Source organism: Ambystoma mexicanum, chromosome 14 (assembly GCF_040938575.1).
Source record: "Ambystoma mexicanum isolate Mex_15411 chromosome 14, UKY_AmexF1_1, whole genome shotgun sequence".
NCBI classification, from domain to species: Eukaryota; Metazoa; Chordata; class Amphibia; order Caudata; family Ambystomatidae; genus Ambystoma; species Ambystoma mexicanum.
The window spans coordinates 422,229,340-422,301,428 of NC_090940.1; positions in this window are offsets into that span (position 1 = coordinate 422,229,340).

Genomic DNA, 72,089 nt, shown 5'->3' on the forward strand with positions numbered 1-72,089 from the left:
TTCCCCTTAGGGGCCGGGGTTCGGAAATGCCGAAGAAACGGCGCCGACCCGAAGTGAAGAGGGATTGACCCAAAAGGTAAGTCTTATGGTGGAAATTAAGCCTTTCTTATTCTCTTCCCTAGCTCACCTTTTTTCTGGTCTTTTTCTCCTTTAGGCGTTGAAATGCGGCGGAAGATCCAGATGGTCGCTGATGGGCAAGAAGGCGTCTAGTAAAGGTGAGTGGAATGCTGTGCTGCAGCGAGCTACGTGATGTGCTTTTAAAAATGAATGTCTTCCCTTTAGGATCGTCGGCGAGATGACTCTGGAATGCGGATTAAGCAGGTAATGTCTCTTCTTTCTCTTGTTCTCCTCTCTTCTCCCTTTACCGGTCTTCCAGGATGCTGTCAGGCGTGGCTGCAGTCCGGATGCAGGAGCAGACACGGTGAGCGTCCAGCTGCTAGGTGCAGAACAACGCGAAGCGTGAGTTGCTGCTTGGGCGTGGCTTAAATAGCCTTCAAAGTAGTTCCAGGTATGTATTCTTCCTCTAAGGTATGTATTCTTCCTCCGGCCACACCCGTGTGGTAAAGTAGTCCCATAGGTAAAATAGTCCCATTTAGGCCTCTAGGTGGCCTGGATGTTGCAGCACGGTCTGCATCAGGTAAGTTCACACCAAGCACTTCTTAACACAAAGCCATCCTTTATGAGCCTGGCGCCTATGGCGCCTGGACTGTTGTCCAACATGAGCCTGGCGCCAAAGGCGCCAGGACTGAGTCCAAAGGGCCCCTACCTGGGGCCGCTGGGACTACCCTCGGGAGCATGATGTCTGCCTCTGGGGTTGCTTGGCCCGGTCTGGCTCCTTGGGGGTAGGCATCATGACACTAGGAGATAAGTGGTTACAGACAGCCACCACCACGACCCAAGAAATGATAGAGAAAATTGTTATGGAACAATTCATTTAAGCCCTCCCTCTTCCTATGCAACGTTGGGTCCGTCAACATCACCGGCCCACCCTTATTGAGGCAGTAAACATTGCCTCCGCCTATCAAAAGGCTGAGCAGGGCCGGACCATGACCTATTTACCAAATACTTAGACGTCCACCAACCTGAACAATTCATCCACAAGGTCCACAAATGCTACAAGATGGCCGAACTCGATGATACGGAAAACAGATTGGGAACCCACTAGGTTACGACCAAGTAGTGAAGGTCCCGCGGGGTCCCGAACCCCGAGTATAATTCCTAAAGGAATACAGTGTTTCGAGTGTGGTGAAAGGGGACACTTAGCCAGAATGTGTCCTAAAAAAATCAAAGTCGAACCCATGGACGTCGGAAGCATAGAAGTACCTACAGAAGGAGAATTTCAAGAAAACGAAACAGGTCCAAGATCCTCTTATACCTATACCTGCAGGGCAAAAGTCAACGGGAAACCAACAAGAGCCATGGTCGATACAGGCAGCTTACAGACAGTAGTAAGTACAGAACTCGTAGGCAATACAGGAGACTTGAAGAGAAAAATTCCTATTTGGTGTGTCCACAGAGATGTAAAGTCTTACCCTACCAAAGAGATAAATTTAAAGGTGGTTGGGGAACAAATGGAGGTCCGCGCAGCTGTGATGCCGATATTGCCAGAGCCACTCCTTATTGGATCGGATGTCCCTAATTTTTCACGAATAAGAAAAATAAGTAGAAGAAAATTGGTTACAAAATGCCACTTTTTACCATCATGAGATTCCTGAACCTTTACCTAAAGAGAGGAAAAGAAGAGCTATGATAAGGAAGTTGAAGAAAGATTGGGGGGAAAGAAATGTTCTTCCCATTGCAGTAGATTGGAAAATTGATAAAGGCGGTGAGAGTTTCAGGATGGCCCAAGAATTAGACCCTCTATTGGGAAATGTTAGGAAAAGTACTCAAGATGCTACGTCCGGAAAAGGACCCTATTTTACTCGGGAGAAAGGCCTATACTATTGAGTCAGCAAGGATGCAGCCGGAGACACTATAAAAAAATTGCTGGTACCCAGTAAGAACTACCAAACAGTTATGGAGGTGGCTCACCTACAAGTGGGTGAAGGGCATCTGGGAAGTGATAAAACCACACAGAAAATATTGGCAAGGTTTTATTGGCCAGGACTATATGCTCAAGTAGACAGGTTTTGTCAGGCTTGTCCGGAATGTCAAAAGAAAAATTAAGCGAATATTAAGAAAGCCCCATTACAACCCATGCCAGTTGTGTTGGAACCATTTTATAGAATTGGTATGGATATTATTGGGCCATTAGATCCATCATGCAGGGGACATAAATATATCTTGGTAATTGTGGATTACGCGACTAGATACCCAGAAGCTTTCCCTCTTAAGTCTACTAACTCACAACACATCTGTGATGTTTTAATACCTTTTATCAGTCGAGTAGGTATGCCTAAGGAAATTATCACAGATCGTGGAACTAACTTTATGTCGGCAGTCATGGAGCAAATTTGTGGGATTTTACAAATAAAATATTTGAAAACGGCTGTTTATCACCCAAACCGATGGCCTTGTTGAGAGGTATAATCAGACGATTAAACAGATGTTACGCAAAACGGTAGAGACCGGAAACATCAGCTGGGACAGAATTTTGCCCTGGATATTACTCACCCTTCGGAACATGCCACAATCTTCAACTGGGTTTTCTCCTTTTGAACTTCTGTTTGGGAAGCCTGTGAGAACTCTGCTAGACATCTTGAAGGAGAGTTGGGCAGAACCACCTACTCAAGAGATTTCATTAACAGAATATGCCTGTCAACTTAGAGAAAGGATTGAGAAGTTGCAGAGCATCGCACGAGAGAATTTGTTACAAGCGCAAACCAAACAAGAATATTACAACCGAAATTCTCAGCTAAGAACATTCAAAAAAGGAGATCAGGTGTTGGTGGTATTACCGACGTCAGAAAATAAAATGTTGGCGGCTTGGAGGGGACCATATGTAATAGAAGAAGTTCTGATTCAAACATATCATGTGAACTTGCTTAAAAAGTGGATAGAGTGTGCCAAATGTAGCAATCATTAACACCAATGAAATACCCATGGGGCAATTTCCACAGTTAAAAGTAGAATTTGGAGTGGAAGCCATAAATATAAATCAAGATTTTTCTAATAATCAGAAGGAAGAACTGCTAAGACTTATCAATACATTTTCCGGAACATTTTCTACTTTACCAGGAAGAACGAAATTGGCTTATCATCACATTAAAACCCAACCTGGAAATGTGGTTAGGATAAGACCTTATAGAATACCGGAGGCCAAGTTACAGTCTATTAACAAGGAGATCAAAGAGAGGTTAGAAATTGGAGTGATAGAGCCTTCAACGAGTGAGTGGTCGTCACCAATAGTTTTGGTTCCCAAGCCAGATGGTACGGCTCATTTTTGCATGGATTTTAGAATGCTGAATGAGATATCGAAGTTTGATGCATATCCCATGCCTAGAATAGAGGATTTACTGGATAAATTAGGGAAGGCAAAGTTTCTAACAACCATAGATCTTACTAAAGGGTATTGGCAAATACCTCTCTATCCAGAAGACAAAGAGAAAACAGCTTTGCCACACCCTCTGGTTTGTTTCAATTTACGGTACTACCTTTTGGGTTGCATGGTGCTCCTGCCACATTCCAGAGGTTGATGAATTTGATTATTAAAGATCATGAAAAGTATGTCGGAGCTTACTTAGATGAAATTATTGTCTTTAGTCAGTCCTGGAATGAACATTTAATACATTTGGAAGCCATACTTCAAATCTTACAGCAATCCGGACTTCATGTAAATCCTAAAAAGACTTTCATGGCCAATTTCCATACAGAGTATTTGGGATATTTTGTCGGTCAGGTGGTCTTTAGACCACAAGAAGAAAAATTGGATGCTATTAAAAAATTACAATTTCCTATGAATCTCCGACAAGTTAGATCTTTCCTGGGTTTCGTCGGATATTACATGAGGTTCATACCACACTTTGACATTGGCAACACCTTTGACAAATCTCTTGAAGACATCGGCTTCACAAAAGAAAGAATGGCATACTGATGAAATAGAGACCGCTTTCAATAACCTGAAGAATGCCCTCATGTAGAAAGCAGTCCTACATTGCCCAGATTTCTCAGCTCCGTTTATTTTACATACCGACACATCTGGGACAGGCCTTGGAGCTGTGTTATACCAAGATCAAGGAGAGGCTGAAAGGCCGGTTCTCTTCATAAGCCGGAAGTTACTTCCTCACGAGCTTCATTATGCCACAATTGAGAAAGAATGTCTGGCTGTAAAGTGGACCATAGAGGCGTTGCGGTATTATCCATTAGGCAGGGAGTTCACTTTAGTGACCGACCATGGACCTTTAGTGTGGTTGGCTTGAAACAAAGACACAAACCCCAGAGTTCTCAGATGGTTTCTTTCCCTTCAACCTTTCACCTTCAAGACAGTGCATCTCCCAGGAAAGTTGATGGCCCAGGCAAATCTCTTTCTCGGAATACTTCCCTTCCCGAGTGTAAGGGCCTAGAAGGGGGGTGGGGGGGGGTCTGTGATAAATCTACTCCTATACATCCAGTTAAAATGCATTCAGGTTCAGGCTCTGTCAATACTAGGCTGATCAGCCATATGAAGGGTTAATTCCAACTATCAGGAGGAAGGTAGTGATTGACAGTACTAGTATCCAGTCAGAGTCTGTCTCTCAATTCCGGGTGCATTGTTTTGACAGCAACTCTTGTATTTGTTTTCCTATGTTGTTGCTAGGAGACAGAGGGAGAGGAGATCGAAAATGACGGTTATGAGTGGGCTATTAGGATGCTTTTGAAGAAGAAGTTACAAAGGAAATTAAGAAGACTAGTTGCGCCATTGCACTTATATGAAGTTCTGGTTCAGGAGTTAAAGCGACCGTCTTAGTCGCTGTTTAAATGAAGACATGGGATGACAGTTAAGGGGTGCTGCCACTGCCGGTATTGAGAGAAAGAAAAAAGAAAATGCTTGACACAGTGTTTCCTTTGAAAGAGGGGCGGTAGCCGGAAAGCTCTTCGGTCGCAGACTAGTTCATCGTAAAGACTTCCGAATCGCTGAAAGCTGCGGCACAACGTTGAAAGGTGAGAGCCGCGGAGACAAGCGGCGCCGCTAGCCTACGATCACAGCTGAATAGGACGGAGTCCAGGTGATGCTGACGGGCCCGCGATCACAATTGAGGGGTGGGGACCAGGCCGCTCTGCTGAGTAACAGCTGGTCGGAGGATTACAGTGAGAAAGCCATAAGCATTCCGAAAGTAAGGAGAGTAAAGTGGTGGAAGGTACGTGGAAGTCGAGGAGGGTTTATTAGACGGAGTGTCAGAGAGAGTAATGGACATTGAATATTACGAATCTAAGAAAGACAACCTGATATTAAGGACAGGCTAAAGAGTGAACGTTACTCCTGAGAACATTTAAAATGTCAGCAACCTAGAAACAGTGTGAGAGGATGATTGTTTAAGAAAAGATAACAAGTTACTCAAAGAGGAGATTGATGAGTATGTTCTGGAAAGAAATGTAATTCAGAGAATAAGAGAATACACAACAGAAAGAGAGAAGAAGAGTCAAAGAAAGTAACAAATTGAGTTGTTCGCAATAAGAGCAGAGTCGAAACCAAGAGAGGAAGTATAAATAGACATTGTGAAAGTTATCATAGACTTACCTGAGAGTGATCCAAGAGTGTTCTCTGAGAAGTAGTTCTGAACCAAGGAGTCTGAAAAGAAGAAAACGTATCCTTTTCTATAAGAGAAACAAAAAACAAAAGATAGTTATATTGAATAAAAGTTGTTTCTGAAACAAAATACCACCTACATCCTGTCTCAGTGTTCTTATTCGAAATCCTACAGAATGTCCTCTTCACAGCCTGATTCACAGACCCTTTTATAATGGTGCAGTCCTATTGAAAACACCCAGTGTATCAGGCCATAGAAAACTAGGGATATTTCCTCTATGCCTTTCTACGTTTATCCTAAAAGAGGATGTTTTTGTTCCTTTGGTCACTGTGTGTGAATGTCCATCACTCCTTTTACAACATGCAGTTAATTTAGAGCTTTTATCATGCTTCCTACTGCTTATCATGCTTCCATATTTGTCTCTCGACACTTTCGAACTTCAGCCCAGGTCATTTTTTACGAGCCTCTGATACCATAGACCATATTGCTGATGATTTATCCATGGTCATGATTTGATTTGAGGATTGATAATGTGCATTTCACTTAGGACCGGGCACAGACTGCATCTGGGCACAGATGTTAAAATCGAGTGTAAAAGCTGAATAATAGAGTCAGTGGTCATTATTAAAACAGGAATGTTTTTAGCCTCTTCCTAAATTGTAGAAGAGTCAATTTTGCGAACGTCAGCAGGTATCATGAAGACCTAGAAATGTTTCAGGGCCTCCAATAATGAAGCAGATAAGCCCATGTTGACTGTACTCCTTATTCCCCAACATGTTTGACTTGCATTTGCCCTTTGGCAACATCCAATTGACTCTTCCTTGATTGGTTTGTTTTTCTAGTTAATGTATTTTTATTTTGTATCTGTTATTTAGCCAGCATATTTTACTTGTATTTGATATTGGTAATCCCACTTCTCTGGTATTGTTTCTTCAGACTTTTAGTTTTCATGAACTGCTCCCTCTACTTCCTGTTTTTTATGATGCCAAGTTTTCCCACTGTTGTTTTGCAGCCTTTGCCATACTAAGATGGTGTTCTAGTGAGCAATGCGGCTGTTTCTGCCTTGAGGTCTCTGATCTTTCCTTTATATGCCCATAATGAGAATCCTCGCTGCAAAGCCTTTGAGTTTGGTTCTAATTTCTAATTTTCTATTTCACCTTTGTTTCCTTTCATTTGGGTTTTGTTCCTTGTACTTGGAGGTAGCCTGGACTCCATGTTCTTTCCATTTTATTACTTAATTGTATACAATGAAACTCTGCAGCCAGCTGCTTTTGTCCATTTTTGTTTGTTTTTCCATATTCAGTTGGATAATTTGGCTAATTATTTCAATTTCACACCATTTATTTTTTTTACTTGTAATTATTTCCTTGTATTTGGGATTGCCTGGTCCTGATTTGACCAAATTTTACTTTCTTTGTACTTGGGGTTTGTCTGGACCCCTCCCTTCCAACCTGTTTTTATTACTTTGCAGTATGTTGCTCTGCTTCCTCTCTTGGGCTGCAGCCCTTACCATTACAAAATAGAAGGCTATTGAGCAGAGCAGTATTCCTCCTTTGAGGTTCTATCAGTCTGTTACAGCCAAAAGAGACAGAGTGCTCCTGAAAGTTCTATGATGCGCATCCTTCATTGGGAAGTGTAAATTAGAACCATTGTCATGATGCCTACCCCCGGGGACCCAGACCACGTCCAGCAACCCCGGAAGCAGGCATCAAGTTATCCTAAGCAAGCCCAACAAGCCCTGCTAGGGGCTATTTGGGTCCAGTCCTGGCACCTATGGCGCCAGGCTCATATGGACAGTCAGTCCTGGCGCCATAGGCGCCAGGCTCAGATTTAAACTTACCTGATGCAGACCATGCTGCAAGAGCTCCAAGCCAAAAGAGGCTTGGAAGGGACTACTTTACTTAGGGACTCTTTTTTTACTCGGGCGGGGCTGGGGAGGAATACTTACCTGGGACTACTTTGGAGGCTATTTAAACCACGCCCGAAGAGCAGCACACGCTTCGTGTTATTCTGCATCCAGCAGCGTAACGCTCACCGAGCCTGCAAGTCTGCATCCAGCCTTCTGCCACGCCCGCCTTGAGCTCCTAGAAAAAGGGAGAAAGAAGGAGAAAAGGTTAGAACAAGAGCAATACCTTTAATCCTTACCTGAATTCCCGATCCATCGCGCCTTCGAGCTGGAAGAAAGAAATGATTTAATGCGCGTCGCCTCGCCTGCTGCAGCGCCACGCTGAACTCACCGGCCTTCGCAGCATCTTCACATTCCACTGCATCCTCCTGCATGTTCCCGCCGCACTCCGGCACCTAAGGAGAAGACGAGAACAGCAAGGTGAGCTAAGGGAATACACAGAGGAATATTAGTTACCCCTCATAGACTTATCCGATTTTACCACCGGGGGTACTATTCCTCTCCATGGGTCGGCGCAGCTTCCACTGCATCTTCACCGAACCCCGGCCCCTAAGGGGAAACAAAAGGACAGCAAGGTGAAACAAAGGGACTAACAAGGGAAACCCTCCTCACCACAATAGACTTACCTGATTTTACCGCTGGAGGTATTATTCCCCAAGACTTCATATTTTCTCTCAGTGCCTGAATAAGGGAGAAAGCAACAGGTTACATATTGACTTTATTTTATCGAACTGTGTTGGAAAATACAAATCCTTACCAGAATACTACCGGTTGCCACGAGGAACTCTTCATTAGGGTCAAACTGCAACCTGCAAGTATCGGACAAGAGTGAAAGTCAGGCATTTGAACTCTTACGAACTTAATACTTACGGCGTCTCGCCGGGAATCTCGGAGTCAATATTGTTCTGGAACTCACCAATTCCTTCGAGCCAGTGAAGCAACTGGTTATCAACGCACCCCTGCGCTCAATGCAGGATGGAGAGTTCATCTTTTCAAACCATCAGGTGAGACTATAAGAGGGGACATCAAAGGCGATCTGTGGGGAGAACAGCGGGGGTGGGAGGGTTTACGCTCAACTCCACGGGTGGTTAATTCCCTTTCTCCATTTGCAGAAGAATATTCCTACTGGCCAAGCAAACAAAGCTAGGTGGGCCATTCCAGTCCGTCATCTCAGCCCTACGCGTCACATTGGTGGAGACCGCAGCTGTCCAGTTCCGATCGACGCCTCTGTGGGAGCCAGGTGAGCGTAACAACCATATGCAAACCGTCTCAGATTCTTCTCCCGGGTTCTTACACCTCACATTCACGCTTTTGTTCTAGACTCATGCCATCATTAATGGACCGACTTTCAACTAAAACTGACTTTGTCCACAATGTGCCCAGAAGGTATCACTGGCACTGACTCCCATCTGCCTGACCTTTACACTGCAGTGAAATTGCTGAAATGAGGTGTCCACTGTTCTATTCTATCTCCCTGGGTTGTACTTGTATTGGAGGTAAATATCTTGACAGAATGCAGAAAGTGGAGATTTCAGTATTCAGAAAAGATGCTCAGAGGATGCAAAACTCCTAGAAGACAGTCTCCATTCCTGAAATGCAACCTTGATGGTCAAGAGCTAATTGTTAATGTTTGTGAAAAGAAGCGTCAGGATGCCGCTGACTTGATTCCTATAGGTCTGCTCGAGAGCAGCCAGTAGGGCCATCTGGAGGCACCTTACTGGACAAACAAATCCTGCTGAGAACCTTAATAAACTGCAAGGGTGGGCATTATGTGAGAGAGGTGAGAAGGTGGTAAAGAAACACCCAAAGTGGAAAGAGATAATATTGAAAACCTAGAAGGAAGGAGAAAAAGAGGAAGAGAAACAACTAGCAAGGAAGAAGAGAAAAAGATGTGTACAGATGAGGAGCACCTAAGAGTGAGGCAAATAAAATGACAAAACTGGTAGAAGTAGAAATTAAGAGGAGCAGAGGAGAAATGGAGGGAAGAGAAAACCGGGAGGAGAAATGGAAGAATGAGAAAGGCGTGCTCTTCACGATTTGGCAAGAAAGGTGCATATAAGGCGTTCAAAATGGGGATGACCATGGTACAGAAAAAATTGACAACAGGAGGATAGTGGAGGTGACCTCAAGGTAAGAGAATTTTTATTAACGTTTTCACAGAAGGCAAATGTTTACATTCTTGGGACCAAGCAGTTTCTGCAGTGTAGATACGAGACCACCACACGGCGACTCAAGGATACTGAGATGGCGAAACCTGTTAGGAGACTCCAGAAGGATTAATGTGGTAACATGATGGATTCTTCATCAGTGAATACTGACCTGGACCAGGAAAGGTGGGCTCAGGACTATAATAAAGCTCCAGAGCCTGTGAGTGCGTTTACAAATCAGGGAGAAGCCCCTGGCCCAAAAAGAGAGGGAAGTACTGAAGACCATGTTCCTAAAAAGCTAAAACTTAAATCCCTGATACAATTTTATCAGTCTCCACCACCGACATCTCAAGAATAAAGTTTAAAATAGAATGGGGGTCATTACGACCCAGGCGTTAACCATGGCGCTATTAGCGCCATGGTTGATGCCGGAATCCGCCATGGTGAATGGCGGAATTACCGCCCCATCATAAGGTTGGCGGGGCGGTAATTCCCCATTCACCCTTCCCCCAGTCCCATTTTTGCCCCATAGGGCTCAATGGGAATGGGGAAGGCGGTAATTACGGTACCGCAAATTGCAGTACCGTAATTGCCTCCAAGGTCCCTTTGCGGGCCCGTTCCTTAACGGCTGGTAACACCAGCTGTTAAGGTAGGGACCCGCAAAGGGACCTCGTAATTAGGCGGTAAGGGGTTAACTGCGCCGCCACCTTTTACAGCGCCGTTAACCCCTTACCGCCTGGGTCGTAATGAGGCCCAATTAGTTTTATGTTGTTTGTAAAAACGGCAGCCATCATATGATATAAATTCCACGTGGCAATACTGCAAACTAGACCTTTTGCACCATCAAGTTGTGTATGAAAACAAACAGCAAAGTCAATGACTGGAGTCAATGCAGAAGACAACATTTAGTTCAGCAATAGAATAGCTGAGACGACAGAATTTGAATTTTATTTAGGTGCAGCATTGATCAATACACAAGTGTCTGAAAGGTGGTAGATCAGAATTAAACTTTAAGGTAAGTAGCTTGTATTTGTTAACCCATGTATGCAAATGCATTTGAAATGTCAAATATTAATTTAAAAAAGTAAGCCTGTTCTAAACAAAATGTGTACTGTCGTTTTTTGCCAACCTCAGTAGTTACCTTGTCGTGGTGATTGGGCTTAACTGCAGTTTCACCTTTGAAGCAGCAGGACCAAAGACTCCCTCTTTGTAATAATCAAAGGATTTTCCGTGATATTTAACTGGTGATAGAAGGGCTGAAGCTTTCCCACGGAAACCTCCTACCTTTCATAACTCTCAGTATCCTCTCGACTGGCAGTGGATTGAGCTTGCTTATTTGACAAGACTTAAGAGTAACATTGAAATATCATATCTCTTTCTCATATAGAAAACTGGGGCTGACAAAAAGAAAACGTTTGGATATTTCACACATCTTTTCTATTCAAGAGCCTTACAATTCTTAAACTAAAGTGACCCTTCAGTGGGACAGACCTAGAAGCATGCTCTTGTCTGAAGTCCTAGATCCTCTAATGTACTATTTACACTGTAACTTCCGCCTGTGAGGACCTTCTTCCCATCTTGATGCTGATGGTCTTGTTCCTGATGGTCTCCCATATTCAGCTATTCCTTTAGTTTCTCTTAGGACATCTCCAGTCCCATTTCTATGATAATAAAATGAAGTGCTCGAACCACTTAGGTTTCAGCCACATGCAAGCATGGGATAACCCCAATAGCTTAGAGGCATAATCCCATGCTCAAGACAATACTTTCCTAAAAGGTGTAGGATGTTCCAACTGATAAAGCACATACAGGTGCATGTTTAAGTGCCAGCCCTGCAAGAAAACATGAATTTCAATAATTGAAGAGAGGCTTGAATGGTCAATTTGACCATTGTACCAATTTTACGTGGCCTAGGATAATTATTTCTATAACATTTAATTCTAAATTGTAAAAGTATTGATTTTAAGGCAAAAGGGAGTAGCACAGATCAGATCATTGTGGGGGTACATCAGATCGGCATTATGCAATATCTAATGGCATGTCACAAAGAACACAGACGCTCAAAGTTGTAACACTGACAAACCGGTTACTGGCTAGAACAGCCCTCTACAGCTGCAGATACTTAGGGCCAGATTCACAGATCATTTTATAATGGTGCAGTCCTATTGAAAAACAATCAGTGTATCAGGCCATAGAAAACTAGGGATATTTCCTCTATGCCTTTCTAAGTTTATCCTAAATGAGGATGTTTTTGTTCCTTTGGTCACTGTGTATGTGAATGTCCATCACTCCTTTTACAACATGCAGTTCATTTAGAGCTTTTATCATGCTTCCCACTGCTCATCATGCTTCCATATTTGTCTCGCGACAGTTTTGAACTTCAGCCCAGGTCATTTTTTACGAGCCTCTTGTTAGGGAGAATTCTCTCTTTAGGCTGAATTTCCTAACCTAGTGAGTCCCCCAGCAGCTTTGCTGGATTTCTGGAGTTTGTTTTTTTTTTCCTGCCAAGAGTGAGACTCTTTTTCTCCCAATCTTGGACATGATTTATGGTGTTCCTTTGACTGTTAATGTGTTTTATGGGCTATGGGATCCTTTACTCCATAAGTTCTCATGTGTTTTTACTATGTGTGTTACACAGCACCCTCCGTGCAGTGACACCCCACCATAGACTCCATACCCTGGGACTGACTACTGTCTCCCAGGGCATGTAAACTCACCATTGGCTTTACTAGTCCCAAATTATTAACAGAAACCGGTACAAACCATCATATTGTGGACGTACTGGTCGGGGCAATTCGATTGCCCCGGGGTCTGTTAGTCGAGGGGGCACGTCTTCATCCCCACCGATCGAGTTTTGGCTGGTGGCAGTGGAAAATACTTTTTATATTCGACCGAAAATATATCCCTATGGGATTTTCCCATTGTTCGAGGCTACCAACTTTAATTATTTAATTCTCATAGCCTCAAACATACCGCCGGTTTATTTATTTAATATTAATTCGCCGGTTAGTATTTTTTCCCAGGACTCGATTCTAAAATGGCGTTTGTGTTCTCTTCTGTGTCTCCAACCCAAGTCGAGCCCTTTGTTCGACTTTTTGGCGGGCTTCTCCACAGAAGCCTCCAAAAGTGGTGCCACTCTGTCTGGGTACCACAGGGGGTGTGGGAGGGGGTTTAGGCACCCTGGACTGAGTTACCTTGGTAACTCAAGTCGCACTCTTGTGTGATTGGCCCAAGTGGTGAGCCGGCCGGCTCACCACTTAGCATGTTTGATTGACAGCTAGGCTGAGTGAATGGGGGTGTGCTGCATAAAAGCAGGGCTTTGGGGACTGGAACTTCAGAAGTCGCCACAGGACCTGAGAATCCGACGAGGGAGAAGCTGAGCCGACCTACCACGACGACACCACCGGTGGAGCCCTGCGGAACCGACTCACCACTTCCCGACGACAGAAGATCTCCCAGCTGGAGAGGCTTCTTCCCCTGACTGGTGGGCACAACCAGTTTACCTTCTTTTCCTCACATCACAGGACGTCTTGTGGTCGAATTGCCCGTGCCAAGCACCCCGGCAACCGGATAGCCACTTACCACTGGACCGCGAATAAAAGGACCGCTCCTTTTACCTGAGAACTCCGCGGGTGGTTTCTTCCCTGGCAGTGCAACGGACTCCTGTCTTCCTCCCCGACGAGATCCTCTCTTCCCCCGGACAAAACACCGACTTGCATCCGCTGCCAGGAACAGCTGCCCCCGCTGGAGTATTCTCACCACTTTAAGGTACCGTGTCCGCCAGGCCTCCCTTTCTAAAGATTGCTACAAGGTAATAATAATCCCTTAACCTTCTGGACTGGGCTGGCCGCCTTGACCATCTAACTGGTCCCTTTCTTTTGGTCCAACTCTTTCTGAACCTTTTCAAGACTTTTGTGCACTTCAACCGTGTGACCTTGGACACATTTCGTTCTGATCCTCTTAAAGTGGATCTGGCCTTCTGAATTCTAACGTCACGGTTTTACTTTGCCTTCCTCCCTTGCTGTGTTCTTGTGAAAGTGTTGGGATCTGTTTCAAATTATACTCTGCTTTTCTCTCCCTTTTTAAAACAAATGATTAGAGTGCCATTTGCGTTAAGCACTCACCGCTGTCTGAAAATAAGTGGGGCTTTACTTAAGACTTGTCCAATATTCTTTTAAGGGAGTGTTATCTTTTAGTGACCGTGTTTTTGAATTGCTTACTATTCGTGCCTGCGTGTTTTTCTAGATGTGGTTTTAAATAAATAATTATATCTCTTTTACACCAAGCTCTGGTCAGTGTTTACTTGTTCTACTGTGTTCTGTTGACTTATTGTGAATACTCTGTATACTGCCTAACTCTTCTTGAGGGAAGTCTGACTGCTCAGCCACAGCTACCAAGTGAATCTGTGTGGTACAGACTGCTACCAAGTGGGTTTACTGCCAAACACCTGTACTCTTAAATCTTTTGCAGTGTTCCCAGAGGGAACTGCACAGGTTTCTGCCTAACACCTCTGATATCCTAGACCTTATTGCTGATGATCTATCCATGGTCATGATTTGATTTAATTTGAGGATTGATAATGTGCATTTCACTTAGGACCGGGCAGAGACTGCATCTGGTCACAGATGTTAAAATCGAGAGTGCAAAAGCTGAATAATAGGGTCAGTGGTCGTTATTGAAACAGGAATGTTTTTAGCCTCTTCCTAAATTGTAGAAGAGTCAATGGCCGTGCAAAGTAACATAGTGGAAAGGCTAAAAAGGTGATTTATTTCTCTTTGAAATTGTTTAAAGAGCTACCGAGATCTTTATCACAGCAGTTGTTTGTTTTTAAGGTGAAAATGGATCTTGGCTTGATGTGCAAGAATCTAGCTCTTTAACCTTACACCCATTGAAGCACATTTTGTATTTTCATATAAATTCAGAAAAGTAGTAGTTGGAATTCTTTCCAGAGCAAATCTAAATGTGGATAAATACTGATAAAATGACTAAAAACTAAAAATAAGTAGGGACATATATAGATGGACATTTTGACAAAATAACTTCCATAAAAACAAGATTGTTTGTTTATCATCTCCCTAAGATAAAGAAGAATAGCTTTGGCCGGCAGGATAGCTCAACATCACATCTCCCTCTATAAGGTCTTATGGGCACCACAACTATGAGTGAAATCAGGAGCAAGAGGATTACTAGCTAGCTGCCAATACATACCCTTCAACCCATACCTTTCTAATTGAGATTTTACAACTTTCATTGCACTATCCTGGACTTTAGGATCACTTCAACCACAAAGTCCTTGATCAGCCACTGGAATGGCTACAGGTAACTTTGTTCCTGCATGAACAGGTTTCACTAAACTAACATTACACACATACACTACTTCTCTAGCTCGGGATCTCTACTCGTCTTGTCCCCACTACCCATCCCAGCTTCTCTTCTACCCAGGCCCCATTCTAGCAACCCCATGCATGTGTTGCTTATGTACAGTGCGCTGTTAGATTATAAGTCCCATACATAGTATATGTAACAAAAACCTCTTGGATCTTATATGACCCAAGGCGAGCATCAATCGAACAGCATTGGATTCACAATCTTCTAAATGGAGAATAGCCCATTGAAACAAGGAGAGCACTTAGCCAATGCAATCTCAAGCATGTGTAATGTCATACCTAATTTTGTGCAAGCCTCCATTTCAGATCAGCCACCATTTTCCACAACTCCCTTTGCTTTCTGCAGGGCCTGAATAGCACATTGTAAACTGTTTTTGTGTGGGTCTCAAACAGGCATCCGAATCAACATTTTCCATCTTCTCAGTGCTGATTTCTCTTAGAAAATGGGGGGGGGCAATGGGATGTCCCATTGTCCATTGCCCTGGAATTTAACATCTTTATGGAGTCTTTTTAGCTTTCATTACAAGATTCAATCGTCCACCCAAAGTAAATCCACCCTAGCTTAAATTAGCAATGTATGTGCTACTTCTAGGTTCACCAGTTCCATTGGACCATTTGTTTCCAACATGATAACGACAGGACAGTGGGGCATTAATCCATAACCTCATGCTGTAAGCCTGATTTAAAAAAAGCAAGGCAGGATATGGTCCCTTATAGGACTCTGAAGGTTATGCAAACATACAAAATGCAGAAAAAATAATTGCATCAGAACTGGCACAATGGCCCCCGTACCCCTTGACTGGAATGAAATCACTAGCCTCAATTAACTGTGACCAGTGTAGCTTAATGTACTTTATCATGGGGAAGGTCAACTATGAGGTGCATGAAATAGTATTTCATGGTCTAGGTGGTACTGGTGGTAGATGTGGGCAAAAAGTCAGATGACTTGGTCCTGTCTGAATTTGCCCTGAAGCACACTTCACAGGAGCCAACAAGCTTGCTAAGCCAGAATGCATGGTTTCCAACACATACTTTTTTGGAGGTGGCCTAGAGTCTGGAAGTACCCTGGATGGCCAGCCAAAAGAGAGAGTGCTCCTGAAAGTTCTATGATTCGTATCCTTCATTGGGAAGTGTAAATGAGAACCATATGCAAACCGTCTGAGATTCTTCTCTCAGGTTCTTACACCTCACATTCACGCATTTGTTCTACACTCATGCCATCGTTAATGGACTGACTCAACTAAAACTGACTTAACACTGACTTGTTCCACAATGTGCCCAGAAGGTATCACTGGCACTGACTCCCATATGCCCGACCTTTACACTGCAGTGAAATTGCTGAAATGAGGTGTCCACTCTTCTATTCCATCTCCCTGGGTTGTACTTGTATTGGAGGTAAATATCTTGACAGAATGCAGAAAGTGGAGATTTTCGGTATTCAGAAAAGATGCTCAGAGGATGCAAAGCTCCTAGAAGACAGTCTCCATTCCTGAAATGCAACCTTGATGGTCAAGCGCTACTTGTTAATGTTTGTGAAAAGAAGTGTCAGGATGCCACAGACTTGATTCCTGTGTGTCTGCTCGAGAGCAGCCAGCAGGGCCATCTGGAAGCACTTTATTGGACAAACAAATCCTGCTGAGAACCTTAATAAACTGCAAGGGTGGGCATTCTGGGAGAGAGGTGAGGAGGTGGTAAAGAAACACCCAAAGTGGAAAGAGATAATATTGAACACCTAGAAGGAAGGAGATAAAGAGGAAGAGAAACAACTAGCGAGGAAGAAGAGAAAAAGATGATGTGTACAGATGAGGAGCACCTAAGAGTGAGGCAAATAAAATTACAAAACTAGTAGAAGTAGAAATTAAGAGGAGCAGAGGAGAAATAGAGGGAAGAGAAAACCGGGAGGAGAAATGGAAGAATGAGAAAGGCATGCTCTTCACGATTTGGTAAGAAAGGTGCATATAAGGCTTTCAAAATGGGGATGACCATGGTACAGAAAAAATTGACAACAGGAGGATAGTGGAGGTGACCTCAAGGTAAGAGAATTTTTATTAAAGTTTTCACAGAAGGGAAATGTTTACATTCTTGGGACCTAGTAGTTTCTGCAGTGAAGATACGAGACCACCACAAGGCGACTCAAGGATACTGAGATGGCGATACCTGGTAGGAGAATCCAGGAGGATTAATGTGGTAACGTGATGGATTCTCCATCAGTGAAGAATGACCTGGACCAGGAAAGGTGGGCTCAGGACTATAATAAAGCTCCAGAGCCTGTGAGTGTGTTTACCAATTAGGGAGAAGCCGCTGGCCCAGAAAGAGAGGGAAGTACTGAAGACCATGTTCCTAAAAAGTTAAAACTTAAATCCCTGATACAATTTTATCAGTCTCCACCACCGACATCTCAAGAATAAAGTTTAAAATAGTTTTATGTTGTTTGTAAAAACGTCAGCCATCAAAGGATATAAATTCCATGTGGCAATACTGCAAACTAGACCTTTTGCACTATCAAGTTGTGTATGAAAACAAACAGCAAAGTCAATGACTGGAGTCAATGCAGAAGACATTTAGTTCAGCAATAGAATAGCTGAGATGGCAGAATTTGAATTTCATTTAGGTGCAGCAGTGATCAATACACAGTGACTGAAAGGTGGTAGATCAGAATTAAACTTTATTTAAGGTAAGTAGCTTGTATTTGTTAACACATGTATACAAATGCATTTGAAATGTCAAATATGAATTAAATAAAGTAACCCTGTTCTAAACAAAATGTGTACTGTTGTTTTTTACCCAACCTCTGGAGTTACCTTGTCGTGGTCGTTGGGCTTAACTGCGGTTTCACCTTTGATGCAGCAGGACCAAAGACTCCCTCTTAATCAAAGGATTTTCAGTGATATTTAACTGGTGATAGAAGGGCAGAAGCTTTCCCACGGAAACTTCTTACCTTTCATAACTCTCAGTATCCTCTCGACTGGCAGTGGACTGACCCTGCTTATTTGACAAGACTTAAGAGTAACATTGTAATATCATATCTCTTTCTCGGATAGAAAACAGGGGCTGACAAAAAGGAAACGTTTGGATATTTCACACATCTTTTCCATTCAAGAGTGTTACAATTCTTAAACTAAAGTGACCCTTCAGTGGGACAGACCTATAAGCATGCTCTTGTCTGAAGTCCTAGATCCTCTAATGTACTATTTACACTGTAACTTCCTCCAGTGAGGACCTTCTTCCCCTCTTGATGCTGATGGTCTTGATCCTGATGGTCTCCCATATTCAGCTATTCCTTTAGTTTCTCTTAGGACATGTCCAATCTCATTTCTATGAAAAGACCACTTCACTTGATTAAGCGGCACAACCACTACAAATAGCAGGTTTGAGCCACTTCCAAGCATGGGATAACACCAATAGCTTGATGGCAAATCATTACACTAGCAACACTCTTAGAGCCATAATCCCATGCTCAAGATAATACTTTCCTAAAAGGTGTAGGATGTTCCAACTGATAAAGCACATAAAGGTGCCTGTTTAAGTGCCAACCCTGCAAGAAAGCATGAATTTCAATAATTGAAGAGAGGCTTGAATGGTCAATTTTACCATTGTACCTATTTTACGTGGCCTAGAATAATCTATTTCTATAACAGTGGGTACTAAATTGTAAAAGTATTGATTTTAAGGCAAAAGTGAGTAGCACAGATCAGATCATTGTGGGGGTTCTTCAGACCGGCATTATGCAATATCAAATGGCATCATGTCACAAAGATCATAGACGCCTAAGGTTGTAACATTGACAAACCTGTTACTGGCTAGAATAGCCCCCTGTGGCTGCAGATACTTAGGGCCTGATTCACAGATCATTTTATAATGGTGCAGTCCTATTGAAAAACACCCTGTGAATCAGGCTATAGAAAATTAGGGATATTTCCTCTATGCCTTTCTGAGTTTATCCTAAATGAGGATGTTTTTGTTCCTTTGGTCACTGTTTGCGTAAATGTCCATCCCTCCTTTTACAACATGCAGTTCATTTAGAGCATTTATCATGTTTCCTACTGTTTATCATGCTTCTATATTTGTCTCTCGACACTTTTGAACTTCAGCACAGGTCATTTTTTACGAGCCTCTGATAACAGACCCTATTGCTGATGATTTATCCATGATCATGATTTGATTTGAGGATTGATAATGTGCATTTCACTTAAGACCGGGCAGAGACTGCATCTGGGCACAGATGTTAAAATTGAGAGTGCAAAAGCTGAATAATAGAGTCAGTGGTCGTTATTGAAACAGGAATGTTTTTAGCCTCTTCCTAAATTGTAGAAGAGTCAATTTTGCAAACATCAACTGGCATCATGAAGACCTATAAATATTTCAGGGCCTCCAATAACGAAGCAGATAAGCCCATGTTGACTGTACTCCTTATTCCCCAACATGTTTAACTTGCATTTGCCCTTTGGAAACACCCAATTGACTCTTCCTTGATTGGTTTGTTTTTCTAGTTAATGTATTTTTATTTTGTATCTGTTATTTAGCCAGCATATTTTACTTGTATTTGATATTGGTAATCCGACTTCTCTGGTATTTTTTGTTTCCACAGACTTTTAGTTTTCATGAACTGCTCCCTCTACTTCCTGTTTCTTTTATGATGCCAAGTTTTCCCACTGTTGGTTTGCAGCCTTTGCCATACTAAGATGGTGTTCTAGTGAGCAATGCGGCTGTTTCTGCCTTGAGGTCTCTGATCTTTCCTTTATATGCCCATAATGAGAATCCTCGCTGCAAAGCCTTTGAGTTTGGTTCTAATTTCTAATTTTCTATTTCACCTTTGTTTCCTTTCATTTGGGTTTTGTTCCTTGTATCCGGAGGTTGCCTGGTCTCCCATTATCTTCACATTTTATTACTTAATTGTACACAATGAAACTCTGCAGCCAGCTGCTTTTGTCCATTTTTGTTTGTTTTTCCATATTCAGCTGGATCATTTGGCTAATTATTTCAATTTCTCACCATTTATTTTTTTAACTTGTATTCATTTCCTTGTATTTGGGATTGCCTGGTCCTAATTTGACCAAATTTGACTTTCCTTGTACTTGGGGTTTGCCTGGACCCCTCCCTTCCAACCTGTTTTTATTACTTTGCAGTATGTTGCTCTGCTTCCTTCTCTTGGGCTGCAGCCCTTACCATTACAAAATAGAAGGCTATTGAGCAGAGCTGTATTCCTCCTTTAAGTGTCTTTCAGTCTGTTACATCCTCATTGGCGCTGTACATGTGTTTTTGCCAGTGGATGTCTGTACTGCACATGAAATTGATGCAGCTGGCTGCCTTATTCTAAAACTCCATGATTTGTTTTATTTTAGTTCCTAAATGTTTGCTGTTTGAGTTTTTATTTTCTTATTTTCATTTATTTTTGTCTGTTTTTTTAAATTTATATTTGTTTCCTTGTACTTAGGAGTGCCTGGTCCTGATTAAACCTGAATTCTCTTTTCCTTGTACTTGGAGGCTGCCTGGACTCCACCCCTTCCTGCCCCCATTTTATTGCTACAAGAAACCACTGCAGCTGGTTGCTTTATTTTGAAACACCCTGCCTTTTCTACACTTATGCTGGTTCCTTGATTTGAAGTTTTCTTTCAGTTGGTTAGCTATTTCTACTTTTGTCGGGTCTAATTTTTACCATTGTTCTCAGATTGAGAAATGGTCTCACCTTCCCTGGTATTTTCATTATGTGGTTTGGAAGATAATTCCCTGTTTTGCTCAGATTAATCCTATTCTACCCTGCTTTTGTGGCTTAACTGCGTTGCAGTTTCTATTCTCATTTATTGTGAATTGCTCCTGCTAGAGTGGCTATTAAAGATCTACTGCATACTGCCAGCCTGGGTTGTCACTCACAAAATACACATGTATTACAACAAGTGAAATCCCTACTTCGAATGGATTGTGTCCTCCCACGTATTCCTCATTTTATAATTCGTTATCTCTCCAGCTTCGCTGCGTCGGAAAAAACATTTCTCGGCAGAGGGCACCGTGCTCGAGGTCGTGGTGTCGATTGTCCCTCGACGGGCTCTGTACTCTGTCGACGCACTGATGGTATAAATAGCTCGAGCCGCGCCCGTTGCTTCAGTTCTGTTTTTCCGATTGCTTCGCTATCGAGAACGGCGCGCTTCGAGATTTTCTGTGGAAAATGTCGTCTTCTTCTACACCTTCGACACCCAAGACTGGGTTTAAGACGTGCATCGACTGTGGATCGAAAATGTCGATTACGGATCCTCACCGAGTTTGTCTTTGGTGCCTCGGTTCAAGTCATCGAACTGACGACTGTGGCTCCTGTCAGTCTATGACGGAGAAGGCCCTTCGTGAGAGGAGAGGTAAACTGTCGGTGGGGAGGGAAGCTTCTAAAGCTAAGGCTGTGTCCAAAAAACAAAAAAAAACAAAAAAAAAATCAACCGATTCAAAGGAATCGGATCACCATAGACATTCCAAGAGATCTCGATCTCGTAGTAGATCGAGACGCTCTTCGTCTTCCTCGTCTAAAAAAAGTGAACAGGAGACATAGATCTCCCTCATATTCCGAGTAATCGACTGAAGAAATTCGATGTCCGACAAAATCGGATTCCCCCAGAAAATGGGAGGAATTTTGAAAAAGATGAAGGTATTCGAGAATGCGGCCCCGACCCCCTCGAATAAACCTCAGAAGAGCCATACCCCTAAAGTCACTCCATTGGACGACAAAGGGAAGTCGAAAACTACTATGGTTAAGGCCCGTAGTGTCAAGGATACTCGAAAAACTCAAGTCGACGACAAGTCGCCGAGGACTCTTCGAGAGTCGAGTACCTCTCCAGTGCCACACAAAAAACATAAGTCTTCGAAAACTTCCACGACTTCGTCGACGCCATCGGCGTCGATTGCTTCGGCATCGAAGCCAAAAGCGTCTTCGACGCCTCTGTCGAAGTCCTCATCGAAGTCATCGAAGATTCCTTTGACAACTTCGAAGGATTTTTCCATTTCTTCGACAAATATTTTGGAGGAGAGAGGAGATTTACTCCATTACCCAGATCTGACTTTTTTAAGTCTATGTCCTCAATTTATGAGGAATCTGGCTCAGTGGATGAGGAAGTCTCTTCTTTTGGAGTACAGTATGGCACAAGGCAAGTTCCAGAGGAACTTATAGATCCAGAGTCTAAAATGAGAGCGGAGTGACACTCTGTATTCTGCTAGTGGCATTGACACATCACCAGAATTAGAGTTTGCCAAACCGGATTCTGCAGAACACGCAGATTATGACTAGAGTAATTGAATATATGGTTGGGGTAACACTTCACCCGTTTTTTAACAGGATGATATGACAGACATAATTGTCAGAGGTCCTCAAAAAGATCCAGTTCTCCCTTTCCATAAGGCTCTTCAGAGGACAGTGGAAAAGAACTGGGAAAATCCAGAAAGTATTGCTGCTGCAAACAGCAATTTTCCCAAGAAATATAGACCAGCTGGTTCTGATCCTGAATACTTAAACAGGCATCCGACTCCAGAAAGTCTAGTTATTCAGGCAGCATCTACATCAAAACAAACAGCATTTCCCACTATCCCTCCAGATAGAGAGGATAAAAAAAGATGATGCTTGGGCCCGTAAAGTTTTCACCTCAGGCAGCATGGCCCTTAAATCAACTAATGTCACCTGTACCCTGGCCAGGTTCACCCATACCCTGTGGGACTATTTCGGCAGCAGCTGAACATATTCCGGAAGGCAAGGAAAGGGAGGCAATGGGGGAATGTCTCCAGTCTGGGCTGGATACTGCTGATAGTATCAGCAGATCCATGGCTGCAAGCACGGTTCTATGCAAATTTGCGTGGTTGAGGTAGTGAGGATTTGCACCAGGTGTGCAGGCCAGACTCCTCAACATGCCCTTTGATGGCTCGAGGCTGTTTGGCAGTAAGGCTGATGAAAGCCTAGAAAAACTCCAGACCTCGAAAGCGGCAGCTAAATCTTAGTGCGTCCATGTGCCAGCCTCAGAAACCCTATTCCGGCTCATCTTCCTGGAGGGGTCGTTCTTTTCAATACTACTCTTTTGGTAGAGGAAGAGGACAGGCTTTTCAAAGAGGCAAAAGAAATTTCCCTCGTGGTGCACGAGGAAGAGGTGCAAAATCAGCCTCAGGAGCGGCATCTTTGCCCTCAGCCACTCCTGCAGCCGCCTTCAAATCTCTGAGACCTTATTACACAAAACCCCAGTGGGAGGCAGGATCTCTCAGCATCTGAAGGAATGGCGGGGCATTACCTCAGATGCTTGGGCACTGGAAACAGTAGCTCAAGGTTACTGACCCCCTTTCAAAAAAAGGCCTCAGAATCATCCACCAGGAGCCATCTGTGTCAAAATTCCAGACCCGCTCCTGTTGCAGGAAATTTTAACCCTGCTAGAGAAAGGTGCTATAGAACAAGTACCTGCAGCGGAGAGGAACAGGGGTTGGTACTCCCCATACTTTCTCATCCCAAAAAAGGACAGAGGATTGAGACCCATCATGGATTTAAGAAACTTGAACAAGTTCCTCAGGAAGGACAAGTTCAAGATGGTGACCCTTTCTCAGATCCTTCAGGCTCTACAACTCCAAGACTGGCTGGTATCATTGGACCTTCAGGATGCTTACTTTCATATGCCAATCTATCCGAAGCACAGAAAGTACCTGAGGTTCGCGATTGGCAACTCATCAGTTTCAAGTTCTGCCATTCGGGTTGACCTCCGCCCGAGGGTTTTCACCAAATTAATGGCGGTGGTGGCAGCAAGTCTCAAGAGAGGGAGGATTCACATCTACCCCTACCTGGACGATTGGTTGATCAGAGCACGTTCTCCCGAACAAGCTCAGGAACATCTTTCGATCACCTGCCACTTCCTTCATAAATTGGGCTTGTCCCTCAATTTCAAGAAGTCCCACATGATACCATCCAAAAAGCGCCAATTTATCAGAGCAGTCTTGGATACTTCCTCGGGAAAAGCCTCGCCTCCCGAGTTGAGAGCTCTCTACATTCTGCAGATGGTAACAAAGTTCCAGAATGCCCAGCATCTACCGGCCTTCGATTTTCTGAGGTTGCTCGGCCTCATGGCATCCTGTATTTTTATGGTGCCAGAGGCCAGATTGAGAATGAGATCCCTTCAATGGGCACTCAGAACTCAGTGGTCCCAGTTCTCTGGGAATATGTCAGATCTTCTGCAAGTCCCGAGCGCAGTTGCTCAGGATCTATTATGATGGGCTTGCAACAACAACATCTTCAAGGGAGAATCTTTTTGGCAACCATGGCCGGAGATAACAGTAGTAACGGACGCCGCGCTCATGGGGTAGAGAGCACACACCAACGATCTGACAATCAGCGGTCGTTGGTCTCCATCGGAGTCCAAACTACACATCAACCTATTGGAGCTGAGGGCAATCAGACTAGCGCTGAAGCCCTTTCTGCCCTCTGTACAGGGAAAAAATGTCCTGATAATGCCGGACAACACAGTAGCCATGTATTACCTCAACAAGAGGAGGTGTAGGGTCACTACCACTGTGCAAAGAGGCAATGCAGCTCTGGTTCTGGGCAATACGAGAGGGAATCTCTCTATCGGCAATTCACCTAGCCGGAGAGCAGAACACGGCGGCAGATGCTCTGAGCAGGCAGAGGACAGTCTCTCACGAGTGGGAGCTAGCTCAGGAAGTCCTTCTGGAGATCTTCGCCCTTTGGGGAACCCCTCAAGTGGATCTGTTCGCCACCGCAATCAACCGGAAGTGCGAGCAGTACTGCTCAAGGGAATTTACTCAAAGAGGAGCTCTGGGAGATGCATTCGTGATGGAGTGGAAGTTTCCACTGCTGTACGCGTTTCCCCCCAGTCCCCATGATTCCACAAGTAATCAGGAGGTTGAGAAAGTTCAGAAAAGGAAGGTCAGGTTCTCCATCCAGAGGTCAAGACACTCAACCTTCACGCATGGTTTCTGAGAGGATGAGATACAAGGATTGGGATCTTCCGGATGACGTAATGGAGATCTTGCTTTCGGCCAGAAGGCCAGCAACAAAGTCTTTGTACCGATGTCGCTGGAACAAGTTCAGTAACTGGTGCAAAGATAAGGATGTGGACCCTTTTCAATGTGGCACTCCAATAGTGCTTTCTTTTCTATTACATCTAGCCAATCTGGGGCTCCAGATAGGAACAATAAAAGGATACCTTGCTGCGCTGTCCATTTTCAAGTGCACCTCGGAAGAGGTTTCATACTTCAAGATACTGTGAAGGGCTTACCAACGTACACCCTCCAGTACCTTTTTATGTCCCAACTTGGGATCTAAATCTAGAACTCAAGTTTCTAACTTGTATACCTTTTCAGCCTCTGCACTCCTGTCCATTGAGGCTTCCAACATTAAAGACTGTTCTTGTGGCCTTATCAGCACGCAGGGTTAGTGAACTACAGGCTCTCTCATGCAAACCACCATATACTACTTTTTATAATGACAAGGTAGTTCTTAAAGTTAAACCTTCCTTTTTACCAAAAGTAGTTTCCGACTTCCATTTGTCACAAAAAATAGTTTTACCAACATTCTGTCGTCCTCCTCATTTGGGCAAAGAAGAGGAGAGATTACATAGACTAGACCCCAAGAGGGCTCTTAATTTCTACATTTCAAGGATGTCAAGATTACGCCAAGATGACCAACTTTTTGTGGGTTATACTGGTCATAAACTGGATTTATCAGTGACAAAACACACCATATCCCGGTGGATCATTCTGGCTATAATTGAATGCTATAGATTGGCGGGAAAAGACCCACCAGATGGGCTTCGAGCCCATTCTGCAAGGGGAATGGCTACTTCTGCGGCTCTAAAGAGGGGGCTCCGGCAGCAGACATTTGTTCAGCTGCAACTTGGAAATCAATGCATACTTTCATCAAGCATTACTGCTTAGATACTGCCTCCTCCAATGAGGGGTTATTTCCCAGGGCGGTACTTCACTCCGTCCATGAAAACAGTATTTAGTACTCCCACCTCCAAAATTGCCACTGCTATGGGAGTCTATCATAAAATGAGGAATACGTGGGAGGACACAATCCATTCGAAGAACAAGTTACTTACCAACTGTAACGTTCTTTCGACTGGATGTTCCTCCCACGTACTCCTCATCGACCCTCCCATCCTACCCCGCAGTACAGTTTACGTTTTCTTACACTTTCCTCTCACGAAGAGTGCATCAGTCATGAGGCCCGCCTGGGTGTTCCTCCTATATTTCATCGAAAAAACAGAACTGAAATAACGGGCGCGGCTTGAGCTATTTATACCATAAGTGACGTCGACAGAGTACGGAGCCCGTCGAGGGACAAACGCCACGACCTCGAGCACAGCGCCCTCTGCCGAGAATTTTTTTTTCCAAAGCAGCGAAGCTGGAGAGATTACGAATTATATGATGAGGAATACGTGGGAAGAACATCCAGTCGAAAGAACGTTACAGTTGGTAAGTCACTTGTTTTTCCAGTTACAGAAGTAATGACACTGCTCTACTCATTAAATACTCCGCCAAATACCAAGATTTTGGAAGTTATATATAGGGTTCCCAGTTTTCCGTTTTCACATTTGTGAAAATAAATGGAAAGAAGCATGAATTTATGTGTCTTGAGTAGGTCTTCAGATTGTCCATTAAGCCTTAGATGCCAAACAGTGAAATAGTGGAAAGGCTAAAAAGGTGATTTATTTCTCTTTGAAATTGTTTAAAGAGCTACCGAGATCTTTATCACAGCAGTTGTTTGTTTTTAAGGTGAAAATGGATCTTGGCTTGATGTGCAAGAATCTAGCTCTTTAACCTTACACCCATTGAAGCACATTTTGTATTTTAGAAAATGCACAAAAGTAGTAGTTGCAATTTTTTCCAGAGCAAATCTAAATGTGGATAAATACTGATATAATGACTAAAAACTAAAAATAAGTAGGGACATATATAGATGGACATTTTGACAAAATAACTTCCATAAAAACAAGATTGTTTGTTTTTTATCTCCCTAAGATAAAGAAGAATAGCTTTGGCCGGCAGGATAGCTCAACATCACATCGCCGTCTCCAAGGTGCTTATGGGCAGCAGAACTATGAGTGAAATCAGGAGCAAGAGGATTACTAGCTAGCTGCCAATACATACCCTTCAACCCATACCTGTTCCAATTGAGATTTTACAACTTTCATTGCACTATCCTGGACTTTAGGATCACTTCAACCACAAACTCTTTGATCACCCACTGGAATGGCAAGAGGTAACTTTGTTGCTGCATGAACAGGTTTCACTAAACTAACATTACATACACAAACTACTTCTCTAGCTCGGGATCTCTACTCTTCCCTGTCCCCACTACCCATCCCAGCGTCTCCTCTACCCCAACCCCATTATAGCAACCCCATGCATGCGCTGCTTATGTACAGTGCGCTGTTAGATTATAAATCCCACACATAATATACATATCGAAAACGTCTTGGATCTTAGATTACCCAAGGCGAGCATCAATCGAACAGCATTGAATTCACAATCTTCTAAATGGAGAATAGCTCAATAAAACAAGGAGAGCACTTAGCCAATGCAATCTCAAGCATTAGTGTAATGTCATACCTAATTTTGTGCAAGCCTCCATTTCAGATCAGCCGCCATTTTCCACAACTCCCTTTGCTTTATGCAGGGCCTGAATAGCACATTGTAAACTGTTTTTGTGTGGGTCTCAAACAGGCATCCGAATCAACATTTTCCATCTCCTCAGTGCTGATTTCTCTTAGAAAATGGGGGGAGCAATGGGATGTCCCATTGTCCATTGCCCTGGAATTTAACATCTTTATGGAGTCTTTTTAGCTTTCATTACTGGATTCAATCGTCCGCACAAAGTAAATCCACCCTACCTTAAATTAGCAATGTATGTGCTACTTCTTAGTTCATCAGTTCCATTGGAACATTTTTTCCAACATGATAACGAAAAGACAGTGGGGCTTAAATTCATAACCTCATGCTATAAGCCTGATAATAAAAACAAGGCAGGATATGTTCCTTATAGGACTCTGAACGTTATGCAAACATACAATATGCAGAAATAATAATTGCACCAGAACTGGCACACTGGCCCGCCTACCCCTTGACTGGAATGACATCACTAGACTCAATTACCTGTGACAAGTATAGCTGAAATGTACTTTATCATAGGGAAGGTCAACTATGAGGTGCATGAAATAGTATTTCATGGTCTAGGTGGTACTGGTGGTAGATGTGGGCAAAAGGTCAGATGACTTGGTCCTGTCTGAATTTGCCCTGAAGCACACTTCACAGGAGCCATCAAGCTTGCTAAGCCAGAATGCATGGTTTCCAACACATACTTCTTTGGAGGTGGCCTAGAATCTGAAAGTACCCAGGATAGCCAGCCAAAAGAGACAGAGTGCTCCTGAAAGTTCTATGATGCTTATCTTTCTTTGGGAAGTGTAAATGAGAACCATATGCAAACCGTCTCAGATTCTTCTCTCGGGTTCTTACAACTCACATTCACGCATTTGTTCTACACTCATGCCATCGTTAATGGACTGACTTTCAACTAAAACTGACTTAAAACTGACTTTGTCCACAATGTGCCCAGAAGGTATCACTGCCACTGACTCCATCTGCCCAACCTTTAAACTGCAGTGAAATTGCTGAAATGAGGTGTCCACTCTTCTATTCTATCTCCCTGGGTTGTACTTGTATTGGAGGTAAATATCTTGACAGAATGCAGAAAGTGGAGATTTCGGTATTCAGAAAAGATGCTCAGAGGATGCAAAGCTCCTAGAAGACAGTCTCCTTTCCTGAAATGCAACCTTGATGGTCAAGAGCTACTTGTTAATATTTGTGAAAAGAAGCGTCAGGATGCCACTGACTTGATTCCTATGTTTCTGCTCGAGAGCAGCCAGTAGGGCCATCTGGAGGCACCTTATTGGACAAAAAAATCCTGCTGAGAACCTTAATAAACTGCAAGGGTGGGCATTCTGGGAGAGAGGTGAGGAGGTGGTAAAGAAACACCCAAAGTGGAAAGAGATAATATTGAACACCTAGAAGGAAGGAGATAAAGAGGAAGAGAAACAACTAGCGAGGAAGAAGAGAAAAAGATGATGTGTACAGATGAGGAGCACCTAAGAGTGAGGCAAATAAAATTACAAAACTTGTAGAAGTAGAAATTAAGAGGAGCAGAGGAGAAATAGAGGGAAGAGAAAACCGGGAGGGGAAATGGAAGAATGAGAAAGGCGTGCTCTTCACGATTTGGCAAGAAAGGTGCATGTAAGGCGTTTCTAATGGGGATGACCATGGTACAGAAAAAATTGACAACAGGAGGATAGTGGAGGTGACCTCAAGGTAAGAGAATTTGTATTAAAGTTTTCACAGAAGGGAAAGGTTTACATTCTTGGGACCAAGCAGTTTCTGCAGTGAAGATAAGAGACCACCATAAGGCGACTCAAGGATACTTAGATGGTGATACCTGATAGGAGAATCCAGGAGGATTAATGTAGTAACATGATGGATTCTGCATCAGTGAATAATGACCTGGACTAGGAAAGGTGGGCTCAGGACTATAATAAAGCTCCATCCAGAGCCTGTGAGTGAGTTTACCAATCAGGGAGAAGCCCCTGGCCCAGAAAGAGAGGGAAGTACTGAAGACCATGTTCCTAAAAAGCAAAAACTTAAATCCCTGATACATTTTTATCAGTCTCCACCACCGACATCTCAAGAATAAAGTTTAAAATAGAATTAGTTTTATGTTTGTAAAAACATCAGCCATCATAGGATATACATTCCATGTGGCAATACTGCAAACTAGACCTTTTGCACTATCAAGTTGTATATGAAAACAAACAGCAAAGTCAATGAATTTGAATTTCATTTAGGTGCAGCAGTGATCAATACACAGTGACTGAAAGGTGGTAGATCAGAATTAAACTTTATTTAAGGTAAGTAGCTTGTATTTGTTAACACATGTATGCAAATGCATTTGAAATGTCAAATATGAATTAAATAAAGTAAACGTGGTTCTAAACAAAATGTGTACTGTTTTTTCCCAACCTCGGGAGTTACCTTGTCGTGGTGGTTGGGCTTAACTGAGGTATCACCTTTGAAGCAGCAGGACCAAAGACTCCCTCTTTGTAATAATCAAAGGATTTTCAGTGATATTTAACTGGTGATAGATGGGCAGAAGCTTTCCCATGGAAACCGCTTACCTTTCATAACTCTCAGTATCCTCTCGACTGTCAGTGGATTGAGCTTGCTTATTTGACAAGACGTAAGAGTAAAATTGTAATATCATATCTCTTTCTCAGATAGAAAACAGGGGCTGACAAAAAGAAAACTTTTGATTCTGCAGTCGCATGCCTCCTAGAGCACCCGACACCGCAGGAGATGAGAAGGCGCCGCTGAGGAGCAGTCGGAGGCAGCGCCGCCTTAGAGGAACACCCCTCCCCCCGCCGGAGCAGCAACACGTCTGTACGTGGCTCGGCCGGGGAAAAGAGGGAGGCCCTGGCAGGGACCGCGGCAGCTGAGGACGCTGTCCCGCAAGACACCGAGGCCGAGAGCACCCCAAAGGGACAGCGGAGAATGGCCATGTAGGGCCACACGACGGCCGGCGGATGGACAAAGCCGCACCTCATAACCGGGAGATCCGATCCTCCCCCGCCAACTGAAGCGCGGATCACACCGCGGAGAGGAGGAGCCCGTAAGCGAGGGGAACCCGAGTGGGGACCCCCGCTCCGCGGCACCTCACAAGAAGAAGCCCAGCTGACTTTGCGCGGGGAGGACTCCGCTCTCTTGCTCCGGTGCCGCGGAGGGGCCTAAGAACGTGGCGGCAAGAAGCAGACGGAAGGGGCCATACACTCCCCCTGAACAGGAGAGACTACAGAGACAAGCTGCTCAGGCGGAACTGCAGGTGAGAGGCCTCCTTCGGGCCCCCCCTCCACCCTCCTCCTCCTCCCCTGCATAGTGGACACACAAAGCCAGGCACGCCTAGAACCAGTAGGGGGAGTACACCCCCCCACTCTGCATACAGAACCATATAGCAGGGGAGGGGCAGTGAGGGCAGGAGTGGAAGAACCGGACTGAACTCTCCCCCCAGACCTCCTACCAGCAAAGTGGCTCATAGGCCGGGAGTCCATAGGAGGCGGGAAGGATCATAGCCCAACATAAGGACAAAATACACCGAATCCAAAAAAGAATTAACTTCAAGTGGGCCTGCCCCCCCAAAATGAAAGTGTTCCGCAGAGGCACCGCTACGAAGGCACATTTCATATACCCCTTAAAGGAGAGGAAGAAAAGTAACAAAACGACTATTACAAGGGGGCAATGTCCAAGGCGAAGGGAAAAGGGGGTGCATCCCAACCGAACCCACAAGCGGCCAAACAAGATTCAAGCATTCTACAAATGTGGGCATCGGACACCCCGGTGAATACTAGGGGGAAGGACACAGGAAGACCCCACAACAGATACCATCCCTCCCAACTCAGGCAACCAAGCCCCGTCAAAGGACGACATTCATGCCTGGTTCGTGGAGCTGCAGGACAAATTAATGTCGACTGTCCAGGACCAATTCGCCACAATGAGAAATGGCATGAAGCAAGCAGTCCAAGAGATAAAAATAGATGTAGCCAAATTGGAAGAGAGGACAGACACCCTGGAAAAAATCATACAAAATGTGGAAGACGAAGCATTACAGACCAGCGAAACTCAAGAACAATTAGTGCGATTAACCCACAACCTTGAAATCCAATGTGAAGACCTGGAAAATAGGTCCCGCAGATCTAATATTCGCATTAAAAATATGCCAGAGACAGTGTTGGACAAAGATCTCAAGAATGCAGTACAGGAAGTGTTCAGAGACATAATTGAAGCACAAGAAGTGGACGCCATAGGAATAGACAGAGTACATAGAGTGTGTCCAAAATGCACAGGCACTCCCGGGGAAAGACCCAGAGACGTGCTAGTAGCTCTTTCCTCATGCCTGCAGAAAGAGAATATCTTAAGGAGAGCGAGGCAGTTGGACCAAATAAGGATGAACGGGGTGAACATCCAGTTGTACCAAGACCTGGCAGCAGTGACACTTCTAAAGAGGAGAGAGATGGCCCCACTGATCAGGCAATTGGTTACAAAAGAAATAAGGTACAAGTGGACTTTCCCATTCGGTCTGCTATTCGAGTGGGAAGGAAAGCAAAGGAGGGTGACAATCTGTGAAGAAGGACTCCACATAATGGACATGCAACCAGAGGAAGCAGAATGCAGGAGCACAAAGGCAAAGGGGGATATGCAAAAAAGACAGAGGGTGGGGGTTCGGCAGAAAAAGAAACGAAATGCAAAGGGGGGCACCAAGCCGGCAACAGTGGAATAGAGGAAACACCAAAGCAAGGCGACGACAGGGAACAGCCACCTTCCACTGAACCTGGAGAGTTACTTGTGGAATGGGATCGGAGACAACTCATTTCACGGCCCAGCCAGGGATCAGGAACAAACACACAGTAAGGTCCGAGGAAGATGCCGGGTTTAGGACTCCCCGCAAAGCTTGACCCGAGTTCATAGAGGGCAGGGAGCGATAGGCGCAACGCCATAGCTACCACAGGGACCCGGGCCCTCCTTGGGATCAAATTTGGGTAATTGTTAAAAGTTGGGGGGAGTTGGGGAGTTCGGGGGGAGGGGAGGAAGGGTATCTCCGGAAGAGAGAAGAGACCACAGCAATCAGGCTCAAATGGTATCCAATCTGGCCCGGTTAACATGGGTAAGATCAGAATGCTAACACTAAATGTAAGGGGCCTGAACTCTCCCATGAAGAGGAAAAAATAGAGAATATATATAGATAATAAAATGAAGTGTTAGAACCACTTCACTTGATTAAGCGGAACGACCACTTCAAATTGCAGGTTTCAGCCACTTCCAAGCATGGGATAACCCCAATAGCTTGATGGCAAATCATTACACTAGCAACACTCTTAGAGGCATACTCCCATGCTCAAGACAATACTTTCCTACAAGGTGTAGGATGTTCCAACTGATAAAGCACATACAGGTGCCTGTTTAAGTGCCAGCCATGTAAGAAAGCATGAATTTCAATAATTGAAGAGAGGTTTCAATGGTCAATTTGACCATTGTACCAATTATACATGGCCTAGGATAATCTATTTCTATAACATTGGATTCTAAATTGTAAAAGTATTGATTTTAAGGTAAAAGTGAGTAGCAGAGATCAGATCGTTGTAGCGGTACATCAGACCGGCATTATGCAATATCAAATGGCATGTCACAAAGAACACAGACGCTCAAAGTTGTAACACTGACCTTTACTGGCTAGAATAGCCCCCTATGGCTGCAGATACTTAGGGCCCGATTCACAGATCCTTTTATAATGGTGCAGTCCTATTGAAAAACACTCAGTGTATCAGGCCATAGAAAACTGGGGCTATTTCCTCTATGCCTTTTCTAATTTTATCCTAAATGAGGATGTTTTTGTTCCTTTGGTCACTGTGTGTGAATGTCCATCACTCCTTTTACAACATGCAGTTCATTTAGAGCTTTTATCATGTTTCCTACTGTTTATCATGCTTCCATATTTGTCTCTCGACACTTTTGAACTTCAGCCCAGGTCATTTTTTACCAGCCTCTGATACCATAGACCTTATTGCTGATGATCTATCCATGGTCATGATTTGATTTAATTTGAGGATTGATAATGCGCATTTCACTTAGGGCCGGGCAGAGACTGCATCTGGGCACAGATGTTAAAATCAAGAGTGCAAAAGCTGAATAATAGACTTAGTGGTCGTTATCGAAACAGGAATGTTTTTAGCCTCTTCCTAAATTGTAGAAGAGTCAATTTTGCAAACGTCAACTGGTATCATGAAGACGTAGACATTTTTCAGGGCCTCCAATAATGAAGCAGATAAGCCCATGTTGACTGTACTCCTTATTCCCCAACATGTTTAACTTGCATTTGCCCTTTGGCAACACCCAATTGACTCTTCCTTGATTGGTTTGTTTTTCTAGTTAATGTATTTTTATTTTGTATCTGTTATTTAGCCAGCATATTTTACTTGCATTTGCTATTGGTAATCCCACTTCTCTGGTATTGTTTCCAAAGTCTTTTAGTTTTCATGAACTGCTCCCTCTACTTCCTGTTTCTTTTATGATGCCAAGTTTTCCCACTGTTGGTTTGCAGCCTTTGCCATACTAAGATGGTGTTCTAGTGAGCAATGCGGCTGTTTCTGCCTTGAGGTCTCTGATCTTTCCTTTATATGCCCATAATGAGAATCCTCACTGCAAAGCCTTTGAGTTTGGTTCTAATTTCTAATTTTCCATTTCATCTTCGTTTCCTTTCATTTGGGTTTTGTTCCTTGTATCCGGAGGTTGCCTGGACTCCATGTTCTTCACATTTTATTACTTAATTGTGCACAATGAAACTCTGCAGCCAGCTGCTTTTGTCCATTTTTGTTTGTTTTCCATATTCAGTTGGATCATTTGGCCAATTATTTCAATTTCTCACCATTTATTTTTTTAACTTGTATTTATTTCCTTGTATTAGGGATTGCCTGGTCCTGAATTGACCACATTTTACTTTCCTTGTACTTGGGGTTTGCCTGGACCCCTCCCTGCTAACCTGTTTTTATTACTTTGCAGTATGTTGCTCTGCTTCCTTCTCTTGGGCTGCAGCCCTTACCATTACAAAATAGAAGGCTTATGGGGGGGCGCTGTTACGCGCGCTGCAAGATGGCCGCAACCTGAAAGTCCTCCTGCACTGGCTCTTACATATGGTGGAAATCCTGCAGCTCTAGCATTTGCTGGACTGAAGTAAGGACACTGTGGAGCGTCGGATCGCTTGCTGAGTGGGGATCTGTGATCCCGCTCCCACTGCACACCTTCAGTATCCCTGGTGGAGCCGCGTCCACGTCTCGTCTCGCCCCCGGCTCGACGCAGCTGTGGCCCTGTGTGACTCCCCTTCCGTTTGCCTGGCGTTCTGAAGTGCGGTGAGTCGGGCACCTGGGGGCTCCTGCTGCGGTCTCTGTGGGTCTGTCCCCCACTCCGCCTTCCTTCTTTTATGCTTGCCGCCTGATGCAGGGGCATTGTGTGTAGGGCTCCATACGCTGCTGGCCTACAGACTTCAAGGTTTGGACCTGTGATTTGCAAATTTGAACAGCCTGCTTTCTGTTACCAATAGCCCCGCTCCTCCTCTCCCCCCCTTTTTTTTGTATCCTATTGACGACGGGTGGACTGTGTATTGGATCTCCGGACTGCAACGTGTGGGCCATAGTAATGCATTTTTCCTTGTGGTCCACCACCCCTCCAGTTTGGTCCTGGGGACTCCATGGTGGTGATTGGCGGTTGTGAACGTTGAGTGAGGGTGGCTCACGTGCCTCCAATTAATCTTCATCAAGAAGTTGCTGGTCCTGGTGCAGTCCCTTTGGTGGTATACTGATACTGGTGGGACATTTGATCGGTGGCTGCCTGCCCCTCTGCTCTCCACGTCCAGCCTGGCGAGTGCCCTCTCAAGGGGGTGGGGAGGTGTGTTAGATAGTCCGGCTTAGTTGCAATTATTGCCCTTCTTCTGGACGCTGCGTGGGGCATTGTTTTATCCTGCGTGTCAGCTTGTGCACGGACCGGAACTACCCTTGGTGCCCGGAATGGGCAACCAGAAGAAACAGTCTAGAATGGACCAATTTGCTAGGTCTGACTCCTCCTCTTGGGCTGCAGGAGCCTGCTGCGGGCTCTTCTCAATTTGACCTTATGGCCCTTAATCAGACTTTGTTAGCGCTCAAGGGCAGCACAGACAGCCTAGGTGAAAAAATGGATGCGCTAACTTGCAAGGTGGACGTTTCCGTTGTAAAGATTGAAAAGTTGTATGGGAGGATGTCCAAGGCGGAGTGCCGGATCGGTGAGGGGGAGGATAGGGTCACGGTGCTTCAACTGGAGGTGGCGTCTCTCCAGCAAACGGTGAAAAAAGTGGTGGCTAAGAATGACGATTTGGAGGAAGGAACAATATCAGGATCACAGGGGTCGCCAAATCCACCCCCATCGATAAAATGGAGGAATTTGTGGAGAAATTGCTCCGTGAGGTCCTTGACAACCCCCCTGTTACATGCATGTTCATGGTGGAGCGAGCCCACCGCTCCTTGGCGGCGAGGCCCCCCCCGGGGGCACCGGAGAGACCCATCATAGCCCGTATATTCAACTACTGGGACTGGGATATCTTGCTCCGTGTTGCCAGGGAGAAAAAGTCCCTCCGGTGGGGGTCTGCTACGATTAGACTTTTCCCGGATTTTAAAACAACAAGTGCAGGACATGAGGAAGCCCTTCTTGGCGGTGAAAAATACTTTGCGCAAGAAGGATATCCGCTATTCTATGATGTATCCCGCAAAGCTAAGAGTTTATCAGAGGAAGACATTATTCTTTACAACTGCGGAGTCGGCGGAGCGATTTGCCTCGGAACTCCCGGATGCGGGGTCCTCCCCTCGACAGTCATCCTGACCAGTTGCCTGCTGATGATGTCCTTGGGGCACCTGCGCTCCGCTAGCGGGGCCCCTGGCGAACCTTGGGGCCTTTCTATGCAATTCTTGTTATGTATGGAGTTATTTCCGATGTGGTTGTTTAATATGGTAAAAGAGCCTTTGCTTCTAGGAGGTTCAGTGGCCGCCGGCGCCCCCCATGCCCAGCGGCACCTAAGTTTTGTGAGGTTGCATGTTACTTGATAGGGGGTTAGGGGTGGGGGGTGGGGCTTGCTGGCCGGTAGGTTGGGGTTTCTGGCATGGGTGGGGGTGGAATGGGTTTTGCTCAAGTTTTTCAATTGTTCGGGGGCTATGTTTGCTGGTTCCAAGGTTAAGGGGGACGGGGGTGGGCTTTCCCTTCTGAGCCATGTATGCCTTTGTTTGCGTCAAGTTTAGAAAAATGTCTGCAGTCCTTTATTGGGAGTTCCTCTTTTTGTCACAGGCATGTCCATTTGTTTTTTGATTTGCACAAACAGTGACCACCTCACTGGGTACTCGCACGCTGGCCAATTCTTAGATAGTTCTACTTACATGGAATATTCGGGGATTTCACCAATGCTAAAAAGACGCGCCTCATTTCTAACTTTGTCCGAAATCATCATATTAATGTCCTATGCATACAGGAGACTCATATAGGCAGGGATCACAATCCCCCGGCCGTGCCTGGGTGGGGTGTACACAGATATGGTTCTTCCTACTCGTCCCATTCCCGGGGGGTGGCAATATACATTCACCGAACCTTGGAATTCAAACTGCACAAGCAAGTTTTGGACGACAAGGGTCGGTTTATTCTTGTGGCTGAAGAGATTGCGACCTGGCCTGTTATATTTGTAAGTATGTATGGCCCTAATTATGACCTCCCCAAGTTTTTCCGGTCTTGCTCGGAACACCTCCGGACATTCCCGGGGTATGATGTGGTTTGGGTGGGAGATTTTAAATCTAGCCCTTTCGGCCTCGCTAGACAGACCAACACCAGCTCCTAGACCACTTACCCGGGCTGCTCAAACATGGAATTCCATAACCTCAGATTACTCTCTGGTCGATATCTGGCATTGGCATCATCCAAACGCCCGAGAATATACATTTTATTTGGGTGCACACGGGAGTTCCTCTAGAATCGACTATATTTTTCTGTCCACAGAGATTTCTCGGGTGGCGGAGGGTGCAGTGATTCTTCCTCGCACTCTGTCGGACCACTCCCCGGTACTGGTGAGGCTTAGAGGTCCCCCTAGACAACTTCTTTGGAGGTTTAGAGCCCGGGCTCTGGAAGATGGGGCGTTTCGGGAGGACCTGCGTCGGTCCATTGCAGAATTTTTTCAGTTAAATGAGGGCTCTGTCTCTAGCCCTGGTGTCCTGTGGGAGACTTAAGGTCTACTTGCGGGGTTGGTGTATATCTCAGGAGGGAGGGGTCCTAAAAGACATTCGTCGGGCGATTGCCCTGGTGGAGGGGGAAATTAAAAATCTGGAGCTCCTTCTAGGGGTGTCCGACTCACCCACGTTTCATGCTGACCTTTGGGTGATCCAGTGTTGGCAGCGAGATTTGTGGAGGGTGATCGCCCGAGTAGGACCCTTGCCTGGGCCACGAGGCAGGAGAAAAGTTTGGAACCTATACTGGAAGTGGAGTCCCCCACAGGGGAGCATGTCAGAGACGTGGTGGCGATAAACGGGGTATTTCACCAGTTCTACGGGGATCTGTATTGCGGTTGTGGGCGGGCTGGTCACGATGTCATTGCGCAGTATCTTGGTAGGGTAGCCCTGGGCTGGCTTGATTCAGAGGTTGGGGCGCTCCTCAATGTTCCCCCTACTGTGGATGAACATAATTCGGTCGCTCCCGAATAGCAAGGCCCCCGGTACGGACAGGATTACGGCCGAGTTGTATAAAGCTTTCCTCGATTTACTCATTTCTCATTTATGTAACATGTTTGAGGAGGCTGCCTCCTTCGGGGTACTGCCGGAATCCACTAGGACGGCCTTGATCACGGTACTGCTTAAGCCCAACAATGACCCTAGGAAGTGTTCATCTCATCGCCCCTTGTCTTTGATAAATACGGATAATAAAATCTTTGCAAAGCTACTTGCGGACCGGCTCCTTCCTCATATGCCCGCTCTGATTCTTCCCGGACCAAGCGTGATTTATTCCTGGCCGGTCGACACAAAATTTGTGTAGGTTGTTTACATTAATTCATAAAGTGAACTCGGACGTCCCTATCGCCGCGGTGGCTTTGGACGCGGAGAAAGCGTTGGATTCGGTGGAGTGGCCTTTTCTGTTCGAAGTCCTTCAGCATTCAGGCTTGGGTAAGGCGTTTCTTCACTGGACCAAGTTGCTGTATTCAGCCCCTCGCGCGCTGGTATACACGAACGGAGTTCAGTCCTCTCCTATTTACCCTACCCAGGGGACTAGGCAGGGCTGTCCCTTCTCCCCTCTCTTCTTCGCTCTGGCTATTGAGCCGGTGGCCTGAGGGAGTTCCACTCCCATCGTGGTGTGACTATCCGTTCTCATGTGTCCATTGTCTCCCTCTATGCGGATGACATGATGTTATATGTAAAATACCCTTGGCTTAATTTACCACCGGTGATGGAGGAGATATCTGCTTTTGGGGCTATTTCTGGCCTACAAATAAACTGGTCTAAATCTGAAGTTCTTCCCATCACTCCTGGGGTCTCCGCTCAGGATGTCAGTGTATCCTTTGCATGGTGTGCATGGGGAATTCGTTACTTAGGCATAAAAGTGTCCACCTCTCCTACTAGATTATTCGAGGAAAACTATATCACAGCCCTACAACTTTTGGAGCACAAGGTAGATGTGTGGATAAGACTTCCCTAGTCTCAAGCAGCCCGCATCTGTCTAAAATGGTTATCTTGCCAAAATTATTATATGTTCTTAATAACATCCCAATATGGCCCCCCATTTCCTTTTGGAAATATAAGCGCTCTAATGTCCTAACTGATCTGGGCAGGGAAACGTTCTCGCGTATCTTTATCCACGCTATGCTGCACGTACACCCAGGGGGGCTCGAGGTGCCTAATCTTTTTCTTTATTATCTTATTGCTCAGATAAAATACTCAACTTGGTGGTGGTCTCCCACGGATGGTTGTCCTCACTCCCACCTCGAGAGGGCCATCGCGCAGACCAACGACTTGCGGGGCTTTCTTTGGGATGTCCGGGAGTGTCATGTAAAGGCGGAGGTCCAACCCCTCGATATTACGTTGAGGGCCTGGGATCAATTGGCGAAGTGGGCGGGTCTGGGTCCGTGGGATCCCCTCACATTCGAACATATATTTATTCAGCATTTCCAGGCCTTGGGTATCTCCACGTTGGGGGATGTTGCACCGCATGGTATATTCATAACTTGGGAGGAACTTAAGTCCCGGGGTGACTGCTCTCTGCTCACTATGCTGTTGTACATTCGTCTTCGCAAGGTGTTGAGGTCGAGATGGCCGGATTTCCCCTTGGCACCAGTCGTCTCCCCAATTTTGGAGTATGTTACAAACTCAGTGTCCTCTAGAAGGGTGGTTTCATCTCTGTATGGTATGGCTAGATTGTTAGTGTCCCCCTCATCATCCCAATATAGGTCTAAATGGAAAGGCTGCTTAACACGATCTCTAACGGAGACACAATGGGGTGTTCTGGGTCAGTCCAAATTAATCTCCATTAATTGCAAATATCGCCTGATTCATTATAAGTTTCTATATCAGCTGTACCACTCTCCCTCGATTTTGCACAAAATATTCCCACTGAGGTCTTCGAACTGTAAAAGATGCCAGCAGTCTATGGCTGACTTCTTCCATGTGGCTTGGCTTTGTCCTCTTATTCAACCCTTTTGGAGGGCCGTTGCAGACGCTATGTGAAAGATGATTGAAGATTCGATCCCATTCACTCCTGAAACTTGGCTGCTGTCATTGGTGGATCTTCGATCTAACAGCGATAAACGATTGGTGAGCATGGCTTACGTGGTCGCCAGGTCATTAGTGGCCCGTGCCTAGGGAGCGGCTGCGGCTCCTACCCTACACCATTGGGTGAACTCTGTCGTTATGTGAACATAGAGTCCCAGTACAATCAGTCACTTCCGCCCGGTGGCAGACCCAGGGACTATTGGGGGGCCTTAAGGAGCTACCTAGCTAATGGACAGTGCAGCGGACGGGCTTCTCCTTCCCAGGGTGCTCCGGAAACCAGTCTGACAATGCGTTGAAGGTGCCTGGCCATTGAATTGGCCACCCCCCTTGATCTGGTGTGAACTGGTCTAGTAGCCACCGCCTTTATTGTAACAATGAACTATATGTTCCTTTTTGTATTTGTTGGAATTTTAGCTGTGACTTGGACATACTGAGGCGCTATTTTGGTATTTATGTGGGGCTCGGATGGGGAAGGTGGGTGGGTCGGGGGAGTGGGTTACGTCCTGGATACTGGGATGCTGTTGTGTTGTTTGCTATGTAATTTAAATTTAATAAAAACAGTTTTAAAAAGAATAGAAGGCTATTGAGCAGAGCTGTAATCCTCCTTTAAGGTTCTATCAGTCTGTTACATCCTCATTGGCACTGCATATGTGTTTTTTGCCAGTGGGTGTCTGTACTGCACATGAAATTGATGCAGCTGGTTGCCTTGTTCTAAAACTCCATGATTAGTTTTATTTTAGTTCCTAAATGTTTGCTGTTTCAGTTTTTATTTTCTTATTTTCATTTATTTGTCTGTTTTTTAAAATTTATATTTGTTTCCTTTTACTTGGGAGTGCCGGGTCCCGATTAAACCTGAATTGTCTTTTTCTTGTACTTGGAGGCTGCCTGGACTCCACCCCTTCCTGCCCCCATTTTTTTGTTACAAGAAACCACTGCAGCTGGTTGCTTTATTTTGAATCACCCTGCCTTTTCTACACTTATGTTGGTTCCTTGATTTGAAGTTTTTTCAGTTGGTTTGCTATTTCTACTTTTGTCGAGTCTAATTTTTACCATTATTCTCGGATTGAGAAATGGTCTCACCTTCCCTGGTATTTTCATTATGTGGGATGGAAGATAATTCCCTGTTTTGCTCAGACTAAACCTATTCTACCCTGCTGTTGTGGCTTAACTGCGTTGCAGTTTCTATTTTCATTTATTGTGAATTGCTCCTGCTGAAGTGGCTATTAAAGGGATAGTCCAGTAAAAAAATGTATTTATAAAATAGATAGGCAATATAAAAAAAATAATACTATTTTTTTTAAACTTCTTATGGAAAATTTTGAGCTATTCAAGCTCAAAATTCGCAAAAGCAAGCACATGGGCGCATCCATTTTGTGAAATGGATGCCCGCCTGTGCTGGCTTTTGCGGCACTAATGAAGGAAAAGCCAGCCAGCTGTAGTAAACAAAAGCTACCGCTGGGTGGCTTTTCCTTCATTGGTGCCGGGACTCGGAGGACGCGGACCGGAGACCAGAGCAGGAAAGCTGCAGCTGAATCTCGGTAAATTCTATTTATTTAAAAAAAAATAAAAGCACTAGCTGCGTTTTTTTTTCCTAAGTTTTCCGGGCTGGAGGAGCCCGGAAAACTTAGAAATAAAACCGCAGCTTTAAAAACGTTGCATTTATGTTTGCGGTCGCTTTTGAAGGAAAGAAAAACCGCAGCGTTTTCAAACACAACCGTGTTGTGTTTCTGCCTGCTGTGGCTATCACTTGGGAGCACCGGAGACCCAAAGTGAAAGCCAAGGCAGGCGGAAACACAACGCGGTTGTGTTTGAAAACATGCATTACAACAAGTGAAATCCCTACTTTCCAGTTACAGAAGTAATGACCCTGCTCTACTCATTTAATACTCCGCCAAATACCAAGATTTTGGAAGTTATATAGGGTTCCCAGTTTACCATTTTCACATTTGTGAAAATAAATGGAAAGAAGCATGAATTTATGTGTCTTGAGTATGTCTTCAGATTGTCCATTAAGCCTTAGAGGCCAATGCCCGTGCAAAGTAACAGTGGAAAGGCTAAAAAGGTGATTTATTTCTCTTTGAAATTGTTTAAAGAGCTACCGAGAACTTTATCACAGCAGTTGTTTGTTTTTAAGGTGAAAATGGATCTTGGCTTGATGTGCAAGAATCTAGCTCTTTAACCTTACACCCAATGAAGCACATTTTGTATTTTAAAAAAATGCAGAAATGTAGTAGTTGCAATTTCTTCCTGAGCAAATCTAAATGTGGATAAATACTGATAAAATGACTAAAAACTAAAAACAAGTAGGGACATATATAGATGGACATTTTGACAAAACTTCCATAAAAACAAGATTGTTTCTTTTTTATCTCCCTAAGATAAATAAGAATAGCTTTGGCCGGCTGGATAGCTCAACATCACATCTCCCTCTATAAGGTGCTTATGAGCACCACAACTATGAGTGAAATCAGGAGCAAGAGGATTACTAGCTTGCTGCCAATACATACCCTTCAACCCATACCCGCTCTAATTGAGATTTTACAACTTTCATTGCACTATCCTGGACTTTAGGATCACTTCAACCACAAAGTCCTTGATCACCCACTGGAATGGCTACAGGTAACTTTGTTCCTGCATGAACAGGTTTCACTAAACTAACATTACATACATACACTACTTCTCTAGCTCGGGATCTCTACTCGACTCTGTCCCCACTACCCATCCCAGCTTCTCCTCTACCCCGGCCCCATTCTAGCAACCCCATGCATGTGTTGCTTATGTACAGTGCGCTGTTAGATTATAAATCCCATACATAATATACATAACGAAAACCTCTTGGATCTTATATGACCCAAGGCGAGCATCAATCGAACAGCATTGGATTCACAATCTTCTAAACGGAGAATAGCCCATTGAAACAAGGAGAGCACTTAGCCAATGCAAACTCAAGCGTTAGTAGACAAGCATGTGTAATGTCATACCTAATTTTGTGCAAGCCTCCATTTCAGATCAGCCACCATTTTCCACAACTCCCTTTGCTTTCTGCAGGGCCCGAATAGCACATTGTAAACTGTTTTTGTGTGTGTCTCAAACGAGCATCCGAATCAACATTTTCCATCTCCTCAGTGCGGATTTCTCTTAGAAAATGGGGGGGAGCAATGGGATGTCACATTGTCCATTGCCCTGGAATTTAACATCTTTATGGAGTCTTTTTAGCTTTCATTGCTGGATTCAATCGTCCGCCCAGAAGTAAATCCACCCTAGCTTAAATTAGCAATGTATGTACTACTTCTTAGTTCACCAGTTCCATTGGACCATTTTTTTCCAACATGACGACAGGACAGTGGGGCATTAATCCATAACCTCATGCTGTATGCCTGATAAAAAAAACAAGGCAGGATATGGTCCTTATAGGACTCTGAACGTTATGCAAACATACAATATGCAGAAAGAATAATTGCACCAGAACTGGCACACTGGCCCCCCTATCCCTTGACTGGAATGACATCACTAGACTCAATTACCTGTGACAAGTATAGCTGAATGTACTTTATCATAGGGAAGGTCAACTATGAGGTGCATGAAATAGTATTTCATGGTCTAGGTGGTAGATGTAGGCAAAAAGTGAGATGACTTGGTCCTGTCTGAATTTGCCCTGAAGCACACTTCACAGGAGCCAACAAGCTTGCTAAGCCAGAATGCATGGTTTCCAACACATACTTCGTATGTGGCCTAGAATCTGGAAGTACCCTGGATGGCCAGCCAAAAGAGAGAGTGCTCCTGTAAATTCTATGATGCGTATCTTTCATTGGGAAGTGTAAATGAGAACCATATGCAAACCGTCTCAGATTCTTCTCTCGGGTTCTTACACCTCACATTCATGCATTTGTTCTAGACTCATGCCATCGTTAATGGACTGACTCAACTAAAACTGACTTTGTCCACAATGTGCCCAGAAGGTATCACTGGCACCGACTCCCATCTGCCCGACCTTTACACTGCAGTGAAATTGCTGAAATGAGGTGTCCACTCTTCTATTCTATCTCCCTGGGTTGTACTTGTATTGGAGGTCAATATCTTGACAGAATGCAGAAAGTGGAGATTTCGGTATTCAGAAAAGATGCTCAGAGGATGCAAAGCTCCTAGAAGATAGTCTCCATTCCTGAAATGCAACCTTGATGGTCAAGAGCTACTTGTTAATGTTTGTGAAAAGAAGCGTCAGGATGCCGCTGACTTGATTCCTATAGGTCTGCTCGAGAGCAGCCAGTAGGGCCATCTAGAGGCACCTTATTGAACAAACTAATCCTGCTGAGTACCTTAATAAACTGCAAGGGTGGGCATTCTGGGAGAGAGGTGAGGAGGTGATAAAGAAACACCCAAAGTGGAAAGAGATAATATTGAACACCTAGAAGGAAGGAGATGAAGAGGAAAAGAAACAACTAGCGAGGAAGAAGAGAAAAAGATGTGTACAGATGAGGAGCACCTAAGAGTGAGGCAAATAAAATAACAAAACTGGTAGAAGTAGAAATTAAGAGGAGCAGAGGAGAAATGGGGGGGGGAGAGAAAACCGGGAGGAGAAATGGAAGAATGAGAAAGGTGTGCTCTTCACGATTTGGCAAGAAAGGTGCATATAAGGCGTTCAAAATGGGGATGACCATGGTACAGAAAAAATTGACAACAGGAGGATAGTAGAGGTGACCTCAAGGTAAGAGAATTTGTATTAAAGTTTTCACAGAAGGGAAATGTTTACATTCTTGGGACCAAGCAGTTTCTGCAGTGAAGATACGAGACCACCATAAGGCGACTCAAGGATACTGAAATGGCGATACCTGATAGGAGAATCCAGGAGGATTAATGTGGTAACATGATGGATTCTGCATCAGTGAATAATGACCTGGACTAGGAAAGGTGGGCTCAGGACTATAATAAAGCTCCAGAGCCTGTGAGTGTGTTTACCAATCAGGGAGAAGCCCCTTGCCCAGAAAGAGAGGGAAGTACTGAAGACCATGTTCCTAAAAAGCAAAAACTTAAATCCCTGATACAATTTTATCAGTCTCCACCACCGACATCTCAAGAATAAAGTTTAAAATAGAATTAGTTTTATGTTGTTTGTAAAAACGTCAGCCATCATAGGATATACATTCCATGTGGCAATACTGCAAACTAGACCTTTTGCACTATCAAGTTGTATATGAAAACAAACAGCAAAGTCAATGAATTTGAATTTCATTTAGGTGCAGCAGTGATCAATACACAAGTGTCTGAAAGGTGGTAGATCAGAATTAAACTTTAAGGTAAGTAGCCTGTATTTGTTAACACATGTTTACAAATGCATTTGAAATGTCAAATATGAATTAAATAAAGTAACCCTGTGCTAAAAATGTGTACTGTCGTTTTTTCCCAACCTCTGGAGTTACCTTGTCGTGGTGGTTGGGCTTAACTGCGGTTTCACCTTTGAAGTAGCAGGACCAAACACTCCCACTTTGTAATAATCAAAGGGTTTTCAGTGATATTTAACTGGTGATAGAAAGGCAGAAGCTTTCCCACGGAAACCTTCTACCTTTCATAACTTTCAGTATCCTCTCGACTGGCAGTGGATTGAGCTTGCTTATTTGACAGACGTAAGAGTAAAATTGTAATATCATACCTCTTTCGCAGATAGAAAACAGGGGCTGACAAAAAGAAAACCTTTGGATATTTCACACATCTTTTCCATTCAAGAGCCTTACAATTCTTAAACTAAAGTGACCCTTCAGTGGGACAGACCTATAAGCATGCTCTTGTCTGAAGTCCTAGATCCTCTAATGTACTATTTACAGGGTAACTTCATCCTGTGAGGACCTTCCTACCCTCTTGTTGCTGATGGTCTCCCATATTCAGCTATTCCTTTAATTTCACTTAGGACATGTCCAGTCTCATTTCTATGATAATAAAATGAAGTGTTGGAAGCACTTCACTTGATTAAGCGGAACAACCACTTCAAATAGGAGGTTTCAGCCACTTCCAAGCATGGGATAACCCCAATAGCTTGATGGCAAATCATTACACTAGCATCACTCTTAGAGGCTGTTGGGGGTCGGTCGGGGCCCCCATGCGGTCCCGTATGCCCCCGCACTGCACAGACACACACACACACACACACACACATCTTGCCAGTTCGGGCTTCCCGGTCGCTCTCCCGCTGCCGGGAACGCCTTGTTTATTTATGCAGCACGCTGCGGCGTGCAACGTCACGCTGCCGCATGCGTGTTACATCACAGGGCAGCACCACACTCCTTTTTCGGGAGAACACAAAAACATTTTTAAACACACACTGCAAGCCACACAAACACAAACTGTTTTACTTAACACAACTTGCCCAAACCCCTTTATTGTCAACCACCCGGATCCCCTAACTCAGGTTGATTAACCAACTGTCCCAAAACAATCGCTGAGGTAAGCGGGTTTCCCTCGCCCAGCCCTCTGGGGGTACCTCCCGCTCACCTCCGGCACGTGAAGTCTTTCAGCAAAGGTCTCCCGGGCAGGGGATGCAGGTGTGCTGGAGGGACCTCCTCCGGTATCTCCACCACGTCCGGTTCCAGCGGCGGTTCAGTTCTTGAATCACCCAGTTTCTTGAAGAAGCTGACATTCCGGGTGATAGCGGACCTTCCGTCGGATGCTGTTACCATGGATCCCTTTATGGCCACCACATCCAACGGCTCCGGCTCGTAGGGGAGCGACAGTTTTCCGTGGGGGTGTCGATTACGGATGAGGACTTCATCCCCCGGTTCCAGCCGCTGGGGCCGGAGCCCTCTTCTCAGGTTTTCCTGCTCAATTCTTACCCGCTGGTCTGCCTCGACCTGTTGACTGTCAATCACCCCGGGTTCCTTCTCCCCGAACTCTGGTAGTAGGCCGCGGGGGCACCGCATCAACAGGGCCTCTGCCGGAGCGACCCCGGTGGATGCATGAGGGGTGTTGCGGTACACCCTTAGAAACTGATACAGGGCTCGCTGGAGTGGCAGTCCATGTCCCTGTGCGATCCTGAAAGTCTTGTTGAGTGTCCGCATCAGTCTCTCAGCATCTCCGTTTGCCCTGGGCCACAAGGGGGATAATCTTTCTGTGCTGGACCCCGCAGCTCTCCATGAGTTCCGCAATCCGCTCACTCTGGAACAGCGATCCGTTGTCTGAGCACAACGTGTGGGGAAAACCATGAACTGCGAACACCTTCTCCACAGCCACGACCACATGCTCGAAGGCCACCGATTCGACAAACTCCACCTCCGGATATCGTGAATATTCGTTGACTAGTACCAGAAAAGGGGTGCCCACAGCTGTCAACCCAAAGTCCGCATGGACGACCTCCCACGGCCACGTGCCCCGGAGCATCGCTTCAATTGCGGGCTCTCGCTGTACTGGAGACGCTGCCTGGCACCATATGCAGGCCGCCACAAAGTCATCGACCCTCCGCTCCAGTTCAGGAAACCAAACCTTCAGACACAGCCGGGCCTTAGTCTTGGCGGCGCCCTGGTGTCCATGGTGAGCCAGAGCGATCACGTCCTTTACCTTGGACTGGGGGACCACGATCCGGTCACCTCGCAGCAGCAGGCCAGACGCTGAGAATGAGAGTTCTTCCTTAACCTTCCACAGCTGCTCGAGTCCGGTCTTGACCTCCTGGGTCCGCCCCGCCAGGGATTCTAGGACAGACCTCCAGGAGCCGTGCTGCATGGAGTGCTGGAGGATCTTGAAGCACTCGTCCTCGGCAGCTGCTGCCTCCAGCTCTGAGAGGCATGGTGTTTGGCGTGGCCGCCTCCACCACCATTCGGACGTGATCGTCGGCCTCCTCCTCGCAGGTGTCATACTCGTCTCCCCCACGTACTCCCGGATGTCGGGAGAGATAGTCCACTGGGTTGTTGGCCCCTGGCCGATATACCAGTGTCACTCCATATTCGAGAAGGGCGAGCATCCACCTCTCGATTCTGGCCGGTGGCTTGGAGGATGACCCTGCCAGAATGGGCAGCAGGGGCTTGTGGTCCATCACCACCGTCACTGGACGCCCCAAGACGTAGAGCCGAAAGTGTCTGCAGCCCCAGAGGACTGCCAGAGCCTCATGCTCAATCTGCTAGTATCTTTGTTCAGTTTCAGAGAACGCTTTGCTGGCATAGGCCACTGGCCGGATGCTCCCGTCCCGGTCCACCTGTGTTAAGACGGCCCCTAGACCAAATGGACTGGCGTCCACAACGATCTCCGATGTTAGCGCTGGATCGCAGAACGCCATGGTGTCCTCCGCTGCAAGGGCGCTTTTGATGTCTTCAAAGGCCACCTGCTCAAGCGGGCCCCAGTGCCAGACTGACTCCTTTTTCGTCAGAGCCCTGAGTGGTTCCGACCTTGAGGCAAGGTTCTGGATGAAACGCCCACAGTATGTCACCATGCCAAGGAAACTCCTAATGTCAGACGCCGACTCTGGAGGCTGTGCCTTCTTAATGTCCTGGACTTTCCTCGGGTCTGGTGACACACCCCCTTCTTTAAAAACAAATCCGAAGAATTCGATGGAAGGGCGCAGGAAGTCACACTTGTGCCTCTGGAGGGTGAGACCTAGCGATTGCAGTCTCTCAAAGGTCTTCCCCAGCTTTCTCAAATGGTCCACCTCGGTCTTCGCGAACACCAGAATATCATCGCTGATGTTTAAGATACCCTCCAGATCTGCAAAGGCACCCCGAATAATGTTCTGAAAAACCTCTGCAGCCGATGACACTCCAATGCTGAGTCTCTTGTATCGGTAGAGCCCCCAGTGAGGGGTGAAAGTGGCGATATACCGAGACTCCGGATGGAGGTGATATCCTGCTCGGAGATTTAATTTGGAAAAGAACCGAGCCCCTTGCACTTCCACAATAATATCATCGATGGTGGGGGTGAGGTGCCGCTCCCTCTTAATGGCCTTGTTAGGGAGTCTCATATCTACACAGATGCGGACAGAGTCAGGTTGCTTGGGCTTCCTAGCCACAACAATCGGGGACACCCAGGGAGTGGGGCCCTCCACCTTTTCAATAATGTTCCAATTGTCCAGCTCCTTATCTACCTGCTCCCTGAGATGGAACGGTACCCTCCAGTGTTTCAGGGCAACGGGCTGCACAGACTCATCGATGTGTAACCGCACCGGGTCACCAGTCATCCTTCCAATGCCATTGAAGAGGGCGGCATATTTATTGAGCAAGTCATTGATTTCTTCGAGATACACGGAGTACGCAAAGCTGACAATTCCGAGGGCCTCAGCAGCAGCACAGCTTAGCAGAGTGTTGTTGCTCACGGGCGTCACGTAGAACCGGGCTTTGATCTGCGAGCCCTCATGCTCCACCTTCGCTACGAAAGCACCGTCCAGTGGTATTGGTTCCAGTCCTCCAAATGCAAATATGCGGGCCCTCAGTGTGAGCAGCTTCGGGGGGGGCTCAAGGGTATCATAGTGCCCCCTGGCCATCACATTGACCGAGCCTCCCGTGTCCACCAGCACCGGGACCGGCGAATGATTGATCTCAACCACACACCTCGGCTGCCTTCTGTTCTTTCCTTTTAGGACCTCCACACTGGAGACAAAGAAAATGTACTCTTCATCCTCTATTGCCTCCTCTTCCTGGGCATCCTCCCCGCCCTGGTCCACCTGGGCCACATTCGGTGGGCGGTTCTGGCGCGGGACCCAAACTCGAGCCTGTCCTCTCGGTACCAACACGGGCAGGGCAGCCCTGCATACTCTCGAAAAATGGTCAGGCAGGCCACACCTACCACATGTCTTTCCAGCTGCTGGACACTCCGTCAGGTGAGGTAGGTCGTATCCACACTTCTGGCACACTTGAGCACGCCTGAATTAGCATTGTGCGAATCATGTCCTCTGAGTCTCCCCACGCACAGCCCTGGGAGAGGCGACGCAGGCGTCCATAAAAAGTGTCCAATGTTTCATCGTCCTTTTGCTTGGCCGACAGCATGACAAACCTCTCATAGTCCACGTTGGCAAGGGGCAAGAAGTGGGCCAGGAGTGCTGCCTTGGCTGCGTCATAGCTGCCATCCCCCGCAGGAAGCAACTCAAAAATGTCCTGGACCAGATGGCCCAGCGGAGTACAGCATCGTAGCCACCCTGCTGTCGTCTGTCACCTGGGCGGCCCGGAAGTACATGTCGAGACGACCAACCCACCCCTCCTCCACCTAGGCCCCATGCTGGACGGCGGGCCCGATGCGTCAAATTCTGGGATGGGCTGCAGGGCTGCATGGGCTCGCGCTTGGGCCATGATCGGAGGTCCTGGCTGGGCAACTGGCTGCACGAACGGTGGCCCCTGAGGCACAGGAGCTTGACCGCCTACTTGGTGTTGAGGGGGTAGCTGTGGAGCGGCCACTGGCTGTAGAACTGGAATCACTGGAGCCTGAGGAGCTTGTTGTTGACCTCCAGCTTGGCCGCCATCCTGGGGAAGTGGTGCGGCTGCAGGGTGCCCACCGTCTTGCCCACCAGCGCCACTCATGGGCCTGAGCACACAGGCACTCCCACACTAGGACCTGGGGGCCGCACCTCAGTCACCCACCACCACCACACACCTGGATACCCCTTCCACAGGCGCAGCAACAGTCCAATCTGGGGAGGGGATGGTGGAATCTTGCCTTCGGCTTTGAAGAATTAGAAAGAAGATGACTGCCCACTTGAGGATTCACCACTGCAGTACTCCGCCCTGATGATGAAGAGGACGAAGAAGAGGCCACAGCAGCCTGATGATGAAGAGGATGAAGCACAGTGCCCCTCCACTGCAGCAACACCAGTGGTGTAAAAGTTCCAAAAATTGGCTGAAGAGAAGAAGAGAGAAAATAAAATCTGGGCTAGGCAGGCCCTGCCATTTTAGCCCTTCTCCTTGCTCTCACTCGACGTAGGAGGCCCAAATGTGAAGTAAAAATCATAAATTGGGCATGTATATGCAGGGTAGACTGCCTGCAAGCAGTGTGTCCAAAAATTAGACCTGGATCACCTTCCCCATCCAAACCGGAGCTTGGAGAAGTTCCACGGCCCTGTTGACAAAATGGCCGCAAGCCGCGTGTGCGATCCGCAGCCACGGCGTGAAACGAAATGTCGTCCGTTTCCATGTAGAAAAATTATGACATTTATCACCGCCGGGCCCGGGCATCCGCATCCACTCGTCGCCACTGTTGGGGGTCGGTCGGGGCCCCCATGTGGTCCTGTAAGCACCCGCTCTGCACAGACACACACACACACGCGTCTTGCCAGTTCGGGCTTCCCGGTCGCTCTCCCGCGTGTGTGTTATATCACGGGGCAGCGCCACAGAGGCATAATCCCAGTGCTCAAGAGAATACTTTCCTAAAAGGTGTAGGATGTTCCAACTGATAAAGCACATAAAGGTACCTGTTTAAGTGCCAGCCCTGCAAGAAAGCATGAATTTCAATAATTGAAGAGAGAGGCTTGAATGGTCAATGGTCAATTTGACCATTGTACCAATTTTACGTGGCCTGGGATAATCTATTTCTATAACATTGAATTCTAAATTGTAAAAATATTGATTTTAAGGCAAAAGTGAGTAGCACAGATCAGATCATTGTTGGAGTACATCAGACCGGCATTATGCAATATCAAATGGCATCATGTCACAAAGAACACAGAAGCTCAAAGTTGTAACACTGACAAACCAGTTACTGGCTAGAATAGCCCTCTATGGCTGCAGATACTTAGGGCCTGATTCACAGATCCTTTTAAAATGGTGCAGTCCTATTGAAAAACACTCAGTGTATCAGGCCATAGAAAACTAGGGATATTTCCTCTTTGCCTTTCTAAGTTTATCCTAAATGAGGATGTTTTTGTTCCTTTGGTCACTGTGTGTGTGAATGTCCATCACTCATTTTACAACATGCAGTTCATTTAGAGCTTTTATCATGCTTCCTACTGCTCATCATGCTTCCATATTTGTCTCTCGACACTTTTGAACTTCAGCCCAGGTCATTTTTTACCAGCCTCTGATACCATAGACCTTATTGCTGATGATCTATTCATGGTCATGATTTGATTTGAGGATTGATAATGTGCATTTCACTTAGGACCGGGCAGAGACTGCATCTGGGCACAGATGTTAAAATCAAGAGTGCAAAAGCTGAATAATAGAGTCAGTGGTCGTTATTGAAACAGGAATGTTTTAGCCTCTTCCTAAATTGTAGAAGAGTCAATTGTGCAAACGTCAACTGGTATCATGAAGACCTAGAAATGTTTCAGGGCCTCCAATAATGAAGCAGATAAGCCCATGTACTCCTTATTCCCCCAAAATGTTTATCTTGCAATTGTCCTTTGGCAACATCCAATTGACACTTCCTCGATTGGTTTGTTTTTCTAGTTAATGTATTTTTATTTTGTATCTGTTATTTAGCCAGCATATTTTACTTGTACTTGATATTGGTAATCCCACTTCTCTGGTATTGTTTGTTTCCTCAGACTTTTAGTTTTCATGAACCGCTCCCTCTACTTCCCGTTTCTTTTAGGATGCCAAGTTTTCCCACTGTTGGTTTGCAGCCTTTGCCATACTAAGATGGTGTTCTAGTGAGCAATGCGGCTGTTTCTGCCTTCAGGTCTCTGATCTTTCCTTTATATGCCCATAATGAGAATCCTCGCTGCAAAGCCTTTGAGTTTGGTTCTAATTTCTAATTTTCTATTTCACTTTTGTTTCCTTTCATTTGGGTTTTGTTCTTTGTACTTGGAGGCTGCCTGGATTCCATGTTCTTCCCATTTTATTACTTAATTGTACACAATGAAACTCTGCAGCCAGCTGCTTTTGTCCATTTTTGTTTGTTTTTCCATATTCAGTTGGATAATTTGGCTAATTTTTTCAATTTCTCACCATTTATTTTTTAACTTGTATTTATTTCCTTGTATTTGGGATTGCCTGGTCCTTATTTGACCAAATTTGACTTTCCTTGTACTTGGGGTTTGCCTGGACCCCTCCTTTCCAACCTGTTTTTATTACTTTGCAGTATGTTGCTCTGCTTCCTTCTCTTGGGCTGCAGCCCTTACCATTACAAAATAGAAGGCTATTGGGCAGAGCTGTATTCCTCCTTTAAGATTCTATCAGTCAGTTACATCCTCATTGGCACTTTACATGTGTTTTTGCCAGTGGATGTCTGTAGTGCACATGAAATTGATGCAGCTGGCTGCCTTATTCTATAACTCCATGACGTTTAGAGCACCGCGAAGAGTACCAGACTGCAGACAATGGACTCTTTCTGCTTCCCCTCCCTTGGATCTTGAATTGGACTTATTTGGACTTCGTTTTTTTCCAGTAATCTCCAAAACACGCCCATCTGTGCCCAATCGCCTACAAAAACAAATGGCCACGCGCACCAGCGCGCACGCTCCACGAAGAATACCGTAGAGTACCAGACTGCAGACGCCTGGACTCTTTCTGCTGCTTCTCCCTTGGATCTTGAATTGGGCTTATTTGGACTTGGTTTTTTTTCCAGGTTGGATTTACTCTAAATGTACTATATAGTTGCTCTGACTATCATATATTGAGCTGATATACTCAAAACCGGTTTTTACCTTTTTTCTTTAGTAATCTCCAAAACACGCCCATCTGTGCCCAATCGCCTACAAAAACAACTGGCCGCGCGCACCACAAAGAGTATGGTAGAGTACCAGATTGCAGGTCTGCAGTTCTGTGGTCTGGGCTCTACGCTCTTCTGTCTAGTCACAGCTATAGAGTTATCACTATCCAATTATATGCGGTAAGGAAGTAAGTTGCTAGCAAGAAACTGCTTTACTTTTCTGTTTTTCTCTTTACTGTCTATTACCTTTAGAGCACGTATAAATGTCTGTTTACAAACTAACTACATGCATGCCCCATTCTGTAAACTTGCAGAAGTCCGTATTAGCGGGTCTAGGTCTACCAGAGGATGAATGCTATTTAGTCTCATGCTCGCGGTCTGAAACGATAACTAAAGACCACCAACGTGCTATAGCTCACTCCGATCCCGTCAGAAGAAGTTCAGTTCATTTTGACCCTGTCAGAAGAAGCTCAGCTGTGCAAGCGGGTCCAGTAATAGGAGCAGAGCCCCTAGCAATTGAAACAAGCACAGCAGAGCCCTCTACCAATGAAATTAGAAAGCAAATGATGTCCTATGCCCTTTCAGATGTCACAATGCAAAAATGTGACATGCTGAATGGGATAAATGATGCTACTGATACTTTTTTTACTCCACCTCACTCGATAATGAATGAGGGGGAGATCAGGACCGTTGCGCAATTCCATCAACCTGATTTGAATACTATTCCTTCACTGTTCTCTCAAATTACTGCACAAAGTTTCTCTTCTTTAGCCCCCCTAGCGGGGCTTCCTCAAATGATCCCTGATTCTGTGACTCAGCATAATGCAACTCCAATATTAGTGTGGAGTCTATATCAAGGCTATCAGGCTCACCAGCCCTTTTTTTCTACGGAACAAGAAAATATTCAAGATCTAGCCCTTGACTCTTCATTTGTAGCTTCTTACAATAAACCAACTCTACGCCCCGCCCTTTGGTTTTTCATCAGTGAATGCAACTAATTTGGATGCGGCTTTAGTAGCCATCAACACAAGTATTTTCACTTTAACTAAATTGTATGAAGGAGTGGAAAAGTTAGCTACACATTTAAATAATACTGTAATCTTAATGAACAAAGTTGATTGGTTGGTATGGAACCTCCCATTGATGTTAACTTCTGTCAATACATGTACTGAACCACCTTAGGCAACATTGCTGAGGGACCAGGTGAGGAAACTGAATTAGATCCTAATTACTCACACTCCCCATCTAATCAGTTAGAGTCTGAGTTGTCTATCATACCTGTTCATCCAACTCCTGAAGTAATTGTAGTGGAGCATTCAATTTTAAATCCTCCCCTATGAGATCTTCTGCCCAGGAGGAAACGCTTCTAAAAAAAATCAAAAAGAAAAATAGGAAACGTACGTCGCATCCTTTAGAACAAGTAGGTTAAAGACAAATAATAAAAAGACAAGCAAAATAAATATGTCCAAAACTAAGAATAATAATCAGAACTCTAAAAAAATTAATACCATATCTAATGATGGAAACGAAAAATCTATACTGAGATCCCTGATGAACCAATTCGTCTCACTTCTGAGGACCCACAGTTTAGTGAAAAAAATAATGATCCAACACCATCTGCTCCACCAAATCCAATGTTGCTGAAGGCTATACTTGATCAATCAGATATATCATCCCATGAATGTGATTGAGAAAATAGTTGGAAATGTGTCAAATGTTGAATCTGACCTAATGAATATGTCTATTCGACTCACTCACTACCTAATATGTATGTGATTCACCATAGCCTTCACCATGCTCAACAAGATAAACCTAGACTTAAACAGACAATGTTTGTTAAACTCAATAAGGACGATCCGATTTTTAAAACCATGGATCAAAAATGTCAAGAGCTTACCACCACCAATCAGATCATTGAATCTATTGGGTTTAAGAACCTTCCGGATGTTGAATTTAAATCAATTAAAACCTCTCGGGTTGACAACTTAAGAAATCTATCTTTGCAGATGAATAACCAACCCCAGACACTTGGGAATGAGGCAGCAAGAATAGAAGAACTAGAGAAACTAGATACTGCTCTTCCTAGTCTAGATGATGAAACCCTAATTGCAACAATGATAGAGTCTATGAAGACCCATTTTCAAATAGGAAGACAATCTTAACTATATTGCATTCTATATACTCTCTTCAGTTTATTCAATCAAGTGATATAGACCGAATAAAATATTCAATCCCCTCGAATCAAGATATAATTGAGATTGTAATCCCGTCCAAGATGGTAAAAAATCTAATATGGCTTGAGAGATTTGCTCTATATAGAATAGGACTCAAATTAGAAGCCAAAGCTACGCCACCTCCCCAGGAACAGAAAATGATAAACAACTTGGCCTCCGCTAGTGGGTCAAATGAAAAAGACTCACAATGCTGTTGCAGATGTAATAACACCTCTCTTCAAACAAATCAAGAGTTTAAATTAACTAACCCAAAATCAAGATGGTTATGGGTTTTGAAAGCACAAGATTCTTCTGATCAGGGAGAGAAATAGCATTTATCCCCAGAACCAACCCACTCATGTTCACTAATTTTTGGAATACTAGAGGATTTAGCCATCTTCTTAGCAAACTACCTACGGCAGTTCATAATGCAGATATAGTTCTATTCCAAGAAGTATGGCTTACCTCGAATCCGATATGGGTAGATCATCAAGTTTCATCTGTTCTATCTATTAAACCAACCAAAGGTCGAGCATTGGCTGGCCTTCTAGTAGCTATTCGAATTGACTCAACTTAATCTTACTCCTTGGTTAACCCCGGACCCAGGAATCCAAGCAGTTAGAATCATGACTAAAAACTGTTCTCAGCCTTTATACCCAGAGTGTGATTATTAACATATATTGGAACCCTCTAGCTTCAAATGAAGACATTTTTCTGTCTAAAGTAGAAGCAATACTTTATTCTAGAGCCCTGGATACCTCTATTAAAACAGCGATAATTGCTGGTGATCTTAATATGAATTGTTTAATTAACACAACGAAGTGTAGAGCATTGATGTGGCAGCCGCTACTGGAGACCCGAGGAATGAGGATGCTCAATGGCTCTTCAATCCACAACACTCCTACGGCTCCTACATGGTCGAGAGGTAGTTCAAAGTCAGTGATTGGCTATATCTATATATCAGAAGATGCTAATAAAAGAATAGCTAGCTTTGAAGTTCTCCCATCAGCTGATAGTGATCACAATCAGTTAGTAACCAGATGGATACCTCACCAGCTAAAAAAATAATTTTATTATCCGCACAAAATTGAATCAAGTAAAAATATGAATAGACTCAATGGTTCCCTTCAAGGATATAAAATCTAGAAAATATGATCACCAAAAAAAACTCATCTACCTCGGTTGAAGGAGAACACTATTCCGATTATATTCGATTAATAGCTCAATCACAAGTGAACTCTGTTTGCTAGAACACACTGTAAAGTCAAATTTAACAATGAAATTGCAGAACTAAAAAAAGAAATATCGAAAAAAATACGTAAACTCTCAAAACTGAACAATAATGCTGAAAGGGGACGTGGCTAACTAGCCATGGAATAGGACGTGCCTTCATGTGCAGCTCCTGCTGATCCGCCAATGATCCTTGAAATATGCCTGAAAAACAACACATGTGCTCTATAATTGGAGATATGGACGGCGGAACGTATGCCCTGCAGCTATTCTAAAAAGTACATGCATCGCGCCTGGGACTCAAGAGAAAAAGAACTTTGAAGATGCAGCCGCGCGAATACATTGTTGCCAAAATGGCGGACAACAATGGGAGCGTATTCGCAGCCTCGAGAAAAATGGGATGCAGCTGAATGGCACGACCTGCGAAAGAAACTAGCTGCCAGAAGTCACGTGATGCTCTGCCTCCAAGTCTTGCCTTTATATGAAGCAACATTGTGATAATATTTTTGGACTTTGAGGGAGCGGAACGTACGCTCGCCGAGTCACAGAGACGGGCGCCTGATGTTCGCGCGGCTCCCAGCCGCACATAAACTACACAGCAAAGGACAGCAGGCAGCGGTGAGACCTATGGAGGACACTGACTGCGAGCAGACCATGAATAACAGCAGTGGGGCCCGTGTCATGGAGGCGGGCGCCTGGAGTTCGTGCGGCTCATAGCTGCTCATAGCAGGCAGTGGTGAAGATCTATGGGGGATACCGACCGCGAGCAGATTATAAATAACAGTAGTGAAGCCCATGTCGTGGAGGCGGGCACCTGATGTTTGCGCGTCTTCCATCCGCTTATACGCCACACAACAAAGGATGGCAGGCAGCGGTGGGGACTACAGAGGACACTGACCGCGAGCGGTCAGTAAACAACGGCTGTGAGCCCCGTGTTACGGAGGTGGGCATCCTGATGCTTTTGCGGCACCCAGCCGCTCATAAACGGTATAATAGAGCATAGCAGGCAGTGGGGGGGGATCAGCGGAGAACACCGATCGCGAGCGGTCCATAAATAACAGCAGCGGGGCCTCAGGTGTATGTTACAGTGGACATTAGCTTGTGCAAAGTGAGAACAAAACAGAGTACCGGCGGCAAGTTGCAGAGGGCAAGGAGGACGCTTGGACTGGCAGTAAGCATTCCCTCATTCTTGTAGAACACAGCAAGCACGGATTGGCACGGCCCTTCTAGGAAGAAGGACCGCATGTAACGTAGTGCTGCATAGACGTGGGAGGCGCACTGAAAAGCTGCCCCTTCATGGCAAGGGCCCAGGGACTGATGCAACATTAGGGACCTGCAAAAAAGATATAGTACCCATGCTGAATCGTTGCCGAACAACACAGACACCTAAGCAAACTGGCACATTGACAACAGAAGCGGAGGAGTTGAAGCAGAAGTGAGTGGGGTGTATATAATGGCTTCTACATCACCCTATTAAAATACTGACTACTGTGGCCAGAGAAGAGACATGGGAGGACACAGCCCACTCGAGATGCAAATTTATGTGCCACTGGGCAGGGCAGTTCGCTGAGGACGCACTAGCACAAAACAGAACTGGTGACAACACAATAACATTGAACTAGTACCAGGCGTGGAATAAGGACTGCAGGATGTCAGTGAAAGGGACGAAAGCCAGAAGCAAACAGCCTACGATGGAGACTTACGCAAGGGCACAGCGGACCTCCTTGACCCCAATACAAAGTGCGGTGGTGGCTTCTGAGGATGACACCCCAGGAGGGGAAAACCAGCAGATCCTAGCGGCCATAACGGATCTGAGTTCTAAGTGCCAATAGCTGATCTACGGATGGCCCTAGAGAACAAAATAGATGCGGTAGGAATTGAAGTCACTCTGCTGCGACAAGACGTCAGAGCGCTAGCAGAAAGGACTAGTGGCCTGGAGAGCGCTGTGAAGACCAACGCAGATGTAAGTACAAACAATGCGAAAGAGGTCCACGTACTAAAACAACAAGTTGCTAACCTTGAAAATAGAGTGGAGGAAGCAGAAGGAAGGGCTAGATGGAACAACATCCGGGTGGTCGGCCTGCCGGAGGGGGAAGAGGGCCAAGACCCCACAGACTATGTGGAGAACATGATTCTGCAAGTAATTGGAGTAGATAAGCTCTCGCAAGGGTTCACGGTAGAGCGGGCACACCGGGCCCTGATGAGGAAACCACAGCCTGGGGCACCACCGCGGCCGATAAATGCGAAAATTCTGAACTATAAGGACAGAGAGAAGATCCTGGAGTATTTTCGTAAGGGTGGAACAATAGACAGAGCTTCCTCCAAGATCACGGCAAACCCTGACTACACTATGCTGGTGCAAAGGCAGCGGTATAGCTATGTAGCGGTCAAGAGGGGGCTGCGCACAGCAGGCTTTACGTACATGCTTTTGTACCCTGCGAAGCAGAAAGTTTTGCATAAGGGCAGGGCGTTGTTTTTTGATACCCCGGAGGAAGCAGCATCATGGTTGGACTTGCAGAGCTGTCCGTATCGAAGCAAAGAACAGGATCGCCAGGAGAACGATGAGTGAGGATGCGGTATCATGTACACTGTGGGGATGAGCGGGAGGGAAGTCCTAGCATGATGTTTTGCGACATTTGACTAATAACATGTACCTTTGGACTCTATGATACTATTGGACTGGAATATAGAGAATTAAAATTGCAAGTGAGCATAGTAGCACTAGGCGTAGCAAATTTGGAACAAGCAGGAGCGGCAAGTTGGCAGCTACCTACCCCCGAAAATTAGTAGTAAGGCGGCCATTAGGGCGACTTTACCCTGCTGAGCCGCGAGTACAGGCTTTTGCCAGAAGGGCTAGATGCTGGGGAGCCCGAGATCCAGGGATGGAGCTGGGCAACAGTTGGGGTGGGTGCTTGGGAAAAGCAGGGAGGCGGGAGGGGAGGAGGCGGGAGGGGTTGTTGTGTTTATAGTTAGAGGGTGTTTGAGTTGGGGTGCAAGCTTACATAGAAGAATTAAGCAACTGGAGCTGGACTGCATGGGTGGGTGGGGGATATTGATATTGCCCTGTTGCAGGAGAGCCACCTGACGCAAGATAAGATGGAGATGGTCAAGTGGAAAGGAAGGGAGCGATGGTGGGTTTGTCATATTCGGCTTATGCCAGGGGAGTGATCATTTGGGTGGCGCCACACGTTCCGTTTCAGCTTTTACAGACGTTGGTGGAAACGGACGGGAGGATGGCTGTGGTGAGGGGATTAGTGGAAAATAGGGAAATAAATATTATAAGCACGTATGCCCCGAACCAAAATACTGCAGCATATTTTAAAACACTAACAATCTCAGTATGTGTGTGGGGAGTGCGGTGATTTGGGGGGGGGGGGTGTCTAACTGCGTTTTAAACCCTGGAGTGGATAGGTCAGATGAGAAATTAGACAGACCTGCCCCATCAGCCAAGGCGTTACAGACGCTACTTATGAAAAACAATACTCGCATTACGTTGCCCCGCAGCAACTACATACTAGGCTGGACTATGTTTTCGTTACCCCAGAAGTATTGACAGAGATCACGCAAGTTGAATATAAAGCAAGGGTCCTCTCGGACAACTCGCCTCTGATCCTTGGATGGCAATATCGTCCCCCGAGAGCAAGAATCCCGACATGGCGCCTCAGGGCATAAGCGCTCAGAGACCCCCTTTTTAGAGAAGACATGAGAGATGAGATAATTAGCTACTTTGAGACAAATACGGGTAGCGTAGATTCAGCGGGTACACTGTGGGAGGCCTTCAAAGTTGTGATAAGGGGAGTGGCCATAGCAAAATCCAGAGGTTTGCAGGGAGGGATATTGGCGGACTTACAGGAAGCCCAGGGAGATCTGGAAAGGGCTTTTAGAGGAGAAAATGGCACTAATCCAGACAGTGACCTGATACTAAAATTTCAACAAAAGTGTGCGGGCCCTGGGAAAGGTTGTGTAACCTCAACTATAAAAAATATATAGAGGGGCAGCATGCTGGGGGAGATAAACCAGGAAGGATTTTAGCATGGTTGTACAAAAGCGAGACCCCTGGACCCACAATCAGATCCATAATAAGGGAAGACGGAAAAGTGGTGGATACCCAGGAGGGAATTAATCAGGAGTTTGCAGACTACTATGGACTGCTGTATGGAGATGAAGGGGAGGGTAATCGTGCAATGATTGTAGAAACACTAGAAGACATAGGATTGCCACAGATCAGTGCAGACGACAGAGAGGAGATGGACGCACCGATTACCCTAGAGGAACTAGAGGAGGTGGTAAGACAGTTGCCAACTAGTAAGACCATGGGGGCTGACTGACTCCCAAGCGAGTTTTATAAAATATTCAAAGATGAGGTACTCCCCCCCCCCCTCTGCTAGACATGTTGAATGAAGCGTACGAATTAGGCAGACTGCCGGAGTCACTCAGGGAGGTGATTAGAATACCACTCCCCAAACCGAATAAGCCAGGACATAAGTGCAGATCTTATAGACACCTATCGATGTTGAATCAAGACAGTAAAATTTTGACTGCCGTTTTGGCAATCAGATTAAGAAGAGTAATAAGCAAGTTGATTCACCCGGATCAGACAGGATATGTCCCAAATAGGAACATATCCAATAATCTTAGAAGGCTCCCCAGAGTCATTGAATACGGACACGAAAGTGAGGACGAATTGGCAATTGTGTCGCTTGACGCCATAAAAGCCGTTGACTCGGTCAAATGGAGATGGCTGTTGGCGTCCCTGGCTAGCTACGGGATGGGTCCTGGATATCTACAATGGGCTGGAATGTTGTACAGTGAGCCGCTGGCCAGGGTTAGAACGGGGTCTGTGATATCAGAAAGTTGGAAGCTGAGTAGGGGAACCAGACAAGGCCGTCAATGGTCCCCTATGCTCTACATATTGGCTCTAAAACCCCTAGCGATCTACCTAAGGCAACAGTACGACATGATAGGCATTCTTGTGGGGGGTGGGAGGGACGACGCCTGATATCATTATACGCAGATGATATACTATCATATTTGCAATACCCAGAAGAAAACCTCCAATATGTTTTGGAGGTGATGGATAGATATGCAAGAATGTCCGGAATAGCTGTAAACCCTCAGAAATCTAGCATGTTCCCATTGGGTGGATACAAAGGGATCCCCCTGAAACAATTGCCGGTACTGCAAGTACCATGGGCAACCAGCACATTTCGCTACCTAGGAATAGACATATACCACACGGTGGAAGAAGAGCATGAGCGCAACACAGAAGTAGCAATTACCAAAATAGAGAACAGCATGCGATTCTGGGTAAGACTGCCTTTAGCAATGATGGGACGCAGTGCAATGTTAAAGATGGTGGTCTTGCCTAGGCTCCTGCATTACTTCGGGAATATCCAGTTTATGATCCCAAAAAAGTTCTTTAGTAGATTGGCTAGTATGTGTAGAGATTTCCTGTGGCATGGGACACAGAATAGAGTGGCCCTCTGGAAACTACAGAACACTTACGAGAAGGGAGGTATAAAATTGCCCAATTATGAAGTTTACTACGTTGCCAGTCAGCTACAATATGTAGCCAAATGGCTTTCAGAGGATGTGACCCCAGAAAGCAATCTGTTCAGACAGGATTGCGCCCCATTTTATCTGAAAGCGATTATGTGGTTGCCTTAGGCGGCAATGGAGGGGCGCCCCAAGATGCTGTTACTGGGGTGGAAGATGTGGCGAAGAGCATGTCAGCTAATGGGGAACCCAGGCCCGTGCTCCCCTCAGGTACCGTTGGTTGCACTGGCGGATGGGGAGGAGCAGCTAAGGATATTAATCAGGAATCATTGGGAGCCGGTTGGAGTAGTAACAATGGGGGACATCTGGTGGGAGGGCGCTATAATAGATTTTGAGGAGCTGGGGGCGGAAACTGGGCTACACACCGGCCAGTATATCACGTACCATAGATTGGTGCGAAGGATCAAGAGAACGTGGTCTGAAATGGGGCTTGAGGAAGAACCAGACGCTACTGTAGACATAATATATGATATAGCAGAGGGGGGGCACGAGACATCTCGGATATACGAGATGATGTCTAAAGTAGGAAAAGGTGTGTTACAATTGAGACTAGATTGGGAGGACGAAATGGGTACCCCGATGGAGGATGGGATGTGGGAACAAGTCCAAGGGTATCACAAGAAGGTTTCAAGGAACGTGAGACTTAAGCAGATGCAATTGTATACTACGCATAGGGCATACTTGACACCCCAGAGGATAGCCGAGTTCAAAAATGCAGGATGGCAGGCATGCCCTACGTGTGACAAGGAGAATGCGGGCATGGTGCATGTGTTCTGGTCATGCCCGATTGAGCGCTTCTGGGGGGAGATCGCACATAAACTAGCTGATAAGGGTATTACGATCAAGGTAGATACGGTGTGGGCTTGTCTTCTGGGGGGGTTCCCCAGGCCGAAGAAACGTAGGCATGTAAGCAAACTAAAGGATCTAGCATATGCGCTTGCGAAGAGGAGAATTGCCATGGGGTGGAAGACATGTCACAAACCTCGATTAGAGGTGTGGTGGAAGGATCTGCAGAAGTGGGCGGAGGCGGAAACCATGGTATGGCAAGAAACCAGCAATGCTAGGGGGAGGAGGAAACGGAGACCCTGATGGCCTGGAAATGGTTGATAGCAGAACTATTTGGGTCTGTATCAGATTCAACGGACCTCACAGACAGGAACCCCCCCACCACAAGATGCAGAATAGAATAATGGCGAAGTAGGCTCGTAACAGGGGGTGGGAAAAGGGAAGCAGTGAGCGTGATTGAATAATGTAAAATGGACATGTTATTGTATGCACTGCGAGTTTGGTTTGTATTGTTTGGTTAAATACTTAATAAAAACAATTAAAAAAAAAAAAATATATATATATATATATATATATATATATATAATCCTGAAAGAATGAATTTTAAAACAAAATATAGAAATTCGATAAGGACTATTAAAAATAAAGAAAGCCAGGGGAATGCTGAAATAATGTTGAAAGCATTTATGACAAAATCCACTAGAGAAATCTGGCAATTGATTAATGAATCTCCGAATGAAATCCACAAGTCCTCTGACTTAAACACAATTGATGGAGCAAAATGGATTATCCATTTCTCTGAATTAATAAAAAGCTCTTAAACTCAACAGATTGCCTTAAATGAACCACCTGATTTAGAACCTTTTATTTTTCACAAATTAGATATTGAGCTGATTGTTAAAAAACTTAGTAATTCAAGAGCCTCTGGCCCTGACAATTTATCTAATGCAACCATTAAAAGCTATCCAGAACAGTGGGCGCAATTTCTATTAACACTATTTAAGCAAATGATTGATTCAAAAAAAAAGATACCCCCCTCATGGCAGAAGGCCACAGGGATTCCAATTTATAAAAAAGGGGACAGACAAGGTCCTAGTAATTATAGGCCTATTGCCTTATTAGATGTCCCGGGAAAGATTATGGCAAAATTAATACTTCGAGATTTTATAAAATGGACAGTAGAAAAGTCAATTGGCGACAAATACCAATCAGGTTTTTTACTAGGAATTGGTACGATCTTAAATTTAATGATTTTAGGAGCGATTAAAACTCAAGGGATTTTAAAGAAAAAAAACGGTTTTTATTGCACTAATCGATTTTAAACAAGCTTTTGACTCTGTCTCGAGAGATGTTTTATGGTCAAAACTACTATCCTCTACATGCCCTCCATATCTTATATATTCGATCCAACAATTTTATTCTAATAACTCGATCAGCATCAAATTAACTACGGATGGCCTTTTAACAGACCCTATATCAGTCAACATGGGGCTGAAACAAGGCTGTCCTTTTGCATCATTTCTGTTTAATTTCTATATAGGTGACATTTTTGAAGATTTAATTAACACCTGTTCCTTCCCTCCAAAACTACAAAATACACCAGTGCCCTATTTAATCTATGCGGATGATTTGGTACTATTAGATAGGACTCCAATAGGTTTACAGAGAAAACTGACAGCTTTAGGTACTTATGCTAATAACCTAAGAATTAATGCTGATAAATCAAATATTCTAATCTTCTATTCTAAAAATGGATACCGATTTAATTGGTCTATTCTTTCTCTCTCAATTGCTCAGAGGTCCCATTACAACTATCTAGGCGTAAATATTAATAGTCGATTTGACTACCCATATAAAGTGGAGATAATCAATAAGATGAAGCTATTAGCTATCCCAAGTTAAATGTCTCAAAAAAAAAATGGGAAATTTTCACTTAAGCCGGTTATTTTGTTTAAAACCAAAAAGTGATACCAAAGATAATATATGGCAGTGAAGCCAAAGCACTTACTGAATCTCCAAAATGGGAATTCCTAGAAGGTATTTTTTGGAAATCAGTGTTACCATTACAACAATGAACCCCAATACAGATAAGATATGAATTGGGACTCAGATCACTTAGAGCTATAGCAGCATGGTGTCTACTAGCCACTTTTAGGAAATGTAAACTAGCATCACCTCCAGCGAACAACCTATTTCCTGTGTTAAATATGCTATTACTAACTTCTGAATCTGGTCCTTTGGAGTTTTGGAAACAAACTTGTTTAACGATAATGAACCAAACTGACATCTCAATGGAACTGCTATTTGACAATCCTTTAAGAGCCAAGGTAAAATTGTATGCTTGGGATTAGATAACCACAAGAGAAGATTGTACGAAATACTCAGTTTACAAAAATTGTGCCTTTCTGATGAAATCTGTTTATGAGCTCCCCGACTATTTAAAGAAATTTCCAGGTAGAGACTATGCTGACAAGATTATGAGAATGAGATTTAATTTATGTCTTACAAAAGTGAAAATAGCGTCCTATTAATCTATTCCTAATCAAGATACTATCTGTCGCTACTGTCAAGTTGGATGTAATGAAACCTTGAAACATATTACTGCACGTCCAGGTCCATTATTGGAAAGAATATTTCACTTTCAAAGGTTTTTTTAAAAACAATATCCTTCTAACATGATACTATGTGGATAGAGATATTTAATGCCTCTCTGGTTTCATTGAATATATCCACTATACAATTTCTGACGAAGCTGAATTTATTTACCATGACCAAGATATGAGGTGATAGGCTGGTGATTGTTGACTCTAGAACATTTATGAACATGATTATTATGTGTTGACTGAATGTTAAAGGAAGACTGTGGCTTTTTATTAACTCATACAATGTAATGAAGGACATATTAATTTTAACTATTTGAAATGAAGAAATTTCACATTAGTCGCTTTTATTTTAGACATGTGTTTATGTATTTTAATAGAATTGTAAGTTGATGAAATGTTTATATATTGATAAAGTTGTAAAAATCAACTAAAATAATAAACAGTTTAAGTTAAAAAAAACCTCCATGATTAGTTTTATTTTAGTTCCTAAATGTTTGCCGTTTGATTTTTTATTTTCTTATTTTCATTTACTTTTGTCTGTTTTTTAAAATTTATATTTGTTTCCTTGTACTTGGGAGTGCCTGGTCCCGATTGAACCTGAATTTTCTTTTCCTTGTACTTGGAGGCTGCCTGGACTCCACCCCTTCCTGCCCCCATTTTGTTACATGAAACCACTGCAGCTGGTTGCTTTATTTTGAATCACCCTGCCTTTTCTACACTTATGTTGGTTCCTTGATTTGAAGTTTTCTTTCAGTTGGTTTGCTATTTCTACTTTTGTCGAGTCTAATTTTTACAAGTGTTCTCAGATTGAGAAATGGTCTCACCTTCCCTGGTATTTTCGTTATGTGGGATGGAAGATAATTCCCTGTTTTGCGCAGGTTAATCCTATTCTACCCTGCTTTTGTGGCTTAACTGCGTTGCAGTTTCCATTTTCATTTATTGTGAATTGTCTCTGCTGGAGTGGCTATTAAAGATCTACTGCATACTGCCAGCCTGGGTTGTCCCTCACAAAATACACATGCATTACAACAAGTGAAATCCCTACTTTTCAGTTACAGAAGTAATGACACTTCTCTGCTCATTAAATACTTTGCCAAATACCAAGATTATGGAAGTTATATATAGGGTTCCCAGTTTTCCGTTTTCACATTTTTGAAAATAAATGGAAAGAAGCATGAATTTATGAGGCTGATTCATGGAATTATTTCCGCCGAAAAACAGGGATTTGTGCGCCATTATGCCTGCAAATCCCGGTTTAACAAATGGGGATTTGCGTGCAGAATGGCGCACAAATGCCGTTTTTCGGCGCAAATAATTCCATGAATCAGCCTGTATGTGTCTTGAGTATGTCTTCAGATTGTCCATTAAACCTTAGAGGCCAATGGCCTTGCAAAGTGACACAGTGGAAAGGCTAAAAAGGGGATTTATTGCTCTTTGAAATGGTTTAAAGAGCTACCAAGATCTTTATCACACCGGTTGTTTGTTTTTAAGGTGAAAGTGGACCTTGGCTTGATGTGCAAGAATGTAGCTCTTTAACCTTACACCCATTGAAGCACATTTTGTATTTTAAAAAATGCAAAAAAGTATTAGTTGCAATTTTTTCCAGAGCAAATCTAAATGTGGATAAATACTCATAAAATGACTAAAAACTAAAAATAAGTAGGGACGTATATAGATGGACATTTTGGCAAAATAACTTCCATAGAAACAAGATTGTTTGTTTTTTATCTCTGTAAGATAAAGAAGAATAGCTTTGGACGGCGGTATAGCTCAACATCACATCTTCTCCAAGGTGCTTATGGGCAGCAGAACTATGAGTGAAATCAGGAGCAAGAGGATTACTAGCTAGCTGCCAATACACACCCTTCAACCCATACCCGTTCTAGTTGAGATTTTACAACTTTCATTGCATTATTCTGGACTTTAGGATCACTTCAACCACAAAGTCCTTGATCACCCACTGGAATGGCTACAGGTAACTTTGTTCCTGCATGAACAGGTTTCACTAAACCAACATTACATACACTACTTCTCTAGCTCGGGATCTCTACTCTTCCTTGTCCCCACTACCCATCCCAGCTTCTCCTCTACCCCGGCCCCATTCTAGCAACCTCATGCATGCGTTACTTAGGTACAGTGCGCTGTAGATTATAAATCCCATACATAGTATACATAATGAAAACCTCTTGGATCTAATATGACCCAAGGCGAGCATCAATCGAACAGCATTGGATTCACAATCTTCTAAATGGAGAATAGCCCAATGAAACAAGGAGAGCACTTAGCCAATGCAATCTCAAGCATTAGTGTAATGTCATACCTAATTTTGTGCAAGCCTCCATTTCAGATCAGCCACCATTTTCCACAACTCCCTTTGCTTTCTGCAGGGCCTGAACAGCACATTGTAAACTGTTTGTGTGTGTGTCTCAAACGGGCATCCAAATCAACCTTTTCCATCTCCTCAGTGCTGATTTCTCTTAGAAAATGGGGGGAGCAATGGGATGTCCCATTCTCCATTGCCCTGGAATTTAACATCTTTATGGAGTCTTTTTAGCTTTCATTACTGGATTCAATCGTCCGCCCAAAGTAAATCCACCCTACCTTAAATTAGCAATGTATGTGCTACTTCTTAGTTCACCAGTTCCATTGGACCATTTTTTCCAACATGAATGACAGGACAGTGGGGCATTAATCCATAACCTCATGCTGTAAGGTTGATTAAAAAAAAAAGCAGGATATGGTCCCTAATAGACTCTGAACGTTATGCAAAAATACAATATGCAGAAAGAATAATTGCACCAGAACTGGCACAATGGTCCCCCTACCCCTTGACTGGAATGATATCACTAGCTTCAATTAACTGTGACCAGTGTAGCTTAATGTACTTTATTATGGGGAAGGTCAACTATGAGGTGCATGAAATAGTATTTCATGGCCTAGCTGGTGGTAGATGTAGTCAAAAAGTCAGCTGACTTGGTCACTTCTGACTTTGCCCTGAAGCACACGTCACAGGAGCCAACAAGCTTGCTAAGCCAGAATGCATGGTTTCCAACACACACTTCTTTGGAGGTGGCCTAGAATCTGAAAGTACCCTGGATGGCCAGCCAAAAGAGACAGTGCTCCTGAAAGTTCTATGATGCTTATCCTTCATTGCGAAGTGTAAATGAGAACCATATGCAAACCGTCTCAGATTCTTCTCTCGGGTTTTTACACCTCACACTCACGCATTTGTTCTAGACTCATGCCAGCGTTAATGGACTGACTTTCCACTAAAACTGACTTTGTCCACAATGTGCCCAGAAGGGATCACTGGCACTGACTCCATCTGTCCGACCTTTACACTGCAGTGGAATTGCTGAAATGAGGTGTCCACTATTCTATCTCCCTGGGTTGTACTTGTATTGGAGGTCAATATCTTGACAGAATGCAGAAATTGGAGATTTCGGTATTCAGAAAAGATGGTCAGAGGATGCAAAGCTCCTAGAAGATAGTCTCCATTCCTGAAATGCAACCATGATGGTCAAGAGCTACTTGTTAAAGTTTGTGAAAAGAAGCATCAGGATGCCACTGACTTGATTCCTATGTGTCTGCTCGAGAGCAGCCAGTAGGGCAATCTGGAGGCACCTTATTGGACAAACAAATCCTGCTGAGAACCTTAATAAACTGCAAGGGTGGGCATTATGTGAGAGAGGTCAGGAAGTGGTAAAGAAACACCCAAAGTGGAAAGAGAATACTGAACACCTAGAAGGAAGGAGATAAAGAGGAAGAGAAACCAGTGAGGAAGAAGAGAAAAAGATGGTGTACAGATGAGGAGCACCTAAGAGTGAGGCAAATAAAATGACAAAACTGCTAGAAGTAGAAATTAAGAGGAGCAGAGGAGAAATAGAGGGAAGAGAAAACCGGGAGGAGAAATGGAAGAATGAGAAAGGTGTGCTCTTCACGATTTGGCAAGAAAGGTGCATATAAAACGTTCAAAAAAGGTATGACCATGGTACAGAAAAAACTGACAACAGGTTGTTAGTGGAGGTGACCTCAAGGTAAGAGAATTTGTATTAAAGTTTTCACAGAAGGGAAATGTTTACATTCCTGGGACCTGGCAGTTTCTGCAGTGAAGATAAGAGACCACCATAAGGCGACTCAAGGATACTGAGATGGCGATACCTGGTAGGAGAATCCAGGAGGATTAATGTGGTAACGTGATGGATTCTGCATCAGTGAATAATGACCTGGACTAGGAAAGGTGGGCTCAGGACTATAATAAAGCTCCAGAGCCTGTGAGTGAGTTTACCAATCAGGGAGAAGCCCCTGGCCCAGAAAGAGAGGGAAGTACTGAAGACCATGTTCCTAAAAAGCAAAAACTTAAATCCCTGATACAATTTTGTCAGTCTCCACCACCGACATCTCAAGAATAAAGTTTAACATAGAATTTGTTTTCTGTTTGTAAAAACGTCAGCCATCACAGGATATACATTCCACGTGGCAATACTGCAAACTAGACCTTTTGCACTATCAAGTTGTGTATGAAAACAAACAGCAAAGTCAATGACTGGAGTCCATGCAGAAGACAACATTTAGTTCAGCAATAGAATAGCTGAGATGACAGAATTTGAATTTCATTTAGGTGCAGCAGTGATCAATACACATCAGTGTCTGAAAGGTGGTAGATCAGAATTAAACTTTACTTAAGGTAAGTAGCTTGCATTTGTTAACACATGTATACAAATGCATTTGAAATGTTAAATATGAATTAAATAAAGTAACCCTGTTCTAAACAAAATATGTACTATAGTTTTTTCCCAATCTCGAGAGTTACCTTGTCATGGTGGTTGGGCTTAACTGCGGTTTCACCTTTGAAGCAACAGGACCAAAGACTGCCTCTTTGTAATAATCAAATGATTTTCAGTGATATTTAACTGGTGATAGAAGGTCAGCAGCTTTCCTACGGAAAGCTCCTACCTTTCATAACTCTCAGTATCCTCTCGACTGGCAGTGGACTGAGCTTGCTTATTTGACAAGATTTAAGAGTAAAATTTTAATATCATATCTCTTTCTCAGATAGAAAACAGGGGCTGACAAAAAGAAAACTGTTGGATATTTCACACATCTATTCCATTCAAGAGCCTCACAATTCTTAAACTAAAGTGACCCTTCATTGGGACAGACCTATGAGCATGCTCTTGTCTGAAGTCCTAGATCCTATAATGTACTATTTACACTAACTTCCTCCTGTTCGGACCGTCTTCCCCTCTTGATGCTGATGGTCTTGATCCTGATGGTCTCCCATATTCAGCTATTCCTTTAGTTTCTCTTAGGACATCTCCAGTCTCATTTCTATGATAATAAAATTAAGTATTAGAACCACTTCACTTGATTAAGCGGAACAACCACTTCAAATAGCAGGTTTCAGCCACTTCCAAGCATGGGATAACCCCAATAGCTTGCCGGCAAATCATTACACTAGCAACACTCTTAGAGGCATAATCCCATGCTCAAGACAATACTTTCCTACAAGGTGAAGCATGTTCCAACTGATAAAGGACATAAAGGTGCCTGTTTAAGTGCCAGCCCTGCAAGAAAGCATGAATTTCAATAATTGAAGAGAGGCTTTAATGTAAAATGTGACCATTGTACCAATTTTACGTGGCCTAGGATAATCTATTTCTATAACATT